The sequence below is a fragment of the Vidua macroura genome, chromosome 2 (assembly GCF_024509145.1).
Source record: "Vidua macroura isolate BioBank_ID:100142 chromosome 2, ASM2450914v1, whole genome shotgun sequence".
NCBI classification, from domain to species: Eukaryota; Metazoa; Chordata; class Aves; order Passeriformes; family Viduidae; genus Vidua; species Vidua macroura.
In genome coordinates this window covers 49,546,633-49,618,721 of record NC_071572.1, presented here as the reverse complement: position 1 = coordinate 49,618,721, position 72,089 = coordinate 49,546,633, and the positions used below count along the sequence as shown (strand labels likewise).

At 37.6% G+C, this 72,089-nt stretch overlaps 3 long non-coding RNA genes across 3 annotated transcripts; 1 reads left to right on the top strand and 2 right to left on the bottom strand.

Moving 5' to 3' along the window:
* Nucleotides 1-25,297: 25,297 nt before the first annotated feature.
* On the bottom strand, nucleotides 25,298-29,543 carry LOC128803905 (uncharacterized). Its single transcript, XR_008435870.1, has 3 exons — nucleotides 28,767-29,543; nucleotides 27,977-28,179; nucleotides 25,298-25,395 (listed from the first exon to the last, which is right to left on the bottom strand). It is a non-coding gene; the product is annotated as an uncharacterized LOC128803905 (long non-coding RNA).
* Nucleotides 29,544-35,109: 5,566 nt separating this feature from the next.
* Nucleotides 35,110-42,599, bottom strand: LOC128804345 (uncharacterized). The gene is made up of 3 exons (XR_008436029.1): nucleotides 42,406-42,599; nucleotides 41,381-41,487; nucleotides 35,110-35,509 (listed from the first exon to the last, which is right to left on the bottom strand). It is a non-coding gene; the product is annotated as an uncharacterized LOC128804345 (long non-coding RNA).
* A 77-nt stretch (nucleotides 42,600-42,676) lies between these two features.
* LOC128804346 (uncharacterized) lies at nucleotides 42,677-48,506 on the top strand. Its single transcript, XR_008436030.1, has 3 exons — nucleotides 42,677-42,717; nucleotides 43,643-43,865; nucleotides 47,506-48,506. It is a non-coding gene; the product is annotated as an uncharacterized LOC128804346 (long non-coding RNA).
* The last annotated feature ends 23,583 nt before the right edge of the window (nucleotides 48,507-72,089 follow it).

The following is a 72,089-nucleotide window of genomic DNA, read 5'->3' as shown; positions in this document are numbered from 1 at the left end:
AGGGGGTTGTTTTTACCTTTTATCTCCTCCTTACCTGAGAAAAGTTAGTCTTATTTCTGCTCATCCTCCTGAACATTTGCAGTATTTGCAGCTAACCAGGCAATTCAAGTCAGGATAATTTTTAACTCACCTTAAACAACTTATTTCAAAACACAACAAAACAAAAATGTGCCAAGCTGTTCTGTCAATACTATTCTATACTGACATTTTTGCTGATGCTGAAAAACCAGACAAAAAGGGTAGGACATTGAGTTGTGGGTAAACATTTGCTGAACTAAAAAAGCTTTTTCCATCCCCTAGTAAGGTAATCAATAAAATTCAGCTCCATGTTCCAGGGTATCCATGTGCAGTTTTGAGTCCTCAGCTGTCTATTTGACAACCTTTTCTTCCTGACACACTGTGCAAAACTGTTGGTCAGTTCCAGGAAGAAACTGGATGTGAAAATAGCCTGTGAGACTGATTATATTCCTAAGCATGTTCTCCCAAGGCACACGTAGCTTTGAACAATGTTTCGGTTAAAACTTCCTTTTTACAGATGAATAACAAATACTTAGTGGTGTAGTGGTTCATTTTGTAAGCTTTAGAACGGCTGTAGCCTTTCTACCAGCACTGTTGTGTCTTGTATTCATAACTAAATTTAGTGCAATAAATGTATTAAATTGCTAACCTGAGCTAGTAAACTTGGCATTTGTAAGTGAAGACTGTTCCCATCCTTTTGCCCTTCTGTTCAGAAGCACATCAGCTATACATTAACAAAGTGAGGGAAACAACATAAATTGGAAACTACCAGATTAAAAAGACGTTCCTGCTTTAATTTGGTGTTATAATTAGTTTCTCTTTTCCTCCTTTTTTCTGCCCACTCCTTCCCTCAAAATGCTCAAATGCTTATCCTCAGTGCGCTGGAATTCAATATATTAAAATATTGAATCTACTCTTGTTTGCCTACATGTATACTGAAATCCAAACCTTATCTTGGAAATGAAGATACACAGGAGGCTTTCAAATGTAGCATTTTCTGATGTTGATACTTTGTTGTTCTGATATTGCTGCCATATATTAAAACAGTTTAGACAATGTTTTACTAGTTATTACTTGAAGGCCACAATGGAAATTCATGGCCATGCAACAAGTTTCCTGGAGCCTGAAGTAAGACGCAGCATCATCAGTCCCTGCTACAACCCTTGCAAGGGGTGATATGGCTCCTCCTGAACCAGCTTTAGAGTTCAACAGAGATGTCAGCAGCAGGGCCAAAAAACCACCTCATTTGGGCTGGAGCCTCGGGTACCTCAAAAACTAGTTCCTCAAGATAACAGAGAAGATCTAGCTTTAGCTAAACCAGCCTGTAAGACTTCAAAAAGAAAGGGCCCATGTGCTTTAAGTGGCAAGTCAAGGACTGCTTTCATCTTAGTTCTTCTGAGGGTTCAAACATATGTAAAGGCTTTCAGGGTTTTTCATTAAGGAGTAAACATTTCAAATTGTTTAAGATTAGTAGTTGTACTTAAAAAGAAATATTTCATATGCTTCAGTTGAGAACAGGCTTTTCTCTTTCAAAGTGTCCCAGATTTGGCTTGAATAGTCAAATTTCTTCTTAGGAGCTGGTACAGTGCTCTGTTTTGGATTTTTGATGAGAATTATGATAACATACTGATGGTTTTAGTTGTTGCTGAGTGATGTTTATTCTTAAGTCAAGAGCTTTTCAGTCCCCCATGCCCATTGAGCAGGTGCACAAGAAGCTGTGAGGGAGCTTCACCAGGACATCTGACCAAACTGGCCAAATGGATGTTCCATAACACAGAAAGTCATGCTCGGTGTATAAAATGCAGGGAGTTGTCTGGGATGTGCCAATCACTGCTCCAGGATGGGCCGGGCACAGGTCAGCAAGTAGTGAGTAACTGTATTTTAGGATTTTAGTTTTCTCTCTTGCTCTTTCCTTTATGTCATAATTATCTTTATAATATTATATACTTTTTTTTTTAAGTATTAAAATGTTCTCATCTCAACCTAAAAGTTTTATAATTTTTCTGATTGGGAAGGAAAGGGAGTAAGCAGCTGCTTTGCCAGCTTAGTTGCCAGCTGGGGTTAAACCACAATTCAAAGTAATAATAATAAGTCCTAGCCAAAGAGTGTAAAATGCAGTGAGTGATCTTCTACTCTTCCTTACCTTGGTAAGCCCACTTTGGGTGCTTGGCACTGGTGAAAAATGCCACGGAATTTTCCATTGTGATAATTACTGTTTTTAAAATTGAATTCAATTTAGATTGGGGACTTAGTATTTGAAGCAAAACTAAAATGGATAAATAAAAGTGCCTTTTTGTTATTCTCCAAAGCATTTCTAACCACATCTAAGCAAGATATCAACATCTGAGGCTGTTAACTGTAGGAGCACACATTATTTTTGCTCAAGAATATTGCTTATCATTTTGTGTAAAGTAAATAAAGTATTTACTTCTAGGATTTCCAATCACTGTGTAATCTTAAAAAGGTTCCCAGCAGTGTTCTGCAAAGGAACCCAAATACCATTGTATATCCTAACTTGGAAGGGACCCACAAGCTTCACCAAGTCCAACTCCTGACCCTGCAGAGGACCACTCCAAGAGTCTCACCATGTGCCTGACAGCTCTGTCCAAATGCCTCTTGAATTCTGGCAGCCTTGTTTCTGTAACTGCTTCTCTGGGAGCCTGTCCCAGTGCATGACCACCCTCCTAAATTAGGAAGGTAACATAGAAGATTTATGTTGTGTGTTCAACAGAGAGTGAACTTTTCAAAGTGCCACCAAATTTTTCAAAATATACTTAACATAACTGATCTTAATTAAGTCACTAAAACTGCTCCCTTAATTTCTGATAATTCTCAAGTCCATCTTCTGCTATCCACAACTTCTCTTGTCTTTTGGCTGAAGTCTCACTTTTGTAATCATTAGAAAAAACATTTAGTAATGAGATAATTTTCTTTGTGTGGGCAGACATCTGCTTCTAATTTAGCTTTCAAAAGCCTGACAGAGTCTCTATCTGCTTACAGTGATATGACAGTGCTCATTTTACTGTGCTTCACAGAAAGAATATTTTCAAAATTTGGTACATTCAGATACATTGAAAATTATAGTTTTGTTAGTTCCCAACGTGATTGCATCACAGCAATATTCCGTCATGTTTTGGACACCTTTTTGTAGAAGAAAAGCAAGCTATTCTTACCGTGCCATGTGCTGTGTACTCACTTTTGTATTAGGAAAACATTCTAACACCTTAATATTATTAAAACTCATGCTATTATTTGGTACACAAAGGTCACATAAATACTAGCAGGAGAGTATATCTCAGCAGAAAGTAGGGGAAAAAGAATACAGGCAGTATGCTATGGGTATAGATACATATTCTCTGGAAACTCAAAGAGTTGTTTCCCACTCTCCAGATTGTATAATTATTGTTAATATTTAAAGAGTGACTACATAAATAAAGGTTTTCAGAAGCAGGAAAGAGGGTGTGAGCTAATAAATGAAATCTTGGCATCTAACCAACAGAACAGATTTTTTTCAAACTTGGTTAGAGGAGTTTTCAAGAACTGCAGTATATTCAAGCAGAGGAGATTTCTTCAGGCTGGATGAGCAGCCTATCAGCTAAGCAGTGTTGACATGTATATTGTGCCAACTTTGTAGTTACGGAGAGTAATTCAGCTTGCAGTGTCATAAGTTTGTTCATAAACAATACATTTATGTAAAATAAATAAAACCAGTTTAAGTAATATGGAAATAAGTTGGAATCTGAAGGAGCTAAGGAACCAGCTTTATGATAAACATTGCCTTAAAGATGGTGTGAACTGTTTCAAAAAATGTATGCAAAATGCATACAGCATTCTTTAATGTATATTTCCCCTTCTTTCTTTACCAATAACCAAACAAGAAATTTTGCTTGGGTTTCTAAATAATTCTTCATCTTTATCTGAGTAGCTGGGTTTTACTACTGTAACAGCTGTGGACAAAACCATTGAAATTTTAATAATAAGGAAAAAGAAAATCCAACCCTTTCATAAAGGATCAAAAGCAAAATGTAAAATATATTCAGTCTTCTCTAGGTCAATTCATATTCTGTTCTTATTTTAAAAGTTAACATAATTTCAATAGTTGCATTTCAGGAAATTCCATTTTACATCACTGTTGCATCAAAATTTTAGCCATTTATTTTCTGATGGTCTTTAAAAGATTGTATTTTCTGATAGTTTATTTTCATCAGTTGCTTGCTGATTCAAACAGCATCAACAATTTTGTGACTACTTGAAACTGGAATATAGGAAAATATTATATTTACTTTAATTTTAAGCATTATTTTCCTTCAGAGGGGCATAAATTTTAAGGATGCCTATAAAAATGTTGGTTTTATTCTGATAAAAATGGGCTGAAGTAGTTTAGAGCTCATGCTCATGGAGAATCTAAAACTATTCTCATTTACACTTTAGAGTCTACAATGCAGTGCCAACTCTGAATATTGCTGGGAAACAAGGACCAAGTACTTGACTGCATTTGTAGTCATGCTGGGTCAACTAAAACAAATAAACAAGCCAACTTCACTATGAGAGTTATGGAGAAAACGTAGGAGTAGAATAATCAACTTTTGCTCTTTTAGCAGTTTAATGTGAAAATCAATACATGACAGAAGACTTTACCTCTGTTCCATTACCAATGGTAAAAAATTTTAAATAAAGATGAATATCATTAAACCTGCATGTCCAATAAGGCATGATGGAAAATAATATTTTACTAACTCAGGCTGATGAATAGCTGATACATCAAAGTAGCAGGGAAGGTCATGCATTATATCTGCATGGTACTGTTTAGTCACAACCACTGTGGAGCATCTCCCACAGTTTGCAATTGCCAGGAAGCAGCAATGACCATGGATATCACCTGTTCATGGTGGGGGAGTTAGACAATATAATTTTTAATCTCCCTTCCAACCCAGACCATTCTATGATTTTATTATTCTATATTTTTATTTTGATTGTTCTCTAACACCAGAATAGTATTGACGATGACAAGTTAATTTTTTTTTCTCAAAAGCTGTTAATGTATAATTCTGTGGAACACATTTAATATAAGAAGGGAAGAAAACATATAAATGTCTTATCAGACAAGACAGTAATTCCCTGCTCTTTCTCTTTGAACACTGGATGGTATTTAATATCTAATAACTTTCTTATAAGTCTCTAGGAAACTTTCAGCTATTTAATACTGTTTTATTTGGAGCAAACGGTCACAAAATGGTGAGAATTCCCCCTAGTTCTCTCATCCTTTGTTTGACTGTGAAATCTTGATTTACTTACACACCCAACTATTCCCCCAGGCTATTAAGTACTAAAGTACTCCAGCAAAACCTAGGAGAGATGGCACAATAGATCTGCCTACAGGACATTATTTCCATTAGGAGTAATGTTCTGCACTGCAGAAAAATGCGCTAATAGCACTGCATAATGTTAAAATGGGGTTACTGGTGCATGTCACCACTCAGCACAGTTCATTATCTTATGATTAAGTATGTATCAAGATAAGCGGAGATTTATAGATACTTTTCTAAACAGCTGAAGAACTTTTGAAGAGTAATAAAAAAATACTTTCAGATAAAGGGCTTTGCTTATCTTGCATTTTGTGTTTTCTTTCTGAAACCCTACATACTAATTTTATTCTTATTTTAAGGCTTGAATAACAATCAACATTTTCTACAAGATAACAAGGGAGTAGAGCAAAATAACACTGAAGAAAAAGACATGTTAACATTTCATCCAAGGGAACATTACTCATTACCAGCTTCACAGCATTCAGAACTATTTTGACAGAAGTAATGTGTGCTCCCTCCTTTGTTTCATGCATGAATTAAAATTGTAATTAGTGCATCTGTAGAAAAATCACCACCTAATATACAAATGTCTGTCCATAGATAATTTTTCTCTCTCCCTTGCAGTTCACTTAATAGTCTCAATTCTTCTATGGTGTCAGGGAGACTACTGGAATTTCATTACAGCATCATCTCATTTCATTGTTTAAGTCTGTGGCTATTAGATAACAAAGTACAACATAAAATTTATTCTTGCAGCCACAGTGTAATTTGGAGAGTTCTGCTTTGTCTGAAAACATTGGAGATGTCTCCACTGTATTTTTTTTTATTTTTGAGAAAGTGTATTAAGATTTATTACTGTGATGCAGGGTACATCCAGGGGAGTGAGTACACACTTTCATTGTTCCTCTTGATTGGAGTAAGAGGACACCTACAAGTGAAGATATCAAAGGTGATTATATGAACATTCAGCTGCGTATTTACAGATGCTGATGTTTCTCACAATACTACCATGTACCTCCATTCCCAAAGTAGCCTTAACATTTCGATATTTTGTTTTTCAGCAAATTACCTTCCATAATAGAAAAGGACTGGAAACAAGGCAGTTAGTAAATGTTAAAAAATTCAGACAGCCATAAGAGGTTCCCTGGCTATATGGAATGTCCTACTGCTAGAAAAAATATAGAAAATAAGACAATCTTGTTCCATAATGAAGCAAATAATGTGGAGATGCAGTTGGCACTGGTTGCCTTAAGTGCTCAAAGTACACTTAATGGTGAATAGCTTCTTCACACTAAGGTATGTTTGTAAGATAACAAATTCTTAAGTATTACAAGTTTTTAAAGAAATTATTGAATAAGAAAGAACTTATACTCCTCTCCTTTTACTATTTATTGGTTGCCATTTCCTTTTTAATTTCCTTCCTACTTTTTTTCATTTTTTTCTTTTTTTTCTTTTTCCTTTTAAGAGGCAAAACACTAAAGCCCACTACATCTCTGTTTCAGTGACATCAACTGTCTAGAGGTGGTTCTTGACTCCAACATTCTTAGCTGTGGCTTCCTTTATCTTTCAATCACCAGCAGATTAATCTTCAATATTCTGAATAAAGGGAATAAAAATGCATATTTGAATGCACAGAAATGGAGGACTCAGTAAAAAATACCAAATGTGCAACATTAAAATAAAATTATTAACAGCAGTCAAGGACTCATGAAATGCTAAAAATTTGCAATTGCAATGATATTAGTATTCAAGATTATTGGACACTATTTTATTACATAACAATTTGAAATAAGACCAAAAAAAGAAATAAAAAATTCACAGGTGCATCTTTTAGTACCAAAGTACTGTATATATCTCACTCTACAGTTCTATACAAGTATCAGAGAACAGTTTGCTGTATCTGGATGCTTCTTAAAAGTGCAAAGATTTATAATCATAACTCATCAGGTACTTGAAGAAAGGTCACTTTGGTTAAACAATGGGCAAATGAACCCCAAAACAATGAAGGCACAGATCCATATTGATATTTATGGACTTTTCTCCTAACACACCTAGGACTTAACAAGAAAAGTTATGTGCCAAAATGTATTTGTGCATTCAAATGCTTTATCTTCAGATCTTTCTGTGCCTGAGTAAGAAATTGAACATGAGTTTCCTAAATCAGTTACATGACTAAGTAAAAGATCTGGCTCCTTTTTTACCTTTCTTCCCTCCACATAGGGGAGGGAATATTCACTTGTTCTGCATGCCCATAAATAGAATAAATGCTCCCAAATATTTCAGGGTAACTAAAAGTAGTTTACGAACTAGACATTATGACAACACAAAAAGAAAGATAGACAGCAATGCCACAAGTTTATTCTGACCATACCCACTTTTCTCCAATTAAAGAATGAAAAAGATTATTAAAAACAAAAAATAAAAGAGAATAAAATGAAAAGGCAAATTAGTGCCTGGAGGACACTTCAAAAGGAAAGAAATTATGAATGTCGTTTAGAATTCCCTGCCTGATTTATCTGCAATATTCATAAGTGTGTGTTTATCCAAAAGCTTTGTCTCAGATCAGGCAATTAATTAAACTAGAGAAGATCTCAAGCAGGGAGAGATGAGAGTTGATAATAGTGTGTAGCTGATAATCAAATTTGTCTCTGCTGTTTTTCTTGGGACGCATTCCTCTGTTTGCACTTGTGCAGCATGAGGAAGATGTGAGATCCATAGCTGAGCAGTACAACCTGAAATATGCAGACACAACTCTTCAGAACTGGAACAGTTACCACTTGTGCTAGTGTCAATATATCTCAGCTCCAAATCGTTGCACATAAGCATATCTTCACTTCTTTGGGCATATAAGCATGAATGCTTTTAGCTACTCCTTTTTTCTTGAGAGTGTATGAAGTAGGTAATGTTTTCAACCCAAGGTCAAAGCTGAAAAGAAATGGCAAGACAGGACAAAAATAAGATCAGGACTGGAAGAAACCCAAAGGGTGAGGATGAGACTTGGTTTCAAACTGTCACAGAAAATGGTGGAAAGCACAGAAATCAAAACATGGCAGTAGGAAGGAAGAGATATCAAGTGCATCCTTTTAATTTTGATGTGGATGTTTCAGAGCACACAAGACAGTCATATATTCCCCAGTCATACATTCCCCTTGAGACTATAAGACTGCAATGACTTTGCCAATAACAGGAAGAAATTAAACCCTCCCAACAAAATTATATGATTTCTACAGCCCCGATCAAATACTGGCTTGTTGTCCCAAGTACTGGGACTGCAATCTTGTTTGGTGCTCTTGTAGACTGCACCAAATCAAAAGAGGCCATATGCCTCTTCTGGAAATACATATACTACACATCCAGGTAGGATTTGATTCCAAACTTTGATACCAAAAGACTTTTTTTACAGGATTTTTGTTCAGAGTTGTGTACACAATGTTATTTATCTTCATGTTAGGGAACTTGAATCCACAGGCTTCAACTTCACCAAGATCAGACCTGGTCTCTGAGTGACCAAGGAATTCCTTGCCTTCTGTGGAAGCCAGTGCTTCATTGCACTATGACTTTCTCATACTTTTTGAATAATGCATCTGCATGTCTCATGACACCTGAAATGGCTGGCTTTTCACTGAAATCCCAGTGCTTGAAAATCATTAAAATCCCCTTTATAAAATAATTTATACTGGTAATTCCAACAAAGAAATTCAGTCAGTGCATGCCTAGGTAACTGGAAAAGCAGAGCCAGTGCTTATAATATGTAGATACTCCCCTGTGTAGCTGTAGTTGGCAGCTACATGGGGATGTTGTATTGAAATTAGGGATGGATCACTAATAAAGATAAAAACATTTGAAATTCTGTGATACTGCTATAAATGGAAGCCAGAAAATGCTGTTATTGTTAAATTCATAGATCCTTTAAAATGCCCGTTCTCATATAGCATCTTGAAAATCTATCTTGAATGCATTGTGTGTTCGTGCAATTTTATTCCATTACAAAAATGCAGACTACAGCTTGGCATTTTTTGCATCTGGAAATGTGTTCAGTCTTTTCCTGTTTAACAATCTCAGAGGTTTACTTTAGAAATGAAAACAAAGTTAAGTAGTCCTCAGGGGAATGACCCCGTTACCTAAATATGGGCACCTTGCATCTTTTGTGAGGCTTATCCATAACACCTGTGCAGCACTGGTAGGTGGGACACAAGGCTTACAGGAGACCTGCAGCTTTCTGGAGAAGCACACAGAGGTCAGGGAAGACATCCTGCTGGAGGATATCCCACAATGCAATACAGCAAAGAGATCCCAACACAGCTGTTCACCTCGTGTGAACATAATCCCATTTCTGCATTGTCTGTAGTGTCTGAACTACTGCTTGCTGCCTAGATGAAGTACCTATAGCAGGTGGCTGAATAAAACTGTAAGGAATGCATGTGATTTATTAAAGAAATATGGATATTGATCTAGCACCAATATCCAACTGTGATGGACAAAAGCTCTCTAACAGTTTAAAGTTAGAAAGTGTATGTTTATTGCGACGCCGGGCAGCGTGTGGGATAGCTCCCAAATACACACTGCACCTTTCAAATGATTACAGAGTCCTTTTATCCACACAAGAATTGAATACCCAAAATACAAATACATATTCATCATTTTGGTACATCCCATTCCTTGGTTCGTATGCTAATCATTTCAAAAGCTATTAAGCATGCGTGTTCTTTGAAATGGGTCGGTGGTCCCTTTCATGGGGACGGGTCCCAAAATGAGGAAGTAAATGAAGTCTTCCTCATTTTGACCTTTCTACCTTTTCAATGCAAATATGACAACTGAACCTTGGTAGAACTCCCATTCCTTGTCTTCAATCGGTTTCAGAACAGAGGAGGCCCACAATTGTCTTATGTTCCTAAAAGCTATTTGTCAGTTTCTTCATTATAAACCCAGCTAACTAAACATTGTGTTGACAAGCAATCAATTATTAGTTAACTACTAACTCTTAACTTCATCAAGGCCTACTTAGAGTCCTTTTATTTTAATTAACTCTAGTAAGGCTTATCTCTAACTAAAATCTTAGCTCCTCTAAATCTCTAAATCTCTTAAAGTTTATGTTTCACATGCACCTGTGTTTCTAAATTAATGATGGTGGCCCCTATCCTCCTTTGAGAGTGATGCCAAGTAAATACACCATCTATATACCTGGCTCAGTTTTAGTCCTGGCTGTTAAGTTAATAAGCTGGTCCTTCCCTCTATGCTTTTCACATTGAGAAAGCAAAGCCACTAATTTACTGTAAAATTTCCCAATGTAAAAAACCCAGTTATGCTTGTATAAGTTTTTTGGTTTTTTTTTAATTGGTTTCTGCTGCCAGTAACAGGTACTGAAATCAAGTTTTGCAGCTCACGGGAATTAACTAAAATAATATTGTCTCTGATGTCAGCGTATCAAATAGCACAACATTTTCCATACAAAATTGCATGTCATATGAAGATGCCCTACATTTGACCTTCCTGTGGAGGAGTGATAATCTAAATTTCACTCTAATATCTGTTTGTCTGAAAATAAAGGACAGTTCTAAGCCTTGCATAAATACCTTTTCTGCACTTGGCTCTCCTGGTAGCCATGAAACAAATGTAATGAATTTAATTTTATAAGGGATCAAGTAACTTCAAAGACAATTTGCAGTATGAGCTTGCTCTGAGAGGCAAGGTATAGCATTAATTTCCTCTCTCCCAACTGAGAATTCTGGAATCACTATCCTCCAGTACTGAAAAATATATATGAAAAGATAAAGGGAGAGAGAGCTTTCAGAACAAATTGCACATTTAGGCATTGGTCCTAATGGCTGTGTATATGTAAATTTTCTCTAGATACTAAGCAACAATGCATTTATATTTCAGCACAGTTTTCCTATCCTCATCTTTCTCATCTGGAATATTCTGGTATCTTGAGAATAGCAAGTGTGACCTGCTTAGCCATATGAGGTAAGATCAATATTTTTCACACGTTTTCATCCTCATTTATATAGGTCTTCCTTGGACTTGTATGTCACAGTAGTAATCAAAATCCTAAATCTTGCAAATATTTAGAATAACCTGGTAACAGAACATATAGATGAGAAGAAACGTTTCTCCCCTCCCTTCTACCTGAGAGAAACACATCTTTAAGCATCCTAGTCATAAGAACTGAAACTGAATGATCCAACAGGGCCAAGAGGACACATCCTATCTATGTCACTCCTGATCACAGACACATGGTATTTAGCATTACTTCATCTTAGGGATCTGTCCAGGAAAAATAACAACAGTAAAACATAGGTAATATGATTTTTTCCAGCAACTTCTCTTTCTGACATAAATTATGATGTGATGTCCTAGCCATGAATTTACAATAGAAAAATTATCATATTTTCACCCATGAAGTCTGTATTTTTTTCTGTCAAAAAATGAAATAGAATTGTAAGTAGTAAGTACACATTAGCTACGCTCTGATATGATGGATACTTACCAAACATATGTCTTTTCCTAACCCTAAGAACAACAGGATCCTTGAACCAGAATCAGCCAAAATATTTTTATCCCCACCTCTAAGATTCTCTAGTAACAGAGAGCTTTTTTCTCCCCTGGCATACAAAACAGTTCACTTCTCCCCAGTGGTGAATCATCTGTTGACATGAGTAATTCCTTTATACAGAAGGAATGGCATATTTTAAGCACTGGGATTATCTATGAGTGCATTATACCAAGGTACACTGGAGAGACAGAGACAGAGACAGAGACAGAGAAGCAAGCACAGCACTTCCTAGGTACTGTTCTGGGAGAGCACTGTGTGCAGGCAGGCACACTCCAAGCATCCCCACCTGGGCATGTGGCAGCAGCTCACCTCCCCATCTAACCACGGAAATCTCTTCCTGTCCTCTCTTTTCCATAAAACTCTTCTCACACACCCAAACATGCTGCTGGGGTACCGCTATGTACCTAATGATCTTGATGGCTGAGGTGGATTGAATTGCCACAGGAGGCCTTGGAAGTCCATCTCCCTGTCCCTTGAGCAGGCACTCAAAGAAAACATCTTCTCTAGGCACTGAAAACCAAAGTGGAAATTCATACCACCATACCCACCTTTCTCTCTGTAATCACTGGCTTTCACACTGTTCTTCTTACCTTGAATATGGTCCAAAATAACTACCTAAATCTGGGAGTGGAATTACTTACTTGGCAATTGCAAACCTCAGAAGCTGAGATTTAAGAGTAGCTTTCTTTAGCAGGACAGCTTTAAGAGAGCTTTAATTGGCTCCACTGACAGAGACAGAGTGACTAGAAAACTCCTGGGATTTTTGTGTTAAAGATCGGGCCACCAATGGATTATTTTCTGCTTCCTTTCATCTAACAATAAAAGCAATGAATTTTCTCATTTCCTCCTTATTCAAACACTCTATGAAAACATTTCAGTAGTAACAAAAAATTGTTTCCCCACATCTTATGTTTCTGTCAATGCTTTGCATTTCAGTCATCTGGAACTGGAAAACAATTCATATTTTTAAAATCTTTTTGTGGAATGGAGAAACCAGCTAGAGAAAATACAACCTTTAATCCTGAAAAACAGAGCTCTTCACTGGATTTGAGTATCTGGTTATCAGCACCCACCCCTGATAAAAATAAGTCCAATACTTTTTTTTTTCATATTCATTGCACACCTGATAGAGTTTTATCGGTGCAGTACATAACTTTATCTTTACAATGTGCACATTTGCATCACCTAAGTCTTTCTTTTACTGGTTTGTAAGCCTACTGCCAATGCAGCTGGACTAAATTATGTAATACAGTGAAGGTGATAAAAACCAACTCAAGGACCCTTTCTTCCTCTACATCTATGGTATTTCCAGTACTTTATGTGCAACTTACTGAATATTTGCTTAATTCTACAACATGGTTCTGGGTCATATTGTCTTTTCCCTTGGAACTTTATTTGTACCCCACATTCTTTCCAGCTGAGGATTTCCTGTGAGGAAGGGTGACCCTGAAGATAAATTAGCTAGTTTCTATCTCATCTTTCTCCTCACAGTAAGGAAGGCAAAAAAATAATGGGGGTAGAAGAATATTTTTGTATCAACATTTTTACTTAGCTTTAGATCTGCTGTAGCATCATCTAGAGAAGCAGTCAACCTTTCCCCCAGTCTTAGCATCTTTGTGAGCTAAATATAAAAGTCACTTCACTGTTCTGAGAACTTCAAGAATAGGGGAAAAAAAGTTGTGCCTAGTGTGAAGGAAGAATATATCTAGAGCTGGCATGAAAGAATTCATTCAATCTCTCTATGGTGGATGGCAATAGTATATACAGAAACCATGATTTCAGTAAATTGATTCATCTCACTATTTTATTGAACCTTATCCAGATCATTACAGCCCTGTCTCAAATGAAATCATTTAGCTCAAGATGTCAAGTTCAAAAGTGACATTTTAAATAGGAAACTATTTAGCAGGTTTTCAAAGAGAAGACAGGCGCTGTTTTGGCAGTGCTGTGACTACAGCACTGAGTGGAGGGAAGATTGTGAGTTAAAATCAGCAGCATACATCTTTTACTCATACCATCTCCTTTTGTCCAGGCATACACACAGAGTTGCTTCTGAAGGAGCTGAATTAACTCTTGGAATAGATGAGAACAGAACCATATTGCCCTGAGCTCTCAGCCTCAGTAGTTGCATTATGTCTTGTGTAGCAAACTCAGCACCCTGGTAATATCTCATTATTCCCTTCGTCTACTGCCATGTTTCGTTGCTGAAATCCCTGGCTGCTGGCAGTATTGGATCACTAATGGGAACGCTGAGTTCTATCCTGCTCCTACACTACGAATTCCCAGACTCTCCATTTCATATCCAAACTTTTTTTTTTTCCCCTGAGTAATTAACTTCATTAATTCAATTATTTTAGTTACTTACTTCCAATTTTGAAAAATCATCAAAACTGATGGTTTTAAGGTCGTTTTTACCAAACAAATGGTTTGAAAAGATGCCACATTTTTCAGGTGACAGCAATGAAGTCAATACTAGCATGCATAGATAAACTCCATCAAGGTTGAAAGCAATGACAAAGGACAAATAGAAGTGGCTTAGCTGAGGAGAAAAGCACCATAAAGCAAACTTACAAAATCAAGCCAACAGGAAGCATATGCACAGAGATTTGTGTAATACAGTGTAAGATACTGTAAAGGGACAGTGTCACTTATGAGCCCATAGGATCTCTCATAAAACTACCTAAGCCCCAAAAGCAGCCGGCCTTTTATTTTGACAGCAGGGGCAGGCCTTTGGAGAACATTAAGAATTAGAAAGAGGTTACAGTACTCTGACTTTTCACATCAGGATACTCAACCTACCAGAGAAACATAGTATGGGATAAAAAAGTTCTGATTCTGTGATGTTCAGACAAAATACTTGTACCATTACCAAATGGAGTAATTATGATTACTTCATAAAGAGCCATTTCTATTTGAACAGTAAGATGAGGATTGTCCCAGTTTCCATCCTACTATTGAAATCATGTTGGAATTCCCAGGGCTGAAGTTTCTCACATAAATAATTAAAAACCTGCATTAAAAAATGATGTCTGCATTGTTTCAGAGAAGAGAGTTATTGCATTTCATGGTAGATTTGTGCTCTCGAAGGTACTTCACCCATGAGGAAAGCCAGGTTTTTAATTTTTAAAATTAGAAGTTCCTTCCAGGCATGCTGTGTTTTCTTGTAAACATGTTAGACCACTTAACTAGCTCACTAACTATTCAACTGTATTTTTCTGAGGCATTTAATTTAAAAACAATGACATAATGTTTGGGTATTTTATTATGTACATCTTTTCAATAAACGACACCCTAACTGACCTTGTAGAATCAGAATGAGTTAAATAATAAATGGGAATAGCATGAGCCAGAAATTAAATAGTAAATAAATAGGTGAAAGGACTGCTGAAGGTCATGGTGAGAGAGATTGAATCCCACTCTTTCCTCTTTAAGCCTTTGTAAGTAAATACTGAAGATTAATATACCTAAAGGATGTGGTATTCACATGCCCTCTGTACAGAGAGAGACTTAGCTTTCTCAGGAGTTCTTCTGAGAGAAGTTGTGAGAGAAGCAGAGAAAAGAGAATCAAAACAATTATTATCTCATTCACTGTTCCCTGTTTGTGCCCATGTGGAATGTGATGTGGAGATTGTTCACCCAAGGTGATTGCTTGATTGGATTCTGGTGACAGTGTTTGGGATTCATTGACCAATTGGATCCACATGTGACTCTCAGGAGAGGGTCATGGGTTTTCTAGCTAGTAGTTAGTGATAGTTCTTGTTAGTGTAATATAGTGTAATATAGTTATAGTATAATAGAGTTTAATAAAGTAATTAATTAGCCTTCTAAAATCATTGGAGTTCAGACATCATTCTTCCTGCATCAGACATCGCAGCACCTATAAAAGGAAAATGTATAGCTTCAGAGAATTGATGCAGTTCTCATCCTTAATGAGATATCATAGTGATGAGATGACCTTACTAGTAGGAGGTAGCCAATAGCATGAAGGGGCATGGGAGATAAGACATGTCATCCAGCCACCAGTGGATCAGAAAATCCCCCTAAAATGTTTAAAGGATGGTTTCCTTACAGTACCTACTGTGATTAAAGGCAGCAATTGCAGGGGTAGGGTTAATAGCTGCATTCAGAACACTTGAGAAGTCAGGTCCTCAGGGTCAAGTATTAAGTGAACACACAAGGTTTTTCTGGCCCCTTGTTGACAGCCAACAGCTTTGCCCTGTCAACCTAAAGGAACAACAGGGTAACCTCTAGAAATCCTTGTGATATCCTCCATCTCCGCTGTGAAAGTCAAAAGATCAAAACCAGCACCAGATGTGAGCCTTAAACCAAAGAGAATGGATCTTTAAATTGAGAGAGATTGAGTTTCTCTAAACCCCAGCAGATTGCAGACCAGCAAGTATATCATTTAGCAAACCTAAGGATGGCTGTTTCAGAGATGTTGCTATTAATATAAAGTAAATTATCAATGGTCTGTAGAAACAGTACTCCTGCTCTTTCACATCTCTTTGCAAGGAGAAACCTAAAGCAAACTGAAAATAATCCTACTTTTACACCAAGAACTTTAACCTACAGACCCATGGAATTAATTGAAGCTGAAAATCTGATTTGAGACAAGCTTCAAATAATGCTCAAATATAGTTTAAATGTACATGATCTTCTAACACTATACATTTAAACGTCATACCTATTTGTTTCTTTAACTATCACCCATAATTATGTAGCTGTAACCTGGATCTTCTAGAAGACAAAAAGAAAATGCACTCGATATAAGTGTTAGGTGAGATGTTTTCTCTGCTACTTCAACTACATCATTAACAATAAGAGAATTTCAAATGTTACATTTATAACATGAATATGAAGTTCTCTATCAAATACTACAAGTCTCCAGATATGTTGCCTTTTTGTTGTTGGCTTATTGTCAACCTCTACCTCTAGTCAGTGCTCAGCTCCTTTTTTCCACTTTCCCATCTTCCTCTACCCTCCCATTGTGTTTCTTCTTGATCCACCCCATTCCAGGATGCCAGGATCTTTTGAGTAGATGCAGCTGCAATTTTTTGTAAAAATTAATGTCTGGAAATTTGGGTGACCATGCAGACTCCTTCTCCCTGTAATACATAACAGTCAATTACTGTCTTTCATCTCTATCCCTTGGTTTATATGAAATCTTTCTACTCAGATCTTCCTCTCATCTGACAGCAAATCATTACATATCACACCAGTAAATGGGAACAAAATGAATGTTCATTTAATCACCTACCAAGATTCCCAGAACAGTTGAATTCTGCTTTTGATCCTTTCACAGGACTGAAATGTGCTGGGAATGAGTCTAGCTTATGTGACCACTGATCTCGAACCAGATGGAAATGTACAGTGATCTGTACATCTCAGTATTACCAAAGTCATTGAAAAGCACAAAAAAATATTAATTGAAGAATTTAATTAGACTTCTCTTTGCTGTTGAAGGTCAGTTTCCTTTCTTTTTCTAATTTTACTAAAAGAAAACTGTAACTCTTCCAAAACAAATGGACAAAAGCAGAGAGCCATATTTTCAGATCATCTCTTTATACCATGTTTGAATGCATCTCATATTATACTGCATAAACAGATCCTGCTATTATAACTACCACTTAAAAAAACTTCTTCACCTGCTTTATTGCATTGCTTAAGATGAAAGGAATTAGCTAGAGATAGTTGAATTGGAGCTGGATCAGTATCTGTAAACTTGGTAGTGCAAGCAGAAGACTGCTAGCACTTTAAAGGCTTTACTCCTTTGTCTTCTGATTTTTGACATGCCTTTTTCACTTCTGATGTCACTCAGATGGTTTTTCCCTTCTCCCAGGCTAGATAAGGGATTCTTGGCCTTCTTCTTTCCTGAAAAAATGACCTTGTGTCATGTAGCTTGTTCTGGGCTGTATCCCACCAGACAACAATATGGGCCTGCTCCACACTCCTACCAAACCACCCACACTCTTAATAAGACCATGAACGTTTTGGATATTTGAATCTATTGACAAGGTAAGTTTTATTTGTTATCATATTAAGAAACACTTCAGACCTGACAAAGATTCCACCTTGCACAGTGAAAATCCTCACTTGTAGTCTCATGAAAAAGGTCTTGACTCAGCTTCAGCTAATCAGCAGAGATTTGGAACCTTGCTGTGAGCAGGATGTTAGCCTCAGTGACCTCAGCCCAACCTGGCAAATAATCAAGGATGATCTTAGGGGTTGATATCATTGACATACAGATTACCATTAGGGCTGAATATAAGTCTCAATTTGTCTCTTAGTGAAAGTAAAAATATTTGGTACTTAGTTTAGACTTCAGTATCTGGAGGAGAAAAGTGAAAGCTAGACTTGACCAAGAACTACAGAAATATCCTCAGTTCCAGATTTACCAGCTTGCCTAAGGACCTTCTCCTTACAACACTGCAGAGTGTGGTACATTTCCCTGTGATTTCTAGGCAACAATAAGCTCAGAGAAGGACCAGCATCTGCAGATCCACACAGCATGCCTGGTGTGCAGAAAATGAATGGCCACAGTCCCAAAGCACAGTAGAAATGCAGTAGCTTTAATTTATCCATGACATGCTGGCCCTGCTTCTAGCTCTGGGAAATCAGTCTGCTCTTCTACATATAAATAATACATCTTCTACACCCTGTGTTATGGAGATGTTGCCCAAATGCAATGAATTTCATAAGTGCCAAATTCACATCCTTTTCCCAGTGTGAGAGCTGCTGCTGCCACGGCTAAAATATCTCAGAAGAGCCTCTGAGTGATGAACCTATGGGGTATCCTGGGAAGGACATTCCCACCCTCCTGGTGAACCTGTAATATTTCACAGTGAGGAAGGGAAAACTCCAAGATGTCAGAGAGAGAGAGAGAGAAATGTAAAGTTCATGCAGAGTTTAGGCCACAGGCCTGGGCAAGGGAAACTAAGCTCAAGGTGCAGGTCCCTCTAAGCTTCATACATGAGACATTACACGCTCCATGGATGGAGACAAGAAGTGCCTGGGAGCTGGAAGGAGAGCTCTGTGTCTTTCACCTTCTGAATTAGGGAGGGCTCTGATGCTAGGTTCTTATGCCAAAGACACTCATCATCACTACACTGCTCCTTACAGACTACCTGAGAAAAACAGATGCCTAAAATAGGTGAGTGGTGTTTTCCCTCAGCACATATCAGAGAGATCTTTCTCATTCTCTTGGCAAGGCAAGGTGCTTGTTTTAAGAGGCTTTTTAGGTGAAGCAGTGCTCCAGTTTGCTCACGTATCTGGACAGGTAGACTGGATTGAAGGTGTATTTTCAAACCCTTTTTCAGTAATGTTAAGCACCAAACTCTTTTCCTTTGTACAGGCTCTTCTCATATCACCAGAGGTATTCAAGCAGCATAACTGAAGCAGGTGCAAGATCTAAAAAGAATCAACATATGTGAAAAATAAATATTGAAATAGTAAATATTGAAAAAATCTGCTTGTGCAAAACAGGCTGTTTAAATTTTAAAATTTATTTTAATCTTCTCTCACATATCACATGTTCTGTCCTATCCAAATGATATTTCATACAGCCTGGTAAGCTGGATACAGTCTTCTGATTTACTCTGAATGACAATATGACTTGCTCTCTTCAATGCCTTTTATGTGATAAGGGAAACTGCAGCTCTACTGCATTTGCAAGGGAGGGCAATTTTATTTTTGTCTTACCAGTCAAAGGAACTATGACTAACATTTAGCTAATATTTACATAGTGCTTCGATGCTCTGAAGTGCTGAATTCATGGGACAATGCAATGTTTCTAAGAGGCCTTTTCATGCAATTTCTGCTACACTATCTTCACTATCAGCTTGTAACTATCTTAACTTGTACTGTAGCACTATCTTCAGCTTCTCTTTGGCTGACACAGAGAATTTGGAAAGTTTTCTATGTCACATGGGTATAGAAACAAGCTTGAGTCCATAACAGTGCTGATTTTTAAAGAACCAGCACACTGTTATTTCTTGATAATTAAGAATGATTACAGCTGCACTTTTCCCACTGGTTTTATTTGCAATAACTTCTTAATCCCTTGCACTGTTGCTGCTCTTGTTTGACAGACTGGTGGCTGTTGGATTAATCCCTGAAACTTTATGTTCTACTTAGCAATGACATTTACTGGACTATTTTTAAAAAAACTAATAGTCTCAAGTTCTGCATTTCAAGTAATAAAAACTTAGCAGCATGAGATTTCTAGCATGAACTTCAGACACATTTTCTATTCCTGAGGGGAAAAATTATGATTTGCATTCACGTTAACATTTTGAAGGTTTTAAATGCTGTTTACAAGGTATGGATAAGCAATTACATGTACCCATTTTTCAGATTTTCTCAATGAGTGTCAGAACATGAAACAAGTTACATTTCCTTCAGCCTTAATCCTTTGCCATTAAAATTTGTGACTGAAATTGAACTTTCAATTATTTTGGCTATCTATTAGAAGTCAAACAGACTTAAATGATGAAACTGTTGGACACCAAAGCTTAGGACCACCTAGGAATCTCATGCTCCCTCTTCTATAATCCATGGAAGGTACAGCATGAAGGAGGACCCTACAGGGGGTTAAATATATTTGATACTTAAGGAGTAATAATGGGATAATTGCTAGTGCCTTGTGAGACCTGGGATTCCATGTCTGTGTATTTTGTTATGAAGCCCACCATTTGCTATAGCATTAAGTCCCACTGTCTCAGCTTTCATTCTCACAGAACGGACAGTAAAATCTTAAAAAAACAGTAATAAGAACACCAAAATTGACCAGACTTTTTTTTTCTTTTTTTTTTTTTTTTTTCCTGTGTATTTGAATCTTAGGGTTGATAGAAGATCTGATAAAATATTTTTGTTTCTGTTTAAAGCATTCACATTGTTTCCCCACATGGCTTCACAGCCGTCTAGTAAAGCATATTCTCATTTAGCAGCCTTTCTCTTAGTGAGGGCTGGTACAGGGTTTCCTTTCTCTTCCCAGAACACACCCCTAAGTCCTATTGACAACTAAGGTCCTCTGCTTCTGACTCAAATCCAGCTGAGCAGTGAGTTCATTTTCAGAAGTTAAGGGCAACCAGACAGTGACTGTGTAAGCCTGATTCTTTAGGAATCATGCTAAGAACATTAGTAATATTTAAAGTAGCACAAAAAAGCTTGAAAATATGAATACTATCAACCAACTAAAGTGTTTATATAGTCAGCAGAAAGCTCGAACCAATAGTTGGGAACTTTGTTTCTTTGCAGATTGTGTTAGCAAGAAAGAAAACAAAAACTTTTTCCCATATAAATTTCAAATAAACTTGTCTTTCCTCTTCAGATGACCTTACTGTAAAGAAAAACAATGTTCAGCTCTCCTTTGATCTCTTCTGTAGCACACTTACACATTCAAAGAAAAAAAAAAATTAGTCCTCTGAAAGCAGAAATTCTTAGGACAATTACAGCAACTTAAGACAATTTAATCGAATACTTAATTGATTAATACAGAGAGGATGGTACTGACTGTGATAATTGATGTTTAATAATTGACATGCAATATAAAATTTGAGCTCCTCTTTCAGCTGAGGAGGATTAATGTTATTTATCATAAAAGCCAGTGTCTTAACTTGTATTTACAATGATGGAGAAAAAATTGACTTTCAGAGGACTCCATAATTAAGCTCTAATAGTAAAGGCTTTCTTTGTAGCTAAATAAGAAGTAATGTATTACTGCATCCAAGAATATTCTGAAGGCAGTTAATGCTTTATGTCTAGTTGGTGTTGATGTAGGTAGTAAAATTTACATATGAAAAATCATTAGATGTCTTGGTAGTTTTCAAGCTTCTGCTTGTGTGTCCAGCTTTACAACATGACATGCTCAGCAGCAGAAGACAAATTTTGAACATGAGTCCCAGATGATTTTCTAGATTCTGAAGTTGTGCAATATAATTTTAGTCTCTGTGACACCTAAAACACGGAGTCTGGGTAGTAGTCAATAATCATCTATTAATTCAATTTTTTCTTATGCTATCATTAATTTCACCAACACGATTGTGACCTTCAAAGAAATGTCATCCCGGTGACTTCACAATTCTGCAATGGATTACAAATTGCAGCTAATAGCTGAAAATGTCAAATTTCCTGCTTCAGCAACATTTGTAGCAGACTAAACCATAGTCTAGAGATGGGAAAAGCTGGCCTGTTTCTCACTTTTGTGAAGAAAGAAAACCATTGCTAGAAGCAACTAGACACTTGCGTGATAATATTTGAAAAGACTTCAGAGTTATCAGCATGTTTAAAACAGACAAGGAATCTCTGGTTTGGATATAAATATTTCATAGCCAGGAAAGATCTTAGATGTAACGCAGTTGGACTGACGGCATTTAGTGCTTTTAGTTATAATAATTCACTTTCACTTGGTCAAATATGAATGCTTATGACAATTTTGCATTTGTTCTATGTGGGTCAGAGAATTGGATGCCTATCTATTAAAATGTTTGAGTGTGAAGACCTGTAGAGGATTATAAAGGTGGTCTGCAGTTATCCCTCCTTTCTTCTGCAGAGATAGTATTCAATAAAACTTATTAGTTGCTTAGAGATCCACATATCTGCCATGGCCTTTGCCTGCCTTTTCAGCCTCCAGTCCAGTACTGACTGGTATCTTTGTGCCCACTAGGTACTGTTCTAGAAAGAAGAGATCAAACACAGAAATTGAATAATTGACATTCTGCTCTTCCACATAGTTACACTCTGCTAAGGAAAAAAAATAGAAATAGAGAGAAATAAGAAGTTAACTTTTAGTTAAATAACCAAGGGGAAAGTCTTCAAGAGATTCTATTTATAAAAGAAATACTAGCAAAAACAGTTGACAGTCTGGCTAAAATGACTAGATTGTCATTGGAATGTAAACATCAGTCATTTCTTGAGATCACTCAGACTTTTACTAGATGGTTATTAGCTTTGGGGTCAAAACACATTTTAAAGCTGGGCAAAGGAACATAGACTTACTCCGAAGTCTTCTCCAATGTTTCTGTGCTCCCTTGGAATAAAATTTTCAAAGACTGAGGGCTCAAAATCTCACAATAACAGTGCTCAAAATGGAAAGATACTCCATATTTCTACACTAGCTGCCAACACTAGGGCCTCTGTCCAGAAATCACTACGTTTTCTTCCAGATTCTAACAAAATACGGAAGACAATTGTTTAAAGACTGTACCATTTTTATATTGCAAAATAAAGAGATCTTGGAAATATAGAAAGAATGTCTTGTGATGTCCCAGGGAAGCAGTTAGAAAAAAGAGTAGGATTTAAGCTAAGGATTTACTGAAAATAAGAGGCCATCATGGAGTGATCTTATGAATGAGCAGCGGAGTATTGCTGCACTTGCCTGGCTGGACTTGTCTTATGTCCTGGGACTCATTCTTATGAAAGCTATCATCCTGTTTCATGCTGTTTTAACATGCCTCTTCCTTCTATCCTACATCACACCAAGACAACTTCCCTAGAGTTTTCCTGACCTTGAAGATATGCCATTGTTTACATCCAAGTCTTTTGATCCTGAGCAGCATCTGTCAGGCTAAACAAGTTAAGCTCCATCAATCTGACACAACAGCTCTAGCTTTTCCAATAACATGGGATTTCATTCACTCTGAAAAATTGGATTATACCTAACATGGCTTTGCATCAAGCTAAAAATAAACAAGCGCAAATGCATCAGTTATTTTCTCCTTTTGACAGTACAACTGAGAAACAAGCTTATTAATTTTACAGATATGAGTCTCTTGAAGACTGACCACTGAAGACAAAGGAAAACCATCTGATAAAATCTTTGCAGTTTGAGCCCTTGGGGCAGATACCTAACCTTTCCTTATTTTCTTTTCCCTGGACAAAGTGGAGTATTCCCTGTATAGATTCTTTCTATCGTCAGTAATAAATGGGTTGTATAGCTTTACATGTATATGCAGTGGACATAATAATCAGAAAGGTAATAACCACAATACTAGGCTGGATTTGAGTGACTGTGAAAGAACAAAATAAATTAACTTTAAATTTGTGTGTTACTGCTAGTAGTAACTCAACAGTATCTGAAAGAAAGGCTTGAGGCTTACAGCAATGCACATAGCTAGGATCAGAGCCCATCAATAGATGGAAATTGTAGCGGGAGAATAAAAACTTGAGCAATACAACATTTGAATGCTAATCAAAACTGCATCAGTTCATGTCTGGAATGTTTAGAAACTAACTAACTATGATGGATGGTTATGAAGCATAGGAATTAGGAAGATCTGACTGCTGACTCCATAATGTTTTTCAGTACCTCTGCTCTCATATGATACACAGGCTTAGGTGTTCCAGTAAATCTGATGGTACTAGTTGATGAATTTACCACTGACAGATGGTTCAGCTGCTATTAAAACAAGTGAGAACTTTATGGGTTTTGTTTGTCTTGTATGCAATGTCATTTGAAAGGATTCTGATTGTCACTCTTTATTTCCATACCACTTCTCTTTTGCTTTGCACTGAGTATCCTCAGATTCTGGTTTTCATTGTGGTTGTTTATGATTGTTCTTGGATTTCAGAACTATGAACTGGAGTCATCAGCAAGTTTGTGTAGAGATGTCACAGTTAATGCATTTTTCATCAGTGATAATAATGGCAGAAACCATATTTTAAACAGAGAACATGAACAAGAGCTAGAAGGAATGCAGTATTTTATCTAGTGTGTAGACCAAAACAATGTATGAAGTAACACCCATAAAACTGGCAAGACATCAGAGATACGAGTTAAATCCATCTCTCCTGAAGTTTAACCTTACCTCAATGTTTACCTGTGCTGTGTTCTATTCAAATCTGGAGCTGGTTTTTCTGGATTCTGTGCATTCTCCAAGTTTATAGAAAGGTCTTCTTTTTATAATGAAAATGTATGTGGAAAGTGTTCCTAAGAATATTCTGAGCAAGTCAATTGCAGTTCAAATACATTTCTGTGGAGTCCTCACGAACAATGGTTCTGGCTGTCTATGGGTTCCTAAATCTGTTTTGCATTGTTGGAGATACGAAGGATCATATTCAATTCTAATGTGATTACTTATTTCGGGGAATATACCCAATGAAATCTACAGACAGTTTAACATCCATCATCCCGTCTGCTTTCCAGCACAGATTTCCTTGAACATGTTGGTCCATTGCTCATGTCCATTCATGGGCTTATACTCAGCTTGAGTTCAGCGTGGGCCATGTTCAAAGAAGCTGTGTTTTCTCTGATGTCGGAATGTCTTAAAGGGCTGATTGATGTTTGCTACCTGTGGGAGTATGTCTTGTCCACCAGAAGGGCTTCCATGATGAGTCCTGCCATGGATCAGTGATAGAGCAGAAGATCCCCTGGGGGCTAATATATAAATTGGGGATGGAGCCACTTTTATTCACCTAAATCAGAATGACTCTTTAGCCTCTTCCTTGTCATGTGGTATCCCATGCATCCATTGCATATACCAAATGCAAACAGCCTCCGTCTTCTCATAGACACGTCTGGTGCTGCAAAGGAACATGTGTATCAGGGCACAAACATGACCAAATGCCTATGTATATCTCCTCACTCAAACGGATATGCATTATTCACTTGGTGGAGTATACCTTTGGGGAGTGCACTTTCAGTCATAGGACAGAGGATGAACAAATCTCTTGGTTCCCAGCCATGCTTGAAAGCTTTAGGGAAAAATAAGAACAAGAAATAGACTGAAGACTGGAAAAAAAATTACCTGGTGAAAGATACCTTATACTCCTGATCTACACTGTAGACTAATTCCTGCAAACAAGAGGACTATAATACCATGAAACTTGCAAACAGAATGCAAATAATTGCTTCAACTCATTTTTCTTTCAGTGTTTCTCAGTAGTTGTGCACAGTTCAGCAATTCATTTTTACACACATACATAAATACAACTAGATAAATCTATGTACTCAGGTACTATTATTTAGCAGGAGAAAAACAAAATAAACTGCTAGGAACTAGAGGCAACTCCAGCTAACAATGAATATGGGGTCCTATCTGCTCCCTGTTCTGTCTTCCTGATCAATCTAAACTCAACATGTTCTCACATGGCAGGACCCACAGGAATCTCAGTGACTCAGTACCACATCATACAAGACTTAAGTGGACCTTATGGGACTCAAATCCACAGTTTTACTGACAGATATATTTTAAAAGTTATTTTAGTAGGAAGAACACTTTATGTGAAAATCTCTAAGTTAGGTAAGGCTTTCATGTGCTTCCTGATATCTGCAGTGCACCTGAATACACCTATATGTTTTAATGTATCCCTGCAGCTGCCTTGTTTTTATTTTTCAATATCCTCAGGATATATCTATACCTCTACAGAACAGAAGGCCAGGAATTCACTTCATCACTGGATCTTGATTGCCCCCATTACCCAAATCCTTGGTGATTTCCACCTTGGTCAACTCATCTCAGGCTTTCTCAACATAGTTCACTCCAGCAATTCCTTAGAAAGCATACATGTATGAGACTTCATCAAATATCTCTGTCTCCACCCTTCACAGGCTGCCAGCACTACCCCATTCAGCTTTGAAGCCTTATATGCCTCCACATTCTCTCTAGCCACACCTGTGCGCATGAAAGATTCATGCTGTGCTTCATGCCACAACAACACCTCTGTGATGAGCTGCCATGCAGTCATCACATCACTTCAGACACTTTAAAGTGAATTAAAATACAGTCACACAATGCCTCAGTAATGACTTAGCATCACCAGGGGATATCCCTGGCCAAGGGATATGTCATGCAAAAGTCAACCAAAAGCCTATTGGATTAAACACAATAGGAACAGCACACCACAAATATGGTCAGCAACAGAAGTCAAATAACTTTGTCTCTTTTTCAACATCATTAAAACAAATAGTGAACCATGTCTTATATTATTTAATTACTTTCAAAAGACTCTTAGGCATGACACTTATGGATTTTAGCAATGTATTTATCCAAATCATTAGTCTAGTTTTGATGCTATACATTCATAACAAATCATGTAAGAAGACCACAGAGGACACAGGTCTTCTGTAATATAAAGTTATTGTTAATTGTATGTTAAATATTTCAAAGATGTCCAGCAATGAAATTAAGTATTTCAATGGTAATAGGTAATTTATTTGTTCTGATGATATTTTAGTTCGACTGCATTTTAATTTCAAACTCTTGTCAGTCATCAATTTCTGTGGGATATCAACAAGATAAATAAAGCTGTTAGCTAAGTGAGAATTTACTTGTAAATCAAAATGTGTGCAATAAACTGAAGGCTTTTTCTGATTGCTACCAATCATTGTCAGTATTAGAGAAAAAGTATCAATGATGTTTGCCTCTCACAAACACTAACTAGAATTTAAATAAGGAGATAAACAATAGCTCTCAGAAAAGGAATTTTTCTACAGCAAAAGGGAGTGAACGGCAATGCTTCATCTTGGTTACTTCAAAAATAAGAATGATTTTTATCACATTTACTGGATAAAATACACCACATATTTACATTGGTGAAGAGATGGCATCTGCTATTCTTACATAGATCAATATAAATTATTCTCCACCTATTTCCCCCACATTTTTATTGGCACAGTGGTAGAATTAAAACTTCTGTGAAATAAACCACAGAAAATAATAAGAATTGCAAATGTTCAGAAAGTTGAAAACATTTGATTGCTTTGGAAAAAAAAAATCAATGCATTTGAAAAGAATAACAGGATAATCAAGCAAGTCCTGTTTTACTATTGCAGTCTAAGAGACTTTTGGACTTCCAGCAGAGAAGGCATTTATGGATCATCAATGTATTATTTGTAGAAGCAAAAGGGAAAAAAATACTTTTGTCTAGAGACAATAGTCTTGATTATGGTGTTTCTAAAGTAATAAAAGTATATGCAAGTCTAGAATATATTTTTGCCTTTTTTTCCTACAGACATCATCTTAGAATGCCAATTTACTTCTTACAAATATTATTTGAATATATCCGTTCAATAAACAGGCATCTGGCTGCTAAATCTGCCTGGCATTTTGGAGGTTCCAAATGAAGATTTTAGAATGAGTAAATATATGGTTATTATACTTACAAGATCCATAACATGCCAGTCCTCAGTCTTCATAAGATTTGTCATTTTTGAATAATTGTTTTTAAAGTGGAGGTCAGGAATTGAAGCCAGAAATAAATTGATATTGGCTATAGTTTGTAAACAAGACTCCCTTGACATGCTGACTTGACTGTCCCTGTTGTTATTTCCTTTGGCTGGCTTTTAATCTTGTTCAGTTAAAGTAACTACAGAGAAATGAAAAGGCTGATTAGGTTTGGCAAGCTATAATTGATTGTATAAATCCAACATCTTAAGAAAACAGTCTAGAGCATTCAAATTTTTTCATGTATATCTGTGAATGTAACTTTGTGTTCAGGGTATAATGTTGATCTACATGTTCAATAGATACATGAGAAATTATTAGCCTTTTGTGTCATTAGAAAGTTAATCAGAGCAGCTGTAAAATACTGTCCTCATTAAATTTATTCATCTTTGTCATAGAATCATAGAATGGTTTGGGTTGGAACGGACCTTAGAGATCATCTAGTTTCAATCATGTTGCTATGGACAGGGAATGTTCAGCTAGACCAGGTTGCTCAGAACCCCATCCAGCCTGGTCTTAAACATCTCCAGAGATAGGTAATCCACTTCTCTGGGAAACCTATTCCCACCACCCTCACAGAATTTTCTCTGAATTACTAATCTAAACCTGCTCTGTTTCAGCTTAAGGCTATTCCCTCTTGTTCCCTTACTAAATATCCTTCTGAAAAGTCCCTCTCCAGTGTTCTTGTAAGCCCCCTTTAAGTACTGTAAGGCTGCTCGAAGGTCTCACCAGAGCCATCTCTTCTCGAGGCTGAACAGCTTCAAGTTTCCCAGCCTGTCTTCCTAGGAGAGGTGTTCCAGCCCTTTTGATCATCTTCATGGCCTCCTCTGGACTCGCTCCAACAGTTCCATGTCCTTCCATGTTCCATGCTGGGACCCCGGGGCTGGATGCAGCACTGCAGGTGGGGTCTCAGCAGAGCAGAGGGGCAGAATCCCCTCCCTGGTCCTGCTGGCCACACTGCTTTGGATGCAGCCCAGGACATTTTTGGCTTTCTGGGCCATGAGCACACATTGCGGAGCTATATTGAGCTTGTCATCCACAAACACCTCCAAGTGTGTTTCAACAGGATTAGTCTCAATCCATTCTCTGCCCAGCCTGTTCTTGTGCTTGGGACCTATTGCCAAGATTTGTATAAAGAAAACCATGGGTTTGGAGCACAGAAAATAATAAAGAAAATTTCATTTTCTGTTCCTGGTCTTTTAGACCAAACTAAAACATTGAGAAAACAATGGCTCCAGGAAGTAGTGTTTCTCACTTCAACAAAAGGAAATGAAAATATCTGGATCAAACAAATGGTGATGCACACCCAGAATCCTCTTATGAGAAAAAAAGAATATACTGACTGGTACTAAGAACACCTTGCTTATCCCATTAGGATTTTAGCAATGTATTTATCGAAATCACTAGTCTAGGTTTGATGCTATACATTCATAACAAATTATATAAGAAGACCTCATAAACTATTACCTTATAATTGCTGTACAATAAAAGATACTATTATTTACCTTTATCCCCATTAAATTATGTTGGTCCTCCCAATGTCACTTTGGGCTGGGTTGAGAGTGCCAGTCTTCTTCCTTCAGAAGTGGTGAGTGTATTTTACCTTGTGTCATCACTTCCCTGAAGCATTCATTGGGAAGAGTATGATGCCCATGGTAGTAGAGCTCTTCTTCTTCAGGCTTGGTGGCCACCTGGGTTTATTTTTATACATTTTCTTAACAAGACCAGCTTTCAGCTAAAGTTTGAAATTTTTCCAGTACCATCCCTTAGCCCACTATAAGACAAAAGACTCTCAAACTGGCCCATGGCTGCAAGGTCTGATAAGATTTGACAGACCTTTGCCAAATGCAGCATTTCCAGTATGGTCTACAAGTGGTCAGGCAAAAGCCACTTGACCACTAGACAAAATATGTTCATGTTTTCATATAACAAAGTACTAGAATCTGTAGGTTTAGAAAGGATTTCTTATTACACAGGGACTTCAAAAATAATTGAGGAGACAATGATTTCTTACAGTTCAAAGGTTTGGGTTATGGAACACTAATGGAGGACTTTTTAGAGGGGCAATGGCAAAGTTTCATGCAGGCCTATTGTCTCCCTATATTTTAATATCATTACTTCTTGCATCAAATTTCCATGCTTTCCACTGATTCTGATAATTCAATGGTCTGCATCTATTTAAAGGAGCTCTCTGACATAAAGACATTTATCTGCAATGCTCCAGTGGATAACTTTAATTATACAAGACAGTGGTATTTCATAGACCTGTGATTAAACTTGCTAGCAAATTTTACACTGTAGATGTATTTTGTTATAAAATGCCAGTTTTTCAAAGTGAAATCTGTTTAAATAAAGACAGTCTTTTTGATAAAATGTTTCGGGAAAATGCTTTGACATTTAAATCCCCCATGCCCCCAAATTAGTATTTTTTTCATTAGTATATTTTCATTTAAAAAATATCTTCTTTTTTACAACTATATTGGATCATATTGAAAGAAACCACAAATTAATTATTTTACAAAGTAATGCAAAGAGCAGTGAAAATATTTTTTAAAATAAGTGTTGAGTTATATTTAATGAACAGTTTTAGACTGCTGATTCATGAACATCTGCATTTTGAGTATTTAATTCCCCTTGAGAATGGGAACTTACTGTGATAAGAAAATATTTTTCTTCCAGTATTATTCATGGGTATTCACTGGGAAATTGCAGTAAAACACCAGATATATTGTCCAACCTGTAGCTGCTGACCTTTGTCCCAAGGTTTGCCACATTAGGCCAGTTTGGGAAGCAACTCTGATCTTTAACAACCAGAGGCAGCAAGCTACACAAAATTGCTTCAAACAAAGTTCTACTCCAATTTAAGGTGCAAAACCAAAAAAATGCTCTTACTCATACATTTTTAGACAAACTAAAATTTATTCTGCACCTTTGATGAGGTATCCCATCATTCTTAGTTTCAAAATTAAAGTCTCCTACATCTCTTCAGTAATTAACATAAGTGCCAAATAATCTTTTCCCCCTGTCTGATAAAAGTCAAGTAGCTTTCTTTAAATGCCAGCAATCATCCTGCTTCCTGCTATCTCCTTCCTCACAACACATCCTGTCTCCCCTAATGCACAATGTCATTCAAGACCTCTGAATCTAGCAAAGCTACTTTGCTTTTTTTCATTCCACTGGGAGTTCTCTGGTCTACTCTCATGTCTAATCTCATGGTCTACTCTCTGGTCTAATCTCATTCTTGGAGAATGAGATTTTACTTGGTCAAAACCCTTGTTTGTCTTAGTAGGCAGAAAATTAATTTAATCTGTTCTACTGTTCTACAGAAGCATAGGCCCCATGGACCTTATGCCTCTCTGGACAGCAGCATGAAGAGGAGGAGATAGGTATCCAGAGATGATGTCTTCCTCATGGCTTGAATACATATATGAATATACATGCTCCTTTGGCTTCTCTAAAAATACTGAATTCTCACCTTGACCTGTGCTTGCCTTTTCCCATGCATTCTGTGGGTAAGGCATACAAAATGTCTTCCTGTCTGATATTTCAGAATGATACATTAATTCCCTCCCCCACCCCTTTTAATTCCAAGGGACAGAAGCCATCTGTCTTGTAGCTGTGTGCAAGACACTTGCAAAAATAGGTCCTTGCATTCCAAGCAAATGAATGTATCTCTAACACTTAAAAAGTAATTACAGTCATTATTTATCACCATCATCTTCAGTGTGAGGAAAGAAGCCTTTTGCCTTCAGGCACAAATAGATGTGGTCTAAAGCAGCAAACACTGAATATGACATTATTTAGTACAGCTCATAAGCAAAATAAATGCAAGCATCTGAGTTATGCTGATGCTATGAAGACTTAGGGCTGTCTTCTATTACATGTGTTAACCTTTCCAATAGAGTTTTATTCAAGACATATCCATTCTATAAAATACTGCACAATGCAGAAATACCTTGAACTAATATTTCTGGAAAGAGTAACTCTGGAATTTGAATTAGGGGGGAGTGATTAACCCTGGGCTAGTTTTCATCTTCTGTTTCTGTAACTGGGTGTGATACCTCTGCATATCACCAGCAGTGCTGTGCAGAAAGGCAGCGCAGTGCTGAATGACACAATGTAGGCAACAGACCAAATGCAAGCGGCACACAGCATTGTTCACAACCTGCTTAGATGGAGATGGAGAGCAGCTATTAAACCATAAGGAACACATCATTCAAAAAGCCTCTGAAAAAGGAAAAGCTAAAGAATCAGCAAAAATTGGTTTAATCACCTTTGCCAAAACTATATTCAGTCTCCAAGGTACTTGTATGCTGTAGCACACATGCTTCTTTGGCTGTGCATTTCTTTAGAATGAAAACTTTCTACAATTTGTTATAATTACTAATATTTTATTCCACATAATAAAATAGTCACATAATAAATAGTCACACCTGTGACTATTAAAACACCTTAAAAATGCAGTTTTGCAAAAATACTTTTCACTGAAGTACACTTAAACCTATTAATTTTAAAAATCTAAAATGTGATCTAATTTGTAGCTAATGTGCATCTAATATATTTTTCAAATCCTCAATATACAGAAAATACAGGGGCTTAGGGTATATAAAGAGAAAAGTATACACCACATGTGCTTTAAATTCAAAGGCCACACTAGAATACTAATTTTTTTTTTTCACTGTGAGTATTCACAGCACTTAAATTTCACTTAAATTCCTCGTGGTAAGTCAGTAAGGCAGACAGCAACTTTGAAGTCTTTTGAAGGGCTGACATAATGGCTCTTAGAGGGGAACAGGATCAAGACAGTGAATGGCAGATAATACCTCAGGAGGAACTTAAACAGTCTGAATACAACCTGCAGAGAATTTCTAAAAAGCATTCGACTAGTAACATTTTGATCACAAACGTCCAGAGTTTCCAGAGGCTTTGCAAAAATTAAAACCAATATTTCCAAAGGCACACAAAGATAATTTCACAAAACTGGAAATCAAAGAGCATGTGGTGAGAGGAAAAATCTGATGGTTTTATGAACTGTACATTTCTGGCATCAACCCTAACATGTTAATCTGATTGCTTTGTCTACAGAAACAGAAGGAAAGAGCTAAGCAGTTTTTCTTCATTTCGGTATTGCTGTTACAGATTGAAGGAATAAGCAATTCACGGAGTTCTGCGTCAAAGAAATATTCCATTGTCAGTTCCAAGAATATCTGGAACTGATTGATCACAACCAGCACTTGCCTGACACATTTAATATTGAACAGCATATAGCTAAAAAATATTTTTGATAAAACTGAGTTTCAAATTTAAAAGATACTAATAACTTTTTTGATTAAATGCTAAGGAATATATATATATATATATATATATATATATATATATTTTTTTTTTTTTTTTTTTTTACAAATAGTCTAGAAATATAAACTCCTGGAAACGGAAGCACTTACTTGAAGCAGATTTTTGGCTTAGCTTTCATCAGTTCCATGGAATTTTCCATTATATGACTTGCTGAAAGATGCATGATATAATCTGAATGACTGGTGATTGATGTGTCCCAGGGAGCACAATCTTAACTGTTCCATATGAAATAGATGTCTATCTATCAGGGACAGACATAGTCCAGCAATTTCCCAACCAGCCAAAAGTCTGGGATAGTATTAGAAAGGTGAATTCTTAACTTACTGAACTTTTTTTTTTATTTTTAATACAGGATTCCCAGTGGTAACAAAAGCCCTCACAAAGATTCTTACTAAAGTTTGACGTAATCATTCCTTGACACTTCTGCTTCCACAATGTTTAAAAGAAAAAATGGACAGCTGAAAAAAAGTAATTAATATTATTTTTCTTTCCAAAATTAACTAAAAAGGTATAAGAAGAAAACATCCAAGGTAGTTTTTAGGGAAGAATATCAAATACTTAAAACCTGAGAGTTTGACACTGGCCACCTAAACTAAGCAAAGGACTGTGCTCTTCAGTAAGCACCTAGCAAGTTTGTACAATGAGGTAAAACACCATTTCTTTCTTCTAGTTTCTCTCTTTGACGAATAATTTTCCTGATCAGTCATGTTTGTATTGCATTTCCCATCCCAAGAAATGCCAACATACATCATAAAACAAGACCATATGCTACCAAAATATAACATATGAATCTGTTTTGGAAACAAACATTGCTCTTCTGCAGTGAAAGACTGAGATCCAATTCACATTACAGTTTTCCAGGTGTTAGTTTTTAAGCTCAAACATGGAAGAGATATACCCAGTAACCAGTTTACTTGTGCCCAGTCTATGGAACTCCTATGTCAAAGCTCCATGGCTTAGCCTGCTTCCTTGGGGAGGGTGGTATTAATCTGCCAGCAGGAAATAGTTCCTCCTGTCTGCTTACAGCAATTCTCCACGATGGGCTTGGCGAGGACGGTGTGTGCAATGGAGCTCAGCCCTATGCATGGAAAGTTCCAGTCCTGAAGTAACTGATGTTATAAGTTGTGAGCTAGTGACATTTTGAGAAGCACAAGGAGAGAATCAGAGCAAAAGCTGGAATTCAGTAGAAGCTGCTCTTCCTGTAGAGGATATTGTCTATTTGCATTACAAAATAGACTTCTTACAAATACATTGTTCTACTGACCATAATAAAGAAAAATGCAGAGATTGACAGGTATAGAGTATCACAATGTCATTATTAAACTCAAAACTGACAGAGTTATTAGAAGTAAAATGCGAATTTTTTACCTGAGAGGAAAAGCTATGTTAAAATCTTTGTCACTGACTGTTTTTAAAATTGAGACTGCCTTCATGTTTATCTAAAAGATGTGCTCAAGTTCCAGTAGGAATTAATTCAAAATGTTATAGGCTCTTTTACAAAGGTCAGATCCCGTAATTGCAAATCTTTTATTACAATCAGTTAATCTTCTAATTCAATTTCATGCTATGCATTTCATATAAGATCTTGAATCCAAAGAACAGAGTCACAAATGAGTGATTTTAGATTCCTATAAAGACTAGAAGAAAACTGAAGGGTCAGAAAGACAGTAAAAACATAAGTTGAAATAAAAAAAATGAAAATATGACAAAATTATTAAGCCAATAAATAATATTCGTTCTATTTTTCAATTAGCAGACTGCTAACACTGAGTTATGTAGAACCAAACTTTCCTCTTCAGGTGAGCACCTTACACACTCTGCTACCCTGTTTGCATAGTGGGGCTTTTTGGGGTGCATAGTCCTGGGCTTTGCATTTGAGGCTTCAAAATAATTCTGTTTTCATGGGAAAAGAGGAATTTGATCCATCTTCTGCTCTTTGGACAATTTGACAGGCGTTATACTTGGTGTCACTGCTTCCTTCTTTCAAGTAGAGGAGGAGATCAAATTATTCAAGAGATGGTCCTTGACTTCTCCTTCCATTTATTTTTTGAATGACAGCTCTCTTGGCCTCTGTTTTTTGTAAAGGACACTGATGATGGTCAGGTATGTTCTGACTCCTGTTAGAATGAATGAGAGAGCAGCAAACATTCTAAAAGATAGCATATTAATTAAGCCAGATACATGCTCAGGCTGTTGCAAACAAAGAATTAGAAACTATTAATAAAATAAATAATCATTAATTTTGTTTAAAAATTGGGTCTGCAATCATGCAAATGGCTGAAATGTCTTCTCTACATCCACACTGCACTAAGTATAGTTCGGATGGAGTTAATTTTCTTCACAGCTGTATGGTTTTTGACTGGTGACCAAGAAAGTGCTTACAGCACATCTGTGTTTTAGCTATTTAGTGTCAAGGCCATCCCAGTTTCTCACTGTGCTGCCCCAGAGAGGAGGCTGAGGTGGGCAAAGATTGACAGAGTCAAGGAGATTTGGTCAGTCAAGAGAGCTGACCCCAACTGACCAGAGGGATGCTTCCTGAATTCCATAACATGCTCAGCAATAAAATGGAGAGGGAATAACCATTGCCTGGGGACTGTCAGGGCATTGCTTTGATGTTGGTTGTGGATGGTTTTTAGCATGACTTCTTTTCTTTTCTTCCTCCCTCCATCCCTCCCCTTTGCTTACTAGAGTGTTTATCTCAACCCAAGAGTTTTTTTCTCACTTTTATCCTCCCTCAGCCTGCTTGGGAAGGATTGAGAGTGACTGAATGGGGTCTGAGTTGACAGCTGGGGTCAGCCCACCACAGACACAGCATTCAAACTTGTGTCAATATTGTCACATCTACCCCTAAGTTGTAATGGAAACAAAGTTTGGCAAACATTTTGAAAACTGTGTTTCTCAATTGTAAAATCTTATAATATGAACAATGCGTTCATATGAGTAACATATGTTTGCTAAATTCTTACTGATGTACTGTTCACATTTCCAGATGGGAGAAAAACTAGCCAGAATTTTTGGAAACAAAATTCAAAATTAAATAGCATTTGGTCACCTTTACTAGGAGGTTCTTAAAGGACAGGAAAAGCTTGATTTATTCTAAAGATTCATGAAGATTACAGACTCACAGAACATTATTAAATTAAATAAATGTGCACAGGATGTCTGTCCAATGACCAATATAATTTTCAAAACAATTTTTAGATGGAAATTCTTTTTTTTTTGCCTGAGTATTTTTAATACACAGAATTACTGAAAGAACTATGGAAACACAAGTGTTCGTAGTGTTTAGAGTATATCAAATATCAAGTGCTTAGAGTACATCAAATTACAGCATCTGTAGCCAAGATCTGGTATGAACTATAAAAAAGTTATGCATCAATGTTGCAGTTTGAAAAGAATATGCTCAGAATGGCAAAATTTAATACCAGTAAAAGTTAAAAATGTAAAAACAAAGGATGGGACCAATTTCAACGCTTTCTACTTGCATGAATGCGTGGGCAAGAGATACTGAACATAGTTTTTTAACAAGAAATGTAATCTTTATATGAAACATGCATGTGAAAGGATACATGCAAATTTTTTGAAACATTATTCATTTCACTATTCTGAACTATGAATTACATATTTTCAATGACTTCTGCCTAATTCGACCAAACCATTTTAATTTTTCCTACTTTTTGAATTGTCACTGTATTCTATGGCAATATAGAAGTGAGTCAGTAAAATAAAATCTTGGCATGAGCAAAATCCACTAATTCATATTTTCTAAAATAGCTTCATAATAACCTTACAAGTTCCATCTCTTTTTATACCCATTAAAGTACTTTTTGTGAATAAACCCCACAGATTTAGAGTCCATAATTCAGTCAAATAACATAATTGCATATAATATCCTTGGGTGAGGATGAAAGCTTACTTTAGGTATGTTCATAGTAATTTTAGACTAATCTGAGCAAGGAGAAGCTTAGTCTTTTTCAGTGTGATCATTGCCCATGTTGAACAAATAACAATACTTTAATTTTGGAAATGTCTGGAAACACCTCCATTTTGATAGTACTTGTTTTCTTCATTATAGTCTCTTTTTTTTCCTTTTTTTTTTCTCAGTGAATAGAAACAAATGCCCAAGTCCGACATTGCAGAGAACATTTTCACATTGCAGCTCTCATTAACTAAGTCTCCTTTCACAAACACCACTATGTATGAATGAAGGAAGCAAAAAGTAAACCTTTCCCTTTCTCTGGAAAACACACAGATTTCTCAAGGAGAAGAGGGAAGCACTGAAGAATCTATGAAATTCACCACATCAAAACCAAGACTTGCACTGGCCTAGCTTCTTCTAAATGTCAAGGGGAAAAAAAAAAGGAAAAATAAAATCTGATAAATTCCCAAAACACTAATCAGTATAAATTCAACATCCACACCTCTATCTCCAAACACTTTCTCTGAAAACAAAAGAAACCCATAGGACAACAATAAGAATACCATCAAAACCTGTTTCTACCATAGTCATTCAGGTTTCTCCAAATTCTCTTTTCATCCAGAATGAAAGCATTTCCTTTAAGGGAAATTCACTAACCACTTTAATTGGTCATGAATTATAACTCAAACATATCTGGATCCTTATACTCTTTGCATGACCACTACAACTTATTGTGTGGTTGTTCCCAAGTCCCTGATATCTCCCTTAAACTAGATAGAAAAGAAGTGTAATCAAAACAGTATACCTATCCACTGTATAATATACAGCTGTTCTAAGTCAGTATTTTCATCCCATATATTTGTGAATACCCACAAATAATGCTGTGTGGATTTTAATAAACTGCATTTATGCAGTAAATTACAGTGTTTTCTAGGAATAAGCTATACCAGTATAGGATGTCTTATTATAATTATTAATTAAGGGTGGGTTATGGTTTTATTTTGGGGGATAGAGGTTTTATTTTTTCCTCCTTTTTTAGTTTGCTACATTTGGAGTGAGACTATTAGACCTTGTGAAGTATGTCTGGAAATTTCACTGGGTCCCAGGGCTCAGGTGCTTTGGTACTCTGCTTTGGTAACTCATCTGTCAGGTAGGCTCCTACAGCCAAAAGCAATGAGGAGCTGTGAGAACCTGACCTGCCCCTGAAATCTGCCTGGGTCATTTGTGTAAAAAACACATCTGATGACAGTCCTTGGTCTGTTTGCATTTTGCTCATACCAGTGTGAAACAGAGGAAAACCTGCTGAGTTTGACAAGCCTTTCAAAAGAGACTCTGGGCCCCTACAAAAAGATCAGGATGTGGAAGATCTAGGTTGAAAAATCTCTGCAAAAGTAAGGCTTGCCTCTCTGAATGAAGCACCATCAATTCAGGTATACCTCTGATGACTTGATCTCCCTTTGGGCTACAGCATTTCACCTTATGCATTAAAATTTCTATTCTGGGCCAGAATGGCAGCAAAGTATTACAATTTCTACTCTACTCCTGAATCCCCTAAACTGCCAGTTATACAGCAGCTTTCCCCCAGCTAATTTTTTAATTGATACCCAGTGTTGACTCTGTGTACTAAGGGCACACAATCCAGGCTTTTGACTCTGAAATTTCATTTTTTAATATCTCTGTGTCTATTTTGTCCTTTTCTAAAATGCACTAACCCATATACATCAAGAGGGAAGCATAGAAAATTAATTTCTTGTATTGATATGGGAAAAAAAAACAGTTTTAAATGTCTCACTTTCTAACCTTGCTGGAATTCACCAGTTCTTTATATATCAGGAGAGAGTAATTGCAACAATTCCTCTACAGTTTATTTTTTCTGAGAAATGTTATGGATTGATTCTTTACTTAAATGATGCTTTTTAGATTGGATTCATGCAGAGATTTTAAGTGCTTTTAATAATTTATATTGTTTGGTCCCAAATCTCTGTTTATCTGTACTATATTTCATGCATGTTTTAGACAGGATTACACTAAAATGGTGCTCAGCAGAGAAACACAGGGGAAATTGAGTGGCTTACAGTGTTCTTCTCAAGTGAAAGAAGAACCTTGAAGTTTATCATATCTGACACTCTATTATATAGAGGCAACATCTGTAGGCAAGAATCCATGGACAATGTTATACAGCATTGCATTAGGAAAGAAATTATCCAGAATGAGCTGTTTGACCAAAAATTGGAAATTAAAGATAAAAGCCCAAGAAAAGTTTTCTTTACTTGCAGTTGTGTTTACTTTTATTCTAGTCTATTACAGTATGCACAGGAAACAAACTCTTACTCTGAAAGTCCTAAACCTATCAGTGTTTAAGAGGCATATGACAATGTCCTTAGTAACATGCTTTGATTTTTGGTCAGCCCTGAAGTGGTCAGAAAGTTGGACTTGATGATTATTATACTTAGGAAAAAAAATTAGATGTTCATCTAAGCAAGAGTTGAGTAATTTTTGTCATTTCAAATTTGCCAATAAAATGAGCTTTGAGCAAAGGTGAGAGGGTAGTTTTCTGTATGCATTTCATGTGATTATTTCAGTCCGGGGTGCTGAGGCTTTTTGGTTTTTATCTTGTTTCTTCTTTTTCTTTTCCCAAGAACATGACAGGATAAGGTCTTTTATAAAAATTAGCCTACTCCAGCCAGTTTTTATCATCTGAACCTATAATTAATGTTCTTCAAACACTGGCCCTTATCTGCTGCCTTAAAAGAACCTTGTCTGTGAGGGAGCCAGAAACACAGTCTAATTTAAACTATCAAAGATGAAAAGGAAAAATAACTTATTCTTCCTTTTACACAGGTGATGAGGAGCTTCAGTCTTTGAAAGAGAAAATGTCAGTGTCCTGTGCCAGTGTGATGCTAAATAAAGTGGATGATGAAGATTGATTCATTAGAAATGTTCTGCCCTTTGTCAAATAAGGAAAATTGAAGGTCTTGTTTTCTATTTTTTTTAATAATAACTGACTAGAGATGATAACAGATGTCAGCAAATGAAGAAATATTTGAATTAAAAAACAAGTCCTTGACATTCATTTAACTTATCCAATATGAAACAATAAATAAAACAAGGAGACTCCTTCTGCAGTTTGAAAAACCTAGTTGTACTGAGCGACTAAGGGTGGATTTCACTCTACATAATCTCTATCACCTTGGCTGGACAGAGTGCCTTGGCCCACCCTGCCCAGGGGCTCATGGGCAGTTGACACTTCCAGGGAACAAGTTAGCCATCCTGTCTGTCTGTGCCAATGTCTATTGACTGATTTGTTCAAGTGCTTCCTTGACTACATAGGCACCCAATATTTTAGACAGTCAACATCCTTATGCAGGGGCTAGTTTGGAAAGTAGGAATGACTTCTCCTCTACTATTTTTGTATCTTCTCCAATGATGACAAAATGCAGCTAACACAAATGGAAAGGAATTTCTCAGCCTATATTTTGCTTAGGCCATTGTTGAATTATCCTTTAATGTCTCTGCCAGCTCCATAATTACTCATAATCAGAACTGACACTGTCTCGGTTGTTCCTAAAAGATGAGAATTTAAAAAAAAAAAAAAAAAGAGTGATTTTTTTTTCATTATTACTATATATCAGGGGGAAAGAGTATAAAGACTTTTTCCATTGAAGTCTGTAAAAGTAATTGAAAAGGATAAACCTGAGTGACTTTACTACTTTACTACTTTACTACTTCTTCCTTTTCTTAGAAAGTGAAAGTATCTAAAAACAAAATAAAGTTTAAATCTATACACCTCAAAAAAATGCAATTATATTTCAATTATCCCCTGGAAATTGTACTGAAAAGAACATGTTCATTCTGCTGCCCTTGGCTCTAAAAGAAACAGAATAATGAGAAGTCTTGGCATTTGTTGTACAGAAAGGTAAGTGGCAAAGCCATTTTCATTCTAAAATAATAATTCTTGTTCTTTGTTTATTTTAAGATTAATGGATATTTCATTTTCCTCCTTTATCATTGCTACTAGAACTGAGCCTCTTTTTCCATTTGTTTTAAGGTCCTTAGTGAGGTCATTTACCTTCTAAGCAGCAGTTTCACTTCCAGTCACCCCACATGAGACTCTTGCCCCAGTTTCTCTACCTTCATAGCAAGTAATGGTCCCAATGCAAGGTCTGCTTCAGCACTCTGTGTTGACAGAAAAGAAGATTAGTAACAATTTTCACAGATTGTTTCCTATTTAAATATTTGTTTGAGATAGGGAAAACCTTGATTTAACAGTAATGGTTCACTGTTGTGCCATTCAGTCAATTTCTCATCAATCTTTTTTTACATTCTGCAGTGTGGAATATCATAGAAAAGGTCTGAAGAAAACAAGCCAGAGAGTCACGAACTGCAGGATTCACAAGGACTGCTATTTCTAACCTAAAAAAACCTCTCTGTGGTATCCTAAAGAAGACATTTTAGTTGCACCTTGTGCTATTTTTGGTTGGGATGGCATCAATTGTCTTCACAGTGGCTTATATGGGTCCGTGTTTAGGATTTGTGCTGAACAAAACAACAGGGTTGATGTTATAGAGATTCTTCTGTTATTGCTGAGCAGGACTTACACAGAGCCAAGGCCTTTTCTGCTTTTTGTACTGCCACACTGGTGAGGGAATTGGGGGTGCATGGGAGGAGACACAGCCAGGACACAATCAGATCCAAGGGATATTCCAGACCATATGACACCATGCTCAGAATATCAAGTGGGGGGAAGGAGGAAGGGGGAGAAAATTTGGAGTGATGGTGTTTGTCTTCTCAAGTAACCATTACATGTGATGGGAACCTGCTCTCCTGGAGATGGCTGAACACCTGCCTGTCTGTGGAAAGGAGTGAATGAATTCCTTGTTTTGCTTTGCTTGTTTGCACAGCTTTTGCTTTCCCTATTAAACTGTCTTTATCCCTGTCCAAAATTTTTCTCACTTTACCCTTCCAGTTCTCTCCCTGATCTTGCTGGAGGGGGAGTAAACAAGACTGGAAGAACACCACTGGTGACACGGTGCCAGCTGAATGTAACTCCATTCACCACCACTCTCCAAGCCTGGCCCTGCAGGCGTTTTTTACCCAGAAACTGATTTCCTTCCTGAAGAACGCCCAGCCTTCCTGGACTGCTTTACCCTTCAGGACTGCCTCCCGAGAGACTCTGGCAACCAGGCCTTGAAAAAGGGGGAAGAAAGGAAATGGGAGAACAGAGTAGACAAAAGTGGAGACAAAAAAGGGAATAGTAAGAAGAAGTAAATGTAGAAGGAAGGAGAGAGGTGAGGAGGTCTTTGTTGGGATTCCATCCTCAGTGACAACAGAGGGACAGGTCACAATGGGACGATCACCGGAGCATGGCAGAGCAGGCAGGGCTGTGGTAGCGCAGACTGGGCAGGGGTGAGTGCCAGAGTATGTGGTGGAGGCTCAGCTGGACAAGGGCCGGGGTAGAAATTCCAGCTCCTGGGCCAGAGGGTGTCCAGCCCAGGCAGGACACAGTGCCACCCAACTCCCTCACCCCCTTTCCTACCTGTTCCCAGGTCCTTGGCACTCCTGCCCCCACTCCCTCTGCCTCCAGCTCCCTCCTGCCCAGCCCCATTGAGCCCCCCTCTCTCCTGTCTCCTGCTTTTCATCCATGGGGATTCCTTCTCAGCAAGGCTAATCTTAATGACTTCTCCTAATCTGTACTCCTTTCTGGGGAAGCCCCAGCTCAAGTGCTGCACCTTGCACTTTGGGCTTGTTGAACATCATAAGGTTCCCACAGACTCTCTCCTTAAGTTTGCCTAAAAAAACCCCTGGAATCCATGAACATTGTGGAACAGCCATGCTCAGAGGTGCTTGAAAATGCCTGAGCTGGTTCAGCTGATACCCTCTGCTCTTGGCATCAGAAGTAGACCCACTTTAAGTGGCTTCACCAAATCTTTATGCAACCAGATGATGGAGCCGCTGAATTGCTGTGTTTCAGCAGCCCACAGTGATATGAAGTGGAGGAGAGGAGCAGCTGACTTCACACATAATTTTGTTAGCAATGCAGCACTAAATGAGGACTGAAGAGAGTACTCATCAGATCTTATGAAGCATTGTTGTAGTGGTTTTCAACAGCTTATTCTTTCTTTTCAAATATTTTCTCAGTCTCTTGTACTTGATGCTTGTGTGTAAGAATAGCTCCTAAGGGCAGCCTGTCCTAAAACATCCATCAAATGTAGTTCCTGTATCAGTGGGAACACTGCAGCTTCCCCCATAGCTTAGTTTTGGAAGGTTTTGCCAGGGCTCAAGATGATTCCTTCATCAGGAAAATTAAATCCAGCCCTTTTCCTTCTAACAGACTTGGCAGAAGAATTGGAGCTAGAACTATTAAATGGAAAAGCAATGGAAAGGCACGCAGTGTCCGAAGCAGAGAGAAAGCTATAAAAGAGCACCAATGAAAAGCACACCAGAAACTTAGAAAAAAATCCCAAAACCTGCCAAACTCACAGAAAGGTTGGCTAGAAGATTTCCACACAGAAATGTAGCTGAGACACCATTGCTGTTACTAAATGCAATATAAGGTAATGAATGATATCAGCAAAATTGAAACCCACATATAAATATTAAGTCACTAGCCTCAATATAAAGTTTATGCACATTGATTCTTAAAAATACTAAGTATTATTAGTTACCAAATCTTGAGCTTTTCATTCATATAAATATAACATAACATTACAAACACTCTGTGAAACTTTCTATTCCCTGTGGACCAAGGACATCAACTCTTATGACAATACCCACAGTTATAGGAAGATTTAGTCAGTCACCAAACCACACTTTTCAATCAGAATTCAATTCACTTTTTTCCCTTGTCAAATGTGTTAAATTCACCTGTGTTTATTTTGTTTCCATGCGCTTGGGGTTCTTTAAAATAATTTTTAAAAATATATTCTAAAATACATGTATGGCAATTACTTCATTCAACAAGAAGAAAAAAAAATCAATCAGTTGTACTACCTTGCAAACATATGAAATTTTAAATACAAATCCCATTGCTCTTTTTTTTTCAGTTAACTTTAAAGAATATAGTTTGACTTACTGGAGAATCAGGAATAATTTAATGCTTTTCAGAGCCACATCACTGTCACTGGCTTAAGGGGAGTGTGAATGTAATTTTAAGCCCTCTTTATCTGAGAGAATAGTGTAGTGTCCTAGATTTGATAAGTTATTTATTATAAGAAAAGGGTATTCAGCTCATATATTTGACTTCTGAAAGTCCACATCAAGCTTCTCCCTGCTGTTAGCATGTAATCAGTGTAAAACATTACTCTGCAGTTTCCCACTGGGGTAGTGTTTATTGCTTGTACTATCTAAGGGATTTCCAGGAGTGGCAGGCAGGAAGCTGCTGGTAGCTTCAGGGCTCCAGTCAGATGCCAAACAAAGCCAGTTTGCAGGAACTTTTTCAATAGTGTCTCCTTTTATGGAGTCTCAATGATCTAACTATCAATGAGGAATCTATTTTTATCCAGGAAACTTTTCTCAAATAACTGAACCCTTTGAATAGCATTACAGAGGGCAGATTTCTAATAATTCTTCTTTCAGGGATTTTTTTTTTTTCTTTTCCCCTTTTCTTGTTACCCTGGTAATGATCACCAGACAATAGGAACCCAGAATTCAATCTGATTTATGCTGACTTACAAGATATCAGAATGATGGCTGTAAGCCTTGCTGCATGTAAGTGTCCTATTGACTTCACTGAAAGCAGTGATGTACCTGCAGAGGAACTCACACTCTGGGGTTAAACTCATGGAGTGCATTCACCCTATGTAGTTAAAGGGCCAAGGAGAAACTTGAGCATTAAATCCCTGCCTGTCCCCAGTATTGGGGGCTGCTCTGTCACATAAAGGATACCACAAAATGAATATATTTAAAGAAGGCAGTTGGTGAGATTGTGTTATGTACAGTTCTTTCAAGGGATCTAGAAAATAATTTTCTGGAAAAGAACAAGGAAAGAACGTCAAAAGAGTTGGGAGCAATTGCAGTAAATGTGATACGGAAAATCTTAATCAAACAGAAAATTAGGGAAATTCCCATCTTTGCCAATCCTGCTGAAAATCCTTGTCAAAACCATCTTATGAATCTAGACTGCCATCTAGGCTTTATGAAGATCCAACTTTCTTGCAGCTTCAAGAAAAAAATGGCCTAGAAGGCCTTTACTATTCTACTATTCTACTATTCTATAATAGAGTCCAATCTGCTAATGGTTTTAAATATATCGTTCCTGAATTAAGCTATGGAAGACAGATTGCACTTAAAAAGTGTCCTTTCATTTTTTTGATCTACAAACTCAGAAGTGGAAGACAAGTAGCCTCCATTTTAGTATAAGTTTTTTTTGAAGCTATTTTGCATACTTCCCATACTGTTAATATTTCCTCTGATAAGCCTTCGGCTTTTTACTTGAAATACTCTATATCGCCAGTGCAGCATTTAACTTAGAAGTTTTACTTTGTACAGCTGCAAAACAGAAAGGAAAGGCTGCAGTTTGTTTGCTTTCTTAGACCTCTCTTAAAGGAAAAAGATACATTATCTGCATGTTTAAGTCAATCCAAATTCAGGTGGACAGCTGAGATTCCCACTTAGGAATGTAGCTGTTCAATGCTTTATTTACTGTCAATAGAAAGAGACAAGCATGTAAGAGAGATTTAGTTCACCAAAGTATTGAATTCCCCTATTAAGCACCATGATGACAACCTTGGCAAGGTGTGTGAGTTTGAGATAGGCATCCAAGTCCCCAAACCCCTATGAATCACAGTGAAATGTAGCTCATTTCATTTTATTTAGGGAAGATGGGATACAGAATGCCACTGCAATCAGTGTCACTTCAAGTGTTCACATGAAAGATAGGCATGATTACTCATGCTTCTACATTATACCATTCTGTAAATTACTCTTACTTGAAACTGAATATTATGAATTTGAAATGTAATTGTTTATAACAAACAAAGGATCATATTCTTCCAGGCCTAAAGAAAGCTGAATTACTATGTTAAGTAATATTGTCACCATATCACTTCATATTAAAAATAATTACTCTAGCTGAGGTAGGAACAAAAGAACATTAAATACTATGACTATATAATCATACCACACTTTTTGGAAAAAAAATGTGCGCTGTCATAAGTTTTAGAGGCTGAATCTTTTCATAATGTTGAGGAACCTACAAGATATAAAAAGCCTATACCCCCAAATAATTACTACATTTGAGCATTTTGACTGTGGAAAAAAAATTAAATATAGTTACAACTGCCAACTGAAGCAAGAAAATGAGTAAACTTTGATCAGAATTTCAACAATTTTAGTTAAGGATGGGACTCTTATTAAAATGAGACATCATAATGTGCTTTGTATTGACCTTTCTACCTTTTTGTAGTTGAGTCTTTTTCAATTTGTCATAAATAAATATTACAATTTTTTACTAGCCACCAAGTCATGAGGTAAGGAAGGAGATACTTTGCATAAAGAAATGCTCGTGGGTGGATTGTATCATTTATATTTTTCTGCAGAGCCATAACACTCCTGGATTGTGCGTTGAAGAAGTGCAATGAGATTAATGTCCAGTGAGTTACAAAAATAAAAAAATAATTTCCAAACACCAGAAGAAGATGGGAAGACCAGGAGAAAATAAAAAGTCATCTAAAAACAGTGTCACATCATGCAGCTAGTCAGAAATCTCTGAAATGCCTCTGAATTATTCTCAGCCTGTGCCCAGCTGCCATAACAACAAAACCAATCTCTTCATTAAGAAAATTACTGTGATTGATAGAGGATGACAGAGATATTTTGATGTTCTCAAAAGCTAATACCATTTCCCTAAGTTAAAAAAAAAGCCTAAAGAAAGCTATCTCCAAATTTTCTCAACTGAGCAGAGGATGCAATGACAAGGTGAATCTTCAAAAAATGTTTCTAAAGTTTTATTTAGAAGGTTATTATCATATGTATGAAGCTAAACAAAAACCCTGTACTAGAAACACATTGCAAAGTTAAGCTGAAATCATAGCGATGGTTCAGTTGATCACACAGACATTTAGGCAGCTCAGGCACCTAATTTAGGAATCTCCCTGGGATCTTTATGGAGTCAGTAGAGGCATCTTCAGAGGGTGACCCAGATATTTAGTCAGCTGAGTAAGACAAGTCCTATGTTTGTCTGTACCTCTCTTTCAGCTACAGAAGACCCTTGTATGTTCACCTACCTTCTAAGACTCTGTGATTCTGGTGAGATCTCTGCTTGACATAATTTCATTTGCAACACCTCTCATTCTACATGCACTGTGTGACATTCTTATCAACAAATGTCATTGCCTGTTAGCCAGGCAATGGTGACTCACTCATGTTGGAAGGAGCATAAAATTCCCACTGAAAGGATGATGCTCCAGACTAACCCTTTCTGGGCCAGATCTCAAAGAGATTACAATATATCCAAAAAGGTAATTGATTCAGGGCATGCAGAGAGTGTTTAATATGATTTCCCATCCCTTGTCAGTTCCAAAACCTGTATCTCTAGAAAACACTGACACACCCTATATCTACTTATGCTTTCCTGCAGACCAACACTCTGGAAACAGCCTTTCTGCTAACCAAGTCATTCCTCACTTCCACGCAACCCCCAGGAATCCACATCGTTCTCTGCCCTTTCTGAGTTTCCTTACAAATGTCCAGGCTGACAAGAAAGAAAAAGAACTTTGAATGGAATTTGTTAACCACTGGAATTTTAGCCCTTGAGGAAATGTAAGACAGGTTTTTGTTTAGTTTTTCAAATAGCACAGCCCTAAATAACATATCTTTCTGAATATCAAAGCACCATCTCTCTGTGCGTCTGACATTTTGTCGAACCACTGGTAATTTCATCAGTGTTCATCCCTTCCCTATGTTATACCTTTCTGACCCTTGTCATGCTGCCTCCTTAGAAATGAGCCAGCTTCAGCTTCTCTTGATCTTTGACCCTTGGAACATGTCTTGCAGCACATTTTTATCTTTTACATTGCTGGGCAAAAAATTGGAAGTCAGGCATTAACTGGTTAATGACAGTTCATTCAAAATTTTCCAGAGCTGGTCCCACAGACTTGCTGTGCATTTTGGCAGGGCTTTTTGTTCCAACATTGAATACAGCCTCTACAAGATTAGGATGTGTCCTCCTCAGTTACAGCTGGCAGAAGTCTACTTGCATTGTGTGTCTTATCATTTATTACCTTCAAAAATCACATTCTGTTTTTTGATTTAATAAAATTACTCAAGATCAGCTATGTCTCTGTTTTGATTTCTCATTGTGGAGAAGGCCAAACTATAATAATTTCTTCTTTCTGAGTTCTATAAAACTCAGATTAGGTTTTGCATTTTTGGGGGTTTTTTTTGGTTTTTTTTTTTGTATTTTAGCAAGTACACCTTTAAGCTAAAATGGCTAAAGAATGATAAAACAATCATTGCATCACATGTAAATTTTTAGTATAAATTAATCTTTCCAATACTATATCTCTTCAAATAATTTTTAAAAATTAAATGTCCTATCAAAATGGCTCCTATAAGAACTGCTAGTCTTCTGCCAATTAAACCCTGTACATAAATGTGCTAATGAAATTGTGCAAGTGAGACAGGAATAGTAACTATTTTAAGCACGATGCACACTGTGAAGCTATTTCTGACGTTGCACATTGTATACATTTAGTTATCCTTGACTAAAAATGGGAAAAATAAGCTTTCTATTTTCACTGTTCATGCAAACATATTGCTTACACTAATGAATAATCTGAGTAAAACCAGAAACAAATTGCTCTATCAGTACATCATCCTACAGCCAAATTTCTTGTGATTATAAAACCATTATTACATATTCCTCCTACGGTCCAAAAACACCTACAAGCAGATGAAAATGAAACTTCTGCTGAATTGATTCCCACATATCCTCTGTCTATTCCTGATGTTTATGAATGTCCACGACTTCTATAAAGGAATCCTCCATTTTTCTTCTGACTTTCATGCAATTCTTTCACCACGCTGATTCAACAACATCATTATTTGACAAGCATAGGTTGGGAAAGGGGTTTGAAAGAAGGTAACATAGGCAGTCTCTGGTGCTGCTCCAGATACTACCTTTTGTAGCTTTAGGTTAGTTCCAAATGTACACTCAGATACAAAGAGAAACACTGAAATTATTTCAGTATACATTCAGTCTGACATTCAGACTCAGAAGTCAGTTATAAAAATGGGAATTTTTATTTGCAAAAATAAAATCTGTAATTTGCCTAAGATCTTTGAAAATTTACCTAATATCCTTATAAGTTAGTTATAGCCCCTGACTGTTAGACAAGGGACCCCTCCAATCATTCTTTCTTCTGTTTCATGCTTCCAAACAGATATGCAAAAACTGACCCAGTGGTTGCCTTAGACCTCTGGATGGTTTTCCTGAAAAGAAAAAATCTTCAACTAAACAAATTCTTTCCCCAGTTTCATGCACTACAGTACTGGCAAATAATAGCAGGGCAGATCTGGAATTTACATAGGACTTCAAAGGGGTAGACAGTCAGGCTCCAGGAAAAATAAGTATGTCCAAATTGAAGGCAAATTTATGGCCTGAGATAAACATATATATTTGTATTATGTCATCCACAAGTGTTGTGATCTGATATACCTGAAGGCACAACATGACCCTGAATTTTAAACAGTACTCAGCTGTATGCTTCTTGAATGTTTTCTTGTGCTGCATTATCTTATTTTCACTTAGCTTATTCCTGGGGGAGCAAATTGTATTTTATTTGTTAGAATAATGCAATGTTAAGTTTTTCAGCAGAATTGTAATTCAGTGCCATTTTGAAAACATGAGCATGAGGTACAGCTTCTGCTCTCTATCTCAACAGCTCACCTGCATAGAACAGAACAGTTGTGGTACAAGCAACTTAGGGAAGCAGAGCTTCAAAGAAGTGGAGTCTTTTGGAGTGATTTATCTAAAAGGCAACTGTACATGGCTCTAATCAATTTTTGGTTCCACTCTGACTCTTTCAAGGAAAAGAAAGAAAGAAAAGTGATGTGGGAATTACTCATCCAGCCCTTGCAACAGAAGGGTGTGAGGAAGGTAGGCCTGCTAGAAATGGATAATGTTGTTCATGAATTTTTATAGGAAAAAATCTTCAGACATCTGTCCCACCTGCCTAAAATCAACATTAGAACATGCTTCTCCTTATGACCAGCATGGATAAACCAGCATAGAACCTGCCACTATACTACCACATCTTAGAAATTATGCTCCTGTAATAGGACCATGAAAATCTCCAGCTCCTCTATTTGCAGGAAGATCCAGTGCACCAGATGCCCACATGTGAACCATATAGCTGAAGTTAAGGCACCACTGCACACCAAAAAGAACACACACAGACAACAGACAAAGATCAAAATACCCAGTTAACCAGAAGGAAAACATTTCTCACCATATGGGTCCTTGGGTACCAACTTCCGTGCTCTCAACACCAAGGGAGACATCTCTCCTGCTTACAAAGTGCCTCCAAAAGATGGTCTTGGGAACTAAAATTACTAAATATTAGAAATCATGGCTTTTGTAGAAACCAAATCTATTTTTCTCACATTCCATTTCTCACATACCACCATTTTTGACGAGTAATAAATTAACAACTTTTTTTCCTCACATTGGCTACAACTACTTTATCGCATTATTCTACAAAAGTTAATAGTTTTGCTCAGGGTAGTTGTTCTCAGCCTGTGTTTAAAGTTTTCTGTTTCCATGTCATATATAAATAAGGGATTACACATCTGAAAGACTGTCTGGTTTCCCACTTCCAAAAACATTTTCTCTCCCTGCAAACTTTGACTCATTCATCCAGGGATGTTGCCAAAGCAGCAACATTCCATGGTTTTGGGGCAAGCAACTCTTCCTTTTCCTTTGAACCTTTGGTTTTCTCACATGAACTTACAATTACACAGTGCTTGAGTGCTTCCATTTTTTCAAATATAAGATTTATAGGCAGTATTACAACTTGACCTGCTTCTGTACATTGCCGCATCCCTTCCCAGATCAACCCTTTTTCTCTGTTTTAGTGAAAATTTCCATGTATGCTAAATTGTGTGTAGTGAGAGGACTTTTACATCAGGCTTTTGAGAGCAAGCAGCAAGCAGCATTTCCCAACTATGTGTTCTGAAGTGCAGGTAAATTGAGGGTGTCAAACAAGACTTTGTGAAAGAGGATGCACAGATCTTGTCCAGAGTGCTCGCTCATTAATTGGAAATTTTTTTTTGCTTCATTGAGTTTGCCTGAGTGAGACTCATCGGCCAAACAAGTCATGCCTCATATACCAGTGAGGCTGTTTTGATTTTCACTACTGCATTAGCAATGCTGATATCAATGCTAATCAACCTGTAATTTTACAAATTAAATGTTATAAACCTCAGTAATAAACTATACACAGCATATGGAAGTAGAACACTATGGAAACAAGTTTAGTTGCAGTTACATCTCAAAAGAAGTCAGAGGGGAATTGAATTTAGGTTATACAAGCAGAGGCCAGAACTTGAAAACATACACCTTGCTAAAAGAGTCTTTTTATCATTGTAAATCAGTGCAAGATCTGTCCAGCTTGTGTGTCAGCTTTGTTTTCCTTACCCTTCCACCCTTGCTTCACCTGGACTCTTCCCTTAACTACACCACTGTCTCCTATCCCAAATTCCTGGGCCAACTTTCATCCCTTCTGAAGAAGCTGAAACTTACCACCCCTACAATCTTTATTACCCAACTTTTCTAAGCCAAATTATTTTCTTAGAGGATTTGAGCCCTGTAAATCTTTACAACAGTAGCACAAAGGAACTTCAAAGTCTTGTTTTTCTTCCTGATCCTTCCTCTCCCCGTGCCAGTCTGTAAACAACATGAATTTCAACAGTACTAAGAGAGAGGGAGTTGTCTCCTTTGCTCAGAATCACGGTTTCAGTTCTCAAGGTCTTTGCAGCAAGACTCTGCAGTAAATTCTACTGAACCTCCACTGTGGTTGGACCTTTTGTTTTTGAAATGTTTATCTGCATGTCTCCCTGGCATCTGTGATGTGGCTGACAAGCTGTTTTTATTTTCCTCTTTTTTCAAGGTAATAACAAATTAAAGTCAGTTCTGTTAGAATAATAGACATTTTGGACACAGAGACTACTCTCTTGACAAATTTTTAATTTCGGCTTCAACCCATAGTAGTTTTAGATCAATGAAGACATCATCCAAATGGTGGGCTGTCACATAGTATTTTTCTTTATGTTCATTTCCAGATGTAAATCACTGGGTGGCAACTGACACCAAGGAATTGAAAGAAGAGTCTGTTTAGCTGTCAGCTTGATGCATCTGGCTGGCTGTGTGGTTATAATGGCATCACAGTGTCTCGGGGAGCTACTGAATCACCCTATAACAGAAGGTTGTCTACTTTGCTTGTGTGCAAAGTAATAAAGCAGTATACAGAAGAAAATATTAGACAGCTATACTCCTTAGGCCAATTTGTCTCACAGCTATCCTACAGTAAATCAGAAATAATTCCTCAAACCTCTGCAGAGCTATTCCAGATTTATGTTTGCAGAGCTAAGAGCATAATCTAGTTCTTTAAATTTCATTCTATCATTTTATATAGCCAGTACTGAAATAGTGACTATATGCAGAAGTTTTTGAAAAAATATCTGTCGTAAAACTTTTATTTTCATAGTATTTTTAACACCCAAAGCTAAAATACAATGGAATAGATATACTGGCCACTTTTGAACTCTTTGCTGGCAGTGTATGAGATATATGTAAACTTTCTTCAGGCATTTGATGTGTACCTTAGGCAGTGGTCTCCCTACTGATATCTACCCTGCCACTGTGCACACTGTGCATTTTCAGAAGTGACACTGGCTCTTTCTTTCTTTTTCCTCTGGGTCTCCCACAGGAAGGCTATCAGAAAGAAAAAAAAAAAAAAATTATATAAAAAGCATGGCTCTTTCCAGTTCTTCCCCACTTGGGCATGAGCGCAGTTCTTCTGGCCTTTCCAGAGAGCCAATGTACTACAAAGGTCCTTTTCCAAAAGTCATATAAGATAGCCACGGCCCCTGGAAATCTGTTAGAAAATTCTAACCTGTGCTCTAATATGACAAATTTCAGAAGAAAGAACAACTTCTAAATGTTACCTGAAATTACTATTGATTTTATCTAAACCTAAACACAAAAATTTGAAATTTGTTTCAGGACAGTGTGTAGTGTGATAGGAGAAAAAAAAAAAAGCCTGTTTTCTAGTTCAGAGTCATTTCACTGCAACCATAACAAGCTGACTTTAGTGCATGCCTTTGTACCTGGTATCCCACTAAGGCAGCAATCCTAATAGCTGTCACTGCCATAGAAGCACCAGAGTCACTGAGATGCTTTATTTTGAGAAAAAAACAAAACAAAACAAAACAGAAAAAAAAACAAAAACAAAAACAAAAAAAAAAAAAAAAAAAAAAAAAAAAAAACAAAAAAAAAAAAAACCAATCATTTTTCCATCAAGATTTAGCTGCTTTTTTTTTTTTTTAATAACTATTGTAGGTGAAGATAATTTAGACTGAACATTGACAGGCAGAAGATAATTGTATGTCTGTGAGTGAGTGGGTGATTATCTGAAAGTGAACTTTTGAACTCATAAGCAAGCACGAGCTGTGAGTATGCAGCCTGCTAGCTGCAAATGGCATGGACTGACTAAATTTTGACAACACTGGGACTAAATAACTGTGGCATGTCCTGATTCCTCCAGTTAATAACAAGATGTAAGACAGAACCACCAATTAGGATCTGATCATGCATTTCCTTCTGCACATTGACTATTTAGATGGGGAAATCTGGGGGCTGCAAAAGAAGGCGGTGAAGATCACGACTGGAGAAAAGATCCTGGAAGTTACAGAAGATCCTGGAGATCAGATCACTGCCAGGTGACAAGTGCTGGGGGATGAGCAGATGCTCTGGACCAGAGATCTCTCACATCTGAGACTGGTACCTGTGAGCAGTGGCACAGCATTATCTGACTGGGCTTTCTGCCTGTCCTTCCCTGGCCAGCAGCCACCTCTCTGTGCAGAGGGACACTGAGACCTGGGGAACACAGTGCTAGTGGGGAGGGAGAGGATGAATGTGTGAGGTAATCAAGCAGAGCAAAAGCTTAAATCTCAGGGGGTTCTTAAACCCCAATATCCAGATCCACCATGCATTGTTGTTTGCTCTGTCTCACCTGTGACAATTTAAGACATAACTTGTACAACTGTATAATTTAATCCCTGCCAACCTGCATTGCCATGCATGCAAAACAGTAGATGTATGTATCACAACAGAAGACCATGCTTCTTGTGCAGTGATCAATGACTCATCAGCAGTGTAGTCTTCTAAATTTAGTTCTGTGCCCTACTGAGGAGTCACTCTGACAATTTACCATGGTGATGCCACCCTTATGAGCTTATTATCACTGTGTTTGTCTTCTCCCTCTTACTGCTGCTGGAAAATAGGCACAAATACGCTACCATTGTTACCTCTTTTTCTTTCAAATTACAACTTCTAAATTGCACAGAAAGAATGGAAAGAGAGAAACTGAACAAAGATCACCTAATCTTGTTAAACATGGCAGGAAATCACATTTGTGTCAGAGTGGAGCAACAAAAAAAAAAAGATACATACCAATACCAACTCCTGTAAATCCACTACTGAATTATTTTCAAACATGGTAAATCAAATTTAATGCCAATATGTCTGTATGTGAAAGATCAGTCTCACTGAGAAAACAAGAAAATTGTACAGACTTATGTGAGCTGTATTTGAAGTGAGTCTTTTTTATAATGAAGTCATCCTTGTTTGCTTGGGATTTTTTAGAAATTTTTAAGAAAGGAACTGAAAACACAAGTTATTAATAAATATTTTCATGTAATTAGTCTGTGGAAGTAGAAATTTCTGTAGAAATACTGGAAGCTCATTTAAATGCTCAAAGAGGCGTTTGAAAAAAACTGGGCAAAACACCATAAAAAGTCTGCATAATGTTAGTAATGTTAGTAAGTAACTGAAAATGGCTGATGCCCTTTTTCAGACTTTTATCATAAAGCATGGGCTGCCATTAAACTAGAGTCTGTTTTCTCATAAGGGAGGGACAAATACCCACTAATACTGGTAGTGCTTATTGAATTTCTTTCTGCAAGTACGACATGTTGCAGGAGATGCTAAAAAAAAGACAAGTGAGATCAAAACACTGAACTGATGTCAAATATCATTTCTGCACCTCATCTGCTCTCCAAACAAATTGCTACTGCTTTTCTTTAAATCAGTACCTACCCACTGGCTGTTATCATTTCTGTATCAGCTCCTGGCCAGGCACACAGTTTAGCTCTGTCAAGATAATCTGGGTGTCCTCAGGCTGATTTGATGTTTTCATCTGTCTGAATCCAGTGGTGCTACACACACAACCTTTATGGATTTTAGAACAATGTCCTGCTTCAGTTCTAGCCTTTTCCTCTTAGCTTCTCTTTTCTGCTTTTCCTATATGTAAATCTTGTGTAATTATTTCAGGATTATTTCTCCTTGGTTCAAGTAACTTGACAGAATTGGGCATTTATACATTTGTCCATCAGCCTTGTTGCTTGAAAATTTGTCTTGAACAACATCCTCTCTACTGGTAGCAGTTTTTATTCTTCCTGACTTCTTAGCTAACATTACGTTATGCTCATTTTTTATATTTTGTGGTTTAGATAAATAAAATAAGCCTACACAGCTTAATGATTCAGCCTGCACCACTGGCCTCATCTTTTCCTTTTCCATATAAATCAGCTTATTTCTTTCTAAATATTCCCAAAATCTAATTTAAATGTGCCAAAATACTCACTGTTTATAACATGCATCTCTTAAGATGGGTGTATGGACAGAGAAAAAAACACTGCTGTTCACTGGAGTGAAGTGTGAAATTGTGGATGGTGGTACTATACAATCACAGGGTAAGACTCTTTCTTAAAGAAGGTAAAAGTATTTCAGATAAAAGCAATTTTATAAAAGAGACTAAAATCCAGAGGTGGGCCAGTTTTGTGAAATCCAGAGGACTGGATTCAAAGGCACTGGAATGTTTAGAGTTTTTTCCCCCCCTTACCAGAAAACTCTTCTAGCGACAACCTCGATAGCAAGACATTAAACCATTTGGAGCATGAAGAAGCAAGTCAGGAAATGTGATTAAGGTAAGACACATCATGGAATATATGAAATATCAGGAATATTACAGGTATGCTAGGGAAGTGGGTTGAGAAGGAAGGCATTAACCATGTCAGACAACATTCAAGGGCTGACTTTCTCTATGGAGGGCTGGAAAGGCTGGGAAGGGAATATAGATAACAGCAGCAAGCTGGATCCATCAAACTGATCACTTAGAGATTGCAGTCCTTTGAAAAAGAGAGTTGGATCCTGACACAAGACCAGCAAGACCCAGAGAACACATAGCCAAGAGGAATAGTATTAAACTTTGTTATTTCCCAGGATTTAGTATAGTCTAGGACTGCTGTTTTCCTTTTTACTATCTGCAAACAGCTTTTCTGTATTCAATTTCTAAGATGCAATTTTCTGGCAGCTGCCAGTTTATTAGATTTCTGGCATGTATGGTTGTTAAAATGTATAAATAATTTGGGACCTGCTTACCTGCCATTCATACTGGGGTCAGTTTTTATTTTGTGTGATGATATCTGTAATTATTTGTGCACTTTCTTTTCTGGCAAGTTTTCAAATACCAGTTAGTTGGTGAGCAGAAAATGATAGCTTTTACTCTGTAAAGAGTTATAAGCAGAAGTATACAGAGATTAGCTCTAGGATGTCTATTACATTACCAACATCCTCAGAGTGAGCTATAACAAGGATGTCCCATTTGGAAAATAATCCAGGATAAAGGAATAGAAAGGAATATGTTGATATGTAGCGTCATGACATTTCTGAGGGGTTTGAGCTTTTAATTAGTGAGGCTAGAGCTATTCAAAATGACCTACTGTAGCTTTGCATTTTATTGGTTTCTTTGTCCTGGTAGGCCATCCAGCTCATCACCTTGTTAGTTTTTTGTTGCTGATGCATTCGATTTTTGGAGAAGCTTAAAGCTCATTACATTTTCTTCCTTAAAACAGAGAATCATGTAGAGACCGTAACTGTCCCTTAGTCTTTCAGAGAGGACAGTTGTGAGGTGCACTGTGATGCAGACAGCCTCCTCTGTTATCACATAAAAATCCCAAATAGAGAGGTTTACATTGTGCCCATTGTCGCATGGTTGAGATGGGTGATTACTACTGGAAGCTCCTGCTTGTGGTAAGTCAGCTGCCATATGTGAGGAAGATCTAGAAGGAAAAATCCTATTCAAGGTGTTTGACTCCAGGAATTTATTTGCTAGTGCATACTGCCTTTTACAAATCCCCAGTGCAACTCATTTCAGCAAACCTCAGGAACCAGTGCATAAACAGACATAGACTGTAGGTAAATATAGTTCATTTTCCATGAGAAGACTGAAGACTGAACCCCAGGAGAGTGAGGATATATAGGTGGAAAAGATCTTGAGTAGGTCTGAGTGCACAACTGCCTACAGAAAATTAAAAGCCTCCATTTAAAATCAGTTCTAGTATATCAGATGAGTTTGAGAGTGCATAGGAATGAAGCCTGTCATACTATTATTATGTTCCATATATATAAAAAGCATTTTTTAGGCTGCAAATTACTGACTGGGTCATTTTAACAAAAGAAACTACATGAGCCTCACAGATGCAGTGTTAGAGTGCATAAACTGTTTGCATCTTACTTTATCTTTCCCTTTATGTGACAGTTTTGTTTCTCATTTTGCTGCTAAATCTGACCCCAAAGTTGGAAGTGATCTGTGTAGGTGTGTTGATCAGAGCACATTCCTGGGATCCTGTGCTTATAACATGCAGCAGGATGGGAAGGATGTCTTCCATTTAATACCAAACCATTGTGTTGTTTAGTACATTGTTTGCATGTAATCTGAAGGAAGAAGGTATGTGAAAGAAATTTATTAAATCAAGGCCTTTAAATTGTAGGTTTTTGTTTTGTCTCACACTACCTGAGGATAGAAACACTTTGTACTAGCAAAACAGGGTTAGATTGTCCCATGAGTTGCTGGACATCTGCATTCAGCATGAGCACCAGCACCTGATTTCCTATGGTGATCCTAGGAGCATCTCAGTGATGCACCAAACATCTGAATCTGCTCCAAAAAACACTGAGTATTGAGCCTTGTATGTCATGGCTGAGCTGAAAAGTCAAAGTTCCCATCTTGTCTCTCAGGGAAAAAAAAAAAAAAAAAAAAAAAGCAAAATATGTACTTGAAAATTAACTTGGAAACTTTGACCAGCATTTTTTCCTTTGGGGTTTGCTTGGTCACACAGGACCACTGATGGCAGCAACAATAGCACACATCCCTTCTGTTGCCCCATCATTAGCTGACTCCTTTGCTGCTGAGGTGTCTTTTCTTCCCATCTCCCTGTTCCTAAGTTGAATAGAAGATTCATCAAGTAAACAAGCCTTTTAGTTACAATAACAATAACTAGGGGAAAAAAGTTGGAACCAGTAAAAATGTATACACATTGCGCATCAATTCCTTTCCTTAGAGTCTACAGAGTCAATTTTCTTCAGGCTTCACTTTACAGAGCAAGCAGCAAAATGGTGTCAAGTGTGCCCTCATTTCCCTTTCTTAATACCACACTACGTTACCAAGCATTGTGAATAGGTGTGGAGGAGATGAACTCTCATTTTATCACTCCAGAAGCACATATATAAAGCTCTAACCACCTGCCCCCTCAGCAAATAGTTACCCTACATGAAATGCCAGAAAAGCTTAAAACAGTGGGAGAAAGTGAACACTTCCATCAAAATGCTCTGCAGGGAAATAGCTGGTGATGATGAAAGTTGAATTGCCAGGGCTAGGCAAATAGTTTCTGGCTATCTGTAGATTTTTCACAATGGTTCCATTGATTTTGGGAGTTTGGGGCACTAGTAAATCACAAAAAATCAATTGTGGCAATCTGTGCAAAATGAAGTTGGTTTGAATGAACAGCTCTATGTTAGTATAAATGCATTCATATTGCATATTTGGATTAAATGAGCACCATTTCTCAGAAAGTATGTGAAATGAGAACACTGATATAGAAAATTTTTCAATTTGAATTTCAAAACTGTTGATGGAAAAAGCTTTAATGTTCTCACATTGTTCTGTGGTGAGTTGTATAGTCTGTGCGTCAAACTGGTAGCATTTACAGGTCCTTCCTGCATATGAACTCTCAGCCGCAGCACAAGTTGTCCTATGACTTTTGGCAGCTGTGTGGATGGACGTAGGATGTTGCAGGAGAGATCAATTTCCACCTCCTTGATTCCTGGGAGGCACTTGCTCAGTGGACACATTGTGCAAACAGAGTAGTGAAGAAAAATTTTTGCTCATTCTGCTAGACCTACAGGGAAAGTTTATGCCTGTCATTTGTTCTGCTCTTTCCTCCATGATGCACAGCAAGACCAGCCACCCAAGCTCCAGCAGAAGGTCGGCAGGGAATGGGGATGGTCCCTGCAGGAGGACAGTGCCTTCGGCCCTGCTAAGTCCTCTCTGCACTATCTGTCCAAGATCTCAGAGCTTCTGCCTATTATGTCCACAGGTTGAAAGTGACACAGGGCTCCCATCAGCATCTTGAAAGCAGTGCTGGGCATCTGGAGCTGGTATCTCCAACACCTGAGGTTGTGAAGGCACTACAGCTGGCATTTGTATATTGAGGCTGTTAAGAACTGCTTCCAGCTGGGCTTTGGGGTGGGTTTGCCACACAAACACACACTCATATACACATACAGAGTGTTCTCAGCCCCTAAACCATATTCAGCCTCTTGGCACTACCCTGGGAGACTGCAAAACATGGGTACTGAAGAAGAGAGGGGGGTTCTCAGCCCCCAGCTGGGAGATAGCAACATGAAGCCTAAGGAAAACAATGGGATATTACAAGCATGAACAAAAGACTAACTTGTGAGATGTTTGCCCTTTCTGTAGCTATTAGTACTACTGCTGGCAGACATTACTTTTTCTGCACAGCAGGAAACTATCCTTCCCTTTCCTCACCATATCAGTTCATCCTTCTTTCTTCTTGATTTAGTTTCAATATTAGACCGGGTGAAAAAGAAGATGATCTGTTTTAAGTTATCAGACACAAATGAATCTACAAATGCAGAATAGAAACACAAAATGTGAGGGTAGGAGGGAAGAGAAAAAGGACCTAAAGAAAACCTGTACAAAGAAAGCTTGTGCTGAATGATAGCATGCAAAAGAAAAATAAAATCATTATTGTTGCAATGGCACAGGAAATAAAAAGCAATAATTGAATTTAGAAACTTTTTAGTAGATCACACTCCTATTTATAAACACCGCTGGCCAGAGCTGTGCATGTCTGCAGCCAGAATTAGGTTATGCCCCTGCAGAAGGATGTCTGACGGCAGCACAGAAACAGACTCACACTCGCTGTACCCTTTCACTCTATTTCCATACTTTTATAGGCATCATCACAACCTGCCCAGACTGCCAGAGACCCTGAATTATATGAAGACTGGCATCTCAGCTATTGCACAGAATGGTAGCCAACACAGCAAAACTAATCTGGGATCCTCAGCACAAAACTCTGACATCTTATCTACTGAGCTGTCTTGCCTTCATGCCCTTAGAGTGTTGAAGGTGTGACCTTATGTTCACAATGTAAGCAAGAACCATTGTCTCACATGAATTAAGATTTTCTCAATATTCAGATGCAGTTTATTCCCACTGAGAGGAACAAGAGCCAAACCACATAGACTTTTCATTTGAAAAAAGGCTTTTTAAGAAAAATCATTTGAACTGGAAGTATTTTCCTTTGGACAAAAATTATCTAAATAGCTAACTTGCTGTCACTTTGTTTGTTTAAGAGAATGACATTGGCCCAGGAAGCCAAATAAGTGCTTGGGAACAGAGTACAAAAATATCTCAGAGAAACACTGGCTGAGTTTAACTGCTGATGTAAAAGTGTGTGAGGCTGTTGAGCCCAGCTGAGCTGTAGTTTCTTATGAGAGCTGTAAATTTGGACTAATATCTTTAGTGAGTGAAGCTGGTTCACTGCATTGTGCAACTCATCCCTTATTTAATATGGGTGCAATAGCTTTAATTTATCCCAGATGTCATCAAATGGTGGGACCAGCACTTTTGCTACTTTGGTATGAAATGCCCTAACAGTGTCATTAAAGGAAGCAAATCAGCATGGTATTACTCTTCTAGAAGAGGGCTTCCTTTTGTTTCAGTCTCTAGAAATACACTGTATAAACCTACATTCCAGGTGCTCTGGCTTACAGCCTTCTCACTTGGAAGGTGTTTTGAAGTCCTCTTCTGTTCAGTAGGAGGGCATTTTGTACAATGACGCACATACTTCACCAGTTCTTTTAGCAAAAGTTGTTTCCAACAAAGCTCATGGTGAATGATGACTTAATGCAAAGCAGCCTGATCACTTGAAATTTTCCCACTGGTTCACAAAAACCATTTGACTGGATAGGAATTTGTTGGGGATGGCTCAGGACAGCAAAAAAATGCTTCTGAACTTCCGTGCAGCAACACTGTAAAGAAATTATCTGATTGTGTCATCAAGTCTTTAGATTTTAAAGAGGGTTGAGAGATTATATGATTGCTGGTTTTGAGTGGGTATTTGTTGTCAAGATGCATTTGAGACACTTGTTCAAAAACACTACTATTCATGTAATCATTTGGGTCCAGCAGATATACATAAGCCTGATGCAACAGTAGCTAAAGGAAAAACAATGAATGAAGGAAGATGCTGCTTACCATCTGATAGACAACCACTGTCAGAGAGCATGGCAGATGAAATTCTCTACTTGGCCACATCTTAAACTCCTCTCGAATGCAGTTAAGTCCTTCATTTTCCAAGCCCTCCATTTCTTCCATGTTTTGCTTCGTTCCACATCTAGGCAGTGTTACCAGCCAAATGTGGATAACCTAAGACTTCATTTTGGAAAGCAAATGTCACTTCCAACTCTTCTTGGAGTTCTCAATGTCTAAACATGTACAGGGATATAGCCTTAGAAAAAGCCTCTTTTTACATATGCCCATGCTTGAGACCACATGTAAATTATTCCTACCTTCCAAGTGAAATAACAGGAACCATTGGAACAGTTATAAATTCCTGCACTATCAGAGGATTGTATGGTGAGTTTCACTTCTCTGAAATCCTTTTCCAAAAATAGGAGACTCAGATGAACAGGAGCCAAAGACACCAAGTCCCACAAACAGGTTTCTATTTTCAGTTAATAGCTAGTTTAACGAGAAATACATGTTTTAGTATAAAACAGACCTCCCTCCAGTTTCTGCATTATCTTTAAAGCCTTTCACTTAAGGGAGTGTCCCATATTTTAAATTAAGGTCTGGATTGTGCCATGCAACTTTATATCTACTGGGTGACAGTGCTGCTCCCCTCTGGGTCCCCTGCCCTGCATCTCAGCAGGTGTTTCTTCAGGTGCCAACATCCTTCAGGCCCCAATCTGATCTCACAGCCATACACATCAAGACCTGGCCTTCTAAAGGAAGCTCCAGGAGATTTGGCTTCTAACACATCAGGATTTGAAATGGAGGCATTTTACCCACAGAGATCAACAGGAAATTGTTATTTTGGTTACAGAATGGTTTAGTGGTGCACAGTGTAAAGCTAATTCGAAGCTTCCCAAAACTTCCTGAGGACAGTTTCTTTTAGATAACTTCTCTTGGAAATGGCTTTTGCTGCAAACACCCATACATTTCAAAAAGTAGGCAAGCTTATACTGGGCCTGGTTCAATTTCCAAAATGAGATGGGTCACACTCTTACTACACAGGGCAAGAACTTGCAGAGGCAGGATGTATTCTCCCTTCCCAGCAAGACGATCAGGACAGAGCTGGGCTCTGAGGACACTGTAACCTCATCAGTGTGGAGTCTGCAGGTACTGCTTGGTTTGCCTTGTTCTGGACTGGGAGGCAGCTAAAAGTTGACATTTATTGGTGCAGAAGTAGCATCACAGTGAAACAGCTGTATTACTTTTGAGACCTGTGACTCTCTTTCTTCATTACTCTTGCACAATGTTGTTGGCTCTTCTCACTGTTAGGTTTTAACGTTATAAGGAAGGACACTACTGTGCTTTGATCCTCGAGTGGCCTGCCAAAGAACATGTATTTTACAAGACTTGAAAGAGGAACTTGGTAGCATTTACTGATATGGAGATTACTAAACCAAGCTCGTATGGGAGTTGATGTGAGTGAAAGGACTCACATGGAATTTTTTTATGTGTTCTAGAAAGAGAGTTCAGGCAGTGTTGGACATTGAGGCCACATTAATTGTGCAGCGGGCAGGGTACAGAAAACAAACATTGTAGCATAGGGCATCCTTGTACCTCAGTTTTAAGTTTTTATTATTGGCAGCCATCTCCAGCTGAAGCAAGATTCAGAAAAGTGGCCTTAGATTATTTAGAAATTTTCTACTCCATTTTCCATTCTTACTGCTTTGGCAATGAAATAGTTCTTCCATATTCAGCACAATAATAGCTTTCTTTTAGATACATTCTGCTTCTCCCCACCCTGCAAGCCTCCACTTCCTCCCTCCCCTTCAAACAAAACAAAACAAAACAACGCAAAACAAAACAAAACAAAAAAAAACTAAAAAAAAAAAAAAAAAAAAACCACAAAAAAACCAACCAAACGAAAAAAAAACCCCACAAAAACTTGCTTTATTATCACAAAGCAAGAAATATTCACATATCAAAACCAAACAGTGTAATTGGTTTATGAAATAGGTTATTTGGCAAAATAGACTGCAATTTCTAGAGATGGGATTTAGTAGTACAAAAGAAGCCCATTCAATTTGGTTTTTAGGGTTTTCACACATTTTGGCTGCCACAAATCTGCTCTGCAGTCAGAGATACTACTTTGATCTGTACTGATTGAGAATTTATAATGGTGTTTTAATATAAAACCTGTTCAAGGAATATCTAGAAACAGACTTTTTTTCTTTCTATAGAGCTGATATGTGAGAGGAACTGAAAGTTTCTGGCAGGTGAAAAGAGGTGAAAAGAGGTGAAAAGAGCAGGAAGCCAGCTTTATTTTCCTCTTATACCAACATAAATTGACAGTGATTCTATTGCAGGTAACAAAGTAAAACCTTCATAAAAAACATGTAGGTCTGACCCTCCATTCAAGCTTGAATGAAACCCCAGCAAAGGCCATGCTGCGGCACAGCATTTTAGAGGAGTGGTAAAAGCTGTCTTGGCATCATCACATAAGGTTGAACCAGACTGATTATTAGATTACTATTTTTTTGAGTTTTTTAAACATGGCATTATTTTATCACCTCTGTTTATCATTTAACTCTACCATTTATCCTCATAGATTTTCCCACAAATGAAGGGAGCAATCATAAAGGCCAGCTGTGGCCAAGGGATGCTCTTTCCATCTACAGAAGCAGTGAAGAGCAAGGTCTGCTGTGCATGGAGGGTGAAGTAGAAAGGAAAAATAGACAAACACCAGTGTCAGGGCTTCTTTTAGCATGGGTCTTCATCATGAATGGAGAAAAGTCAAAGTCTGGCAAGCAAGGCTTGGTCTTTGGGCTCTAGTAACAGAAGAAGAGAATTCAGAAAGAACCTTGCAGAATAGGAGGTTTGGATAACAAAGAGAAGTGGGCTCCAGAAGTGCAACACGAGCAACTTTCCATAAAAGAAGATTAAGTTAGGTGCAGGAGAGGCTGTGGTGAACCTCTTAAGTTTATTGGCTCTGACAATGACCCATACATTCCATGCTGTGTCATTTTGAACTCAAGACCATGCTTAAGTTGTATAAGTTGTATAACAGAAGCAATTTCAGTAGAGGAGCACTATAATCATTGCTGCACCATCAGTGGAAGAAAAATTTGGAGGAAATTTCAAAGACCCCCTACATATTTCACAGCTTTTAGGAAAGTAATTTCCATACGGTCATCTGGGACAGAACGTCTACAATGTATTACTTGAATTAGCTGGTATGGAACACCAATTGTTTAGTTCCTCTTCCTGATGGAGGAAAACAAATTCATTTCTTCTTCGTGCCACTGTTTGCTGAAGTGGGTTTAATAAATTACATCCCAGAGAGAGTCTGTGATGTGTTTTTAAACAAACATAGTGAAGTGTAGCTTAACTTCAGTGATCATTTATGCTATGTTTATTGAGCGTGACAATAGATTAGATAATTACAGCCAAGGACTTCCTCATTTCATCAGAATTGTTTGCATTAAATTTGGGGTTTATTAAAAGGCATTCTTCAGGGGGAATATGAAATCCCATTCCTTAAAGTTTGAATTTTGCTCTTTTTTTATGTTTTAAGACTAGCTATAGCAAAGAATCACTTTTAAAACTTTATTCAGCTCTGTATGTAGGAGCAGAGATAGTAATGAATAAAAGGTGTGGGGTAATGTTTGGAGGGGACAGTGAGCAGAAGTCACACGAGTAGTAAAATAAGAAGAAACCTAATAACATCTAGAAACCTAATGGGGAAAAAATTGTGCATGGCAATAGAAATGAAGGACTTAGCTGCAAAGAGAACACTTGTTAGGAAAGGCAAAAAAAGAGAAAGAAGATTCATAACGTAACAAGCCTCAGAAATGGGAAGGAGCAAGAATGAATAGTACAGAAACTTGGAAAAGCAAGGCAGCTAAAACTTGTCCTGCACAAAAACAGCAAACAGCTTTGCCATTTTACTTAGCTATCAGTAAGGATGTGCAGTGACTTTCTACAATCCAAAACAGGAGACGTAACAAATGTGTGGTCAACTTTGCCATTATACTTGGACTTTCAAAAGGAAAATGGAACTCAAATAATTCTGTTACAAAAACATGAGGCCGATTACCTGAGTTAGAAGAAAATATGCATTTATGTCCCTCATAGAACAGGACCTAACTTGCCTTACCAAGGACTCCAGGTTTCTGAGTGTAGACAAAATTCAGCTAGTTAATAGCAGCAGTGCACTATCAAAAAGTGGAGATTTAGATCAGCTGCCAGCAGAGGAGCATGAATAAATTCATCCTGCCAATTAGGTGCCCCTGTGGGGCTGCTTAGCTGGGGGTTTAACTTGCTGTCATCGTCATGTTGTTGGAAGCAGAACAAGGTGCTGACCATCACAGCACAAGAGGGGACATTTGCCATCAGTCCCATTTAGAGCAACAGGATCGAAAGCCTTTTTGAAAGGAGAAGTTCTTTGATAGCCTTACTGATGGGAATAGTTAGATGCAGATGGATTTTTAGCTATGCTAATCTTGGCAGAAAATGCCATGCAATCTTAAAGCTTTTCAAAATTCTACTCATTGCAGCAAAGGTAAGAGAGGTTAGCATAAGAGAATTGAAAATAAAACATCACAAAATGAAAAAGAAATTTATACTGCCCTGGGACTTCAGGCTGAGAAGCTTTAATCATAATCACAATCTTAATCATATGGCTATGGCAGCATGGGACTATGGGGCAGAGCCAAAATTGTTTCAGTGGCCTAATTATATGCATGTGGAGATTCTCCATTATTTGGAATAATTGAAACAGTGACAATGTACCAGACAGCCAATTATCATGTGTTATTTTGGACATCTTGACTTTTTGGAAATCCTTTTTTAATTTTTTTTTTTTTAATTTAGCTGTGGCAACAGATTTTTAAGTAGAAAATAATCTTGAACTATTCCTCAGAAACTACAGTTATTTCTTCATTTCCCCAGGAAAGTTGAAACTTCAATATCCTGAACATTTTGAATGACACTTTTAAATGCAGGACTGAGGAAGATGTTAGACCTGGGGCATAAGTAAGAGATTAGTAGTTTATATTAGCTCCAGATTAGTTACCAATATATAAAATTGAAACTGCACTCCCCTCTAGCTGCTGGAAGGGAAAAGGAGCTTGCTGGCTTTTTTCCCAATTTCAGGAGACTTCTTTAATTAAAAAAAAAATACTTTAACTTTTTATAGTCTGCCCCAACTTTGAAGTTGTTTTTATTTACAGCTTCACTGCTGTCTTGAGTTTATAACCTACTCATCTGACCTCGATCTCAGTTCCCTCTTGCCATTATTTTAGTCTCTTACAGTGTTCACTTGGATGACTAACATGGTGCCCAGCAGTCCCTCTGTCTTGTCTGTTTTACTGCAGCTGGGTCTCTGCTCACTAAGTGTTCTCTGAGCTGTTTGTAAACACCAACTTTTTGCTCAAACAGAGTCCAGGAAGCAGAGGTTTGATTTTCTGACTTACTTCTGCTATCTCTGCTCTTTGCAGAGCAGCAGTGATGAGCATGGATAACCTCTATTCCTTGGTGGCTCTTTTTATTTTTCACTCCTTTTATGTGGTTTTGTGGGAGCCATGGGAAGAAATAATGCTATGAGAAAAACAATGCTAGTAATTTAAATGTAATGGTCTTTGCTGGTTTCTTATTTCAGACTCAAAGGAAGTGTATAATTACAGTCATGATTTTCATTTAATGTATTATTAAGTTTTATGCAAAAAGATGGGCTCAATTATTTCTGTGTGAAAGGACTTTCATTTCACTGGTGTGGGAAGTTATTCTTCTGGATTCCAAGTAAATTTCATTTTTAGGTCTTAAGAAAAGTAATACTTTTATTCTTCAAAATTTCTGGACATTGACAACAACACAGCAAAGGTTCTTTTTTGAATTCTGCTACAGCATACTGGAGCATTGTGAAAGAATTATACGTCCTTATGGGTTTTTCAGTTTCCATACGCCTTCTCTTTCCTGGCTTCAGCTTCTCTAGGATAGCTCATGTTCCAGAGAATGGAGAAATAATTTTTGGCCTCACTTTTCTCTTGTAAAAAGCAAACTAATCTGGTCTTTCTGATAGGTGGGCTGGGAGTTCCAAAAATATTTTTTGTTGTTCTTGACTACTGTAGTCTTAACACATTTCATAAGGTTCACTGGATGTTCATTCCTCAACAGTATGTTTATTTCACCAAAGGCTTTTTAATATCTTAGGCATGAATTATCTGTATTTACTGCCTCGTCATTAATGGACTTTGATTACCTTCCAACCAGTGACAGAATCATGTCCCTGTGGGATTGTCTCCTTATGCATTGGACAGTTTGTAGACATAAACAGTTTTCTTTTCCTAGCATTTGTCAAAGGTGATGGTCCTCAACCTAGAGCCTCTTGCCATAAGAGTAAAAAAATTCAAGTATCATGTTATGATATTTTCCCAGCCACTTAAGAACCAGAAAAATACATCCTCTTCAGTTTATCTGTCATAGAGACTACCTTTCCTGGATAATATTTGTCCAATAGCCTCTACATGATGTTTTCCAGTGGTTTGTGATGGGTTTTGTCAGGTCTTTTTCAGATTTATTATTGTCTTGCTCCAGCTGCTCCACAGCTTGGTGAAGAAGGTTGTTTAGTTTTGCTTTTATTGAAAAAGGCATTTCTGAGTCTCAATGCTGCCATCAGGTAACATTTCAAGGGCAGAATATAACAGAATCTGAGAGATTCCAACAAAACCTAAGATCTGTCAGATCTCTCACAGCATCCCTGGGTCTTTCATTTATCTTGATCTAGATACTCCCTTGAAGTTTTAGTTTCCCTGGGACTGTCCAAATTTCTTCAGGAGCCAATAGATTCCTAATTAAGAGGATCTAAGTTTTCCTCAGCTGCAGTATGCCTGTTTAGTCCAATATTCACCCTTGAACATTTGCTTTGCACTGTTATAGTCTGCCTTGATCTGGCTTCACCATGTAGTATGGACTGTTCATAGGAGATGTACTAAATTCAAATTTGGTCATTGACAGTGGGGATTCTGCTCAGAGAGTTTATGCAAATATCAGCTTCTGGTATAAAATTTTGGTTGTTCTAAAAATGTAAAAGTTCTCTTGACATTTACAGGACTGATGGTCTACTCATCAGTGTATAAGTCCTTTTCTTTGCTGGTTAGCCAGTAAACTCATTACTTCCCCATCATCATGTTCACATCAGCACCATGTAATACATCTTTATAGTCTGTTAAAATTCCTAACAGGGCCTTAATTAACTCTACTCTTTCCTCTCAGTTTTGCTTTGCAGTAAAATATATGATGTGAAGCAATGCATAGAAGAGCTAGAAAACTTCCAAAAATGTTTTGTTGGGAACAAGAAACTTGTGTTTTCCTGTTGGCACCATCACAGTTGCACAGTGTATATCCCTAGTAGTTGCATTTCTTAAGTCAAACACTGCTTGCATCCTTGCACACGACTTCACTGGATGCTTCTGCCACACACATGCCTTACTCAGCATTGTTTGCCTCTTAATTAGATTTTATTCCTTGCTGTGAGTTTCACAAGCCCCCTGACCATATGTCTCATAAAGCACATGCTGGATTATAAAGTAACAGGCCTACTTATTTCTATAAGAAAACCCTTTTCAGTAGGTATAAGGAGCGCTCTAGCTAAATAAAGTACAGCATGTTTTCTTGGAGACTTCTGTAAGTTGTTTTCCTCTTCCCAAGTTCTTTAAAAACTGCTCCTGTCTTTTCCCTGCCTATCTCTTCAGTAACTAACAGAGAAATGACAATTTCTTGCTCTTGACAGTACTAATTCTTAATCATTGATGCTAAGTGATTTCTCACTCTAACTGAAAATAGACTTTTTTTTTTTTTTTACCCCCACAATAGTTCAAGGGCTAGAAACATTGTTGATTTTCACTGACATTCTCTTATAAGACTTTTGGCTTGGGCTTTGCAGCCACCTGCTTAATTAGTGAGTTAACCGGAATGAGACAGAAAGCTTCTGCCTCTCACATATCTCATGGGAACTGGTATCTTTATGTCCATTTTACAAGCAGCATGCAAGAAGACAGAGGCAAACAGAACAGATAACACCTGCCTGGTCCATATGAAATGTGGGTTAGATTTGTATTAGTCTCATTAGATTTTGTAATACCTGCTCTGTCATGGAGTCAGGAAATGCGTCAGCTTGCTGTTCCATGGAAGTACTGTGGCAAAGAATCAGGTTCTAAGAGCTGCACTGAAGTCATCTGCCCCCAGGATAAAATCACTTTTTTAGGTGTGGGCGGCTTTGTTCAAAGAACAGTGTCCACTTTTTACCAGCAATGGGGATTTCTGTTGGAATTCAATGTTAGACATTATCTTGGCAATCAACTTTGATTTTAAAAATGTTTTTCCATGTAAATCACAGCTAGTCTGTGATGTTTTTTCCTGATATTTCCCTCATTTGCTCCCTTTTTTAAAAACCTTTGATATTTAGACGGACTACATATGTCATCCAGAGCTTGTGCCATGGACAGAAATAACAACAAGAAAGAATAGATTGGTCCCAAGGCACTGAGTCAAAACTAAAAGCCAAATTATTTAACTAAAATTACACAGATGAAAAAGTGAAAAAACAAAGTATTAAAATTGGAAATAGAATGGGTAACAAAAAAGCAAACACAAAATTGTACGTGACATCTATAATCCTATCTACTCCAAGGATACCAATGAGTGTCAGGGATATCCAGCTCCCACAGCCTTGATAAGACTTAAATATTGCTGGAAATTCCTACATCCTCCATTTTCACCCTCAGGTGGTGGTTTCTCTGCTGGTACATGTTCTTGACTGTGGTTTGACTTCTTGCTGCACAGCTGCCCTCGTTAAAAGCAGATGCAATTTATCAACTGAGCAGCTCTACCCTGCCAGTGGGCCATGGCAGGTGCAGCTGATAAACAGAACAAGCAGAGCCCAGCATTTCTTCTCCTGGTGCTCCCTGAGCTGCACAGCCACCCACAGCACTCAGCTCTGCTTCAGAGGAGAGCTGGCTGCCCTTACACGTGTTTCAATCCTCGGGCAGGTGTCCCTGGTGTGACCAGGAGAGCTGGATGTTTGCATGGCACAGGCCTTGGAGGATTCATGTGTCTCCTGAGCTGGCTCTGGGGGGAGAGAGGGCAGGGGCCTCCTCCAAAGGACTCCTGGCAGAGGCACATCTGGAATACCTCACATGGAGGGGTGAGGAGATACCCTTTATAGCATACCTAAGCACGGTCTCCTCAGCATTTTCAAGGGATTTTTCTTCACACAAGCCCTCAGCAGCCTGTTCTTTCCACACAAGCACAAAGTCTCTAAAAAGCCACAGCTTGCCCAGTGCTGTGCCAACAACTCTGACATCAGGGCTGAATACTGTGTTTGGGAATACCATCATCAAAAGATGGGTTGTGAGATATCAGTCCACAGTTATAAAACCTTTCTCTTTAGTGGAATTGGACACAAAGTGCAAGAGACAGAGTAGCAGCTACAAAAAAAAAAAAAAAGTTCATGTAGTTTCTCCTTGCCTGCTCTCTCAGATACCCTCAATAGTTGGTCATAACAGTAAAGAAAGACATAGATACTTTATTTATTAAAATTTAAAAATAATCAAAAACCCTTAGATAACTACATAAGCAGAAAAACAAAATTCATGTTTCTCCCTCAGTCTTAACTCCTGAGGACTTCACAGAGAAGCTTAACCAGTTCTATGTGACCATTCAGTAATGTTTACCACTTAAATCAGATGACAACACAAATGGCTGGTAAACAGCTTAATTCAATTTCTGACAAAACTGATGTAAGTAATCCAAGAATGCCTAATTTTCTTTTTTACTTTTCCATTGTGGTGGTTTGGGTTTTTTTCTCTCCTGTATCTTTTTTGGCAGGTTCATAATTTCTGTCTTTCTGCAATCTGCTTCCTTTTAGTTTTGTTTTCCTCTGCTTATTTCCCTCCCACC